We start from the raw sequence: 67,940 nt of genomic DNA, 5'->3' as shown, positions 1-67,940 counted from the left end.
ACTGGCAAGGCAGGGTTCTTGCTGCAATTGCTGGGACAGAAAAGCCAGCAGCACATGTCCTTGTGATTCCTGGGTGGGGGGTCAGCACCCAGAGATCCTATAAGTGCAAAGCTCCAGGAGCTATGGCACTTGCTCCAGTGGTGCAAAAGTCCAATGCACAGTACTTATAAGGCAGCACTTGTGGGAGACATGTTGAGGCTGTGAGTTCAAACCTCATGTGGAGTAATGGTTTTTACACCTTGCTGCTCTGGCCCCTTCCAGTGAATGCTGGGGGAGCTGGGATTCCAGCTCATTGGAGGGTCTTTGTTGCCCATTTTCTCCCCCCACCCCCATCAGCAGCTGCTGTCCCTTTCAGCCATTGGAGAAGCTCATGAACAGAGACAAGCTACTTTGTTCCATTTCCCACTTCTTTTCCTGGGCTGACCCAGTGGCTGAAAGGGGCTGCAGCTGCTGCCGGGGGTGGGGAAGATGTGCAACAAGACCCTAGCCACCCAGCATTCACTCTGATGAGGCCATAATATGTGAAGTGGGAATTTTCACTGATCCCTTCCTTTGGGGTGGAATCCCAGCTCTCCCAGAGTTCGCTGCAAGGCATGGGTTCCCAAACTGGGAGGGGGGATGCCCCTGGAGGGCACATGAGGTGACCCAGCCCTCCTCCCATCAAGTTGTTTATTTATTTTTTTTTTTTTTGCTCAACAAGTTTTGCTGCTATTTTGGATAATTGCTCAGAGTCCTTGAGGCAGTTGCCAAAGTAGCTCAGTTGGGAGATCATTAGACTAAAGGTCTGTGGTTCAATTCCTGGCTTTGGCAGAAGTCTTTGCCAATATGGCATAGTCTGTTTTGGCATCTCTCCATCTCTGGTAAGCAAACATCTGCAGTCAGAGTTCAAAGGCTGAACCAAAAGGCCCGGAATTACATCATAAAGACGATGATATTTCAGGATTAGAAACTGGAGAGGGGATTTCATGCCACTTCCGAGGTTGTTGACACAGTAGAACAGGGCTCTTGGCTTCAACTGCTCCCAGCCTTGCGTCTCTGTTTTTAATTCCATGCCCCCAGAAAGGAACAGTAACAGAGCCTGCCTCGGACTAATTCTGAGGCTTCCCCATACTGAGGACATGCTATTTCTGTTTTCTTAGACTGTAAGTTATTAAGTCGATTTAAGCAATTTCAAAATAGTTTCCAAGTATAGACATGCCCTTATAGTCCTGGTCTTCACAACATCCTCTGGCAAGGAGTTCCACAGGTTGACTGTGTGAAGAAATATTTCCTTTTGTTTGTTTTCAACCTGCTAATATCATGGCGCACCCTTAGTTCTTCTATTATGAGAAGAAGAAAAATCTCTTTCCTTATTTACAGTCTCAACAACAGCCATGATGTATAGACCTCTATTTTATCTCCATTTTGTCTCCATTTTTCTAAGGTGAAAAGTCCCAATCTCTTCTCATATGGCAGTTGATCCAAACTTTCATAATTTTTGTTGTGCTTTTCTGGACTGTTTCCAGTGCCAATGGGAGCTGCCTGCCTGAAGCCCTCCCCCCTCCACTCAGGCTCTTATTCCCCCAGGCACTTGACACCTGCAGCCTGTGTAAGAAAGGAGCTGCCTGGAAAATGTGCTGGGGTGTTGGCCAGGACTCAGCCAGGTGAGTCTCCCAGACAGAGCCTGCCTCTGGCACCCCAACCCCTCCCTTCCCTCAATCCGTTGCCCCTTCCCATGATGAAAGAGCAAAGACTTAGCAGAATTCATGAATACAGAGGAGGCTATTTTCCCTGACTGGGAGCCCAACCCCGGCCGCAGCAGTGGAAGTGCTCAATCCTAGCCACTTGACAGACACAAACCTGCAGTGTTTGCTCAGCTACACTAGTCATTCCCAGGCCACTTTCTCTCCCTTTCAGGATGTGGGTCCATTCTCGGAGAAGGCGCATGATGCCGGCATAGTTTGTAGCTCCAGGCTCTACCAGAAGATGCTCCCCAGCACTTCTCCCCTGGCTGCACCCTCAGGGCCGGAGATGTGGACCTGCCCCTCTGCATCATGGGGGATGCTGCCTGCCCTTTGCTCCCGGGCTGATGAAGCACTAGACAGGACATGCTGCCTAAAGCCAGGAACGTTTCCCAGGAAGGCTCAGCTGGGCCCGCATTGGTGTGGAGGCACCTTCAGGCCCCTCAAAGGGAGGTTCCGCTGTCTGCTCCCCTGGCTGGACCTTGGCGAGTCGAATGTCTCCCAAGTGGTGGTGGCCTGGGGTGGCCTCCAGAATAGTTGTGAGCACAAGGGGGAGATGTTTCTGCCAGGGTGGGGGCCAGAGGCTGAGCAGCTCGCAAGGGCCCTTCAGCAGCAGTACACAGCTGCCATCCAGCAGCCCGTCAGGGGGCTTGTGCATCTGAGAGGCCCTGAGGGAGAATTCCAGACAAGGACACCTGTGAGACTCTCCCCTGGGTGCCCCCACAAGGGGTTTCTGTATTGCCCCTCTGTGCCTCCCACCCTCCGCTCCACACCCCCCCTTCCCCTGCCCACCCGTCCCACTTTCTGTTCCCGCCTCCTCTGCTGGTAAAACGAACAGGACTTTACCCTGCTGAAAGAACAAACTCTCTGGATTTTATGTGGGGAATGTAAAACTGGGGAGGAGCTGGAGAAAGAACCTGGAAAACGGGAGGCGGCTGGTGGAAAGGGGAGGAAGTCTCAGTGATGGGGCTGGGACTAGCCACTGACTCGGGTGGTCCCACTGCCTCATACGCAGGGAGCTCGGCAGCCATGGGGAGAAGCTGGAGGAGGAGGGACAGGTGTGGGTTCAGGAGGGGATTTGAACAGGAGAGAGTTTGGGTTGGGGGGAGCTGCCGGGCTATTGAAGCAGGCGACCAGGTGGTTGGCACCAGCACTGTGGGTTGGGTACATGCTCTAAGCCTCCTGGACATATTGAGCCTCCCTCTGTGCCTTGTGCTGGGGAGCCTGCCCCCCACAGGGAGCCTTGGGGCAGCCACTGCTGTAGCAGGAATTCAGGCATCAGGTCACCCCACTGGGGACAATGGAGGGAAGAGAAGAGTTTCCCTGCTATTGGGGGAAGCTGGCCAGGCCAAGGCCCTTTTAGCCTCTGGGTCCGTGCAGGCTGGAGCCTCCTCCTACCAGTTCTCTGGCCTGAGTCCTGCAAAGCTCTCAGCCTTTTGCTTGTTTCTGCTTCCCTGGCCATAGCAGGTGGCAAAATTAGGGCAAGTCAAGAAATCAAACAACCCCGTGGCCAGCATGGGACTTGAACCCATGGCCTTGGTGTTATTAGCCAGCCCTGTTAAATGAGAAGGTCACAAGTGGCCCTTTCAAGAAAGGTGCCTCAGACAGTTGCAGTGACATCTCTGCAGCTGCCAAGGGCTCTTCTCTGATAGGGCTACTAGAAACTCACTGTCATGGGCTGGCTAGTCCAGCTGGTTTGAGGTTTGGTCAAGATGGCTGGCGGTCGACATGGTGCACTGAGACTCAGGGCAAAGAGGCAGCCAGAATCTCTTGCTGCCAGTATCTTGCCACCCAGCTTCTGCCCAGTCAGCAGCAGCCGCAGCCCCTTTCGGCCACTGGGTCAGCACGGGAAGGGAGGCAGGAATGGGGTCATGCCATTCCGCTCACAGCACACTACATCATATCCTGCATGTGCAGGCTGCCTGCACACAGCATCCCAGCCTGCACATGCTAGCAGCTGGCTGCTGAGCACAGGGACTGGCTCCAGCAGCGATGAGGGCTTCATGTGCGGTGGCAGCTCACATTTTCCTAGGTCCTCCTGGGACACAGGAGAGGCCTCCCCTGGTCACTTATGGAACTGCTGGTTCAGGAAAAGGCTGATTGGGGAGGAGTGTCGCAAAGAAGGAAACCACAAGCCTGGAGCGGGTGCAGAGGCTGCTGTGTCTGGCACTGGCAAGGCAGGGCTCTGACTGCAATTGCTGGGACAGGAGAGCCAGCGCCAAGTGCCCTTGTAATTCCCTGGGGGTTCCTGTGCTCAGAGAGCCTGAGGGTGCAACCTCTGCAGCCATGGAGAGTTAGGGTACTTGGGCATCAGGTGCTTTTCACTTGTGGTTTCCTTCTTTCCAACACTCCTCTCTGATCAGCCTTTTTTTGAACCAACAGTTCTATAAGTGGCCAGGGGAGGCCTCTTCTGTATCCCAGAAACACATAGGAAAATGTGATCAAAGGCCACAGCAAGGCACCACTGGGAATTGAACCCAGGATCTCCTGTTTACAAGACAGGTGCTGTAGCCAACTGAGCCATGGTGCCCTCCCCAGGAAGCTTGGTGAAACTGTTCTATTGTATGGTCCCAGACAACATCTTTGACGCCCAAAGTGCAGCCAATCCCCATTTCCCTCCAGCCCTTGCAGTGTCTGGTTCGCTGAGCACAGACGGCTACAGCTCAGTGGGCAGCGGCTCTGACATGCTCATCTCCCCCAGCTGCTGGGGCTGTAGAGTGGCCTTTGAGGTTTGGCCTAGATGTGGGGAGGGAGAAGTGCAACAAACATTAATCAGCTGGCTTGTAAATCCCTTGGCCCTAGGGTTTGGGTTAGAGCCTCCAGAAGGGGACGTGGCCTTCTTCAATTTGCTCCCTTCCTGAGGACACAGAATTAAGGAAAGAGAATTTCTTAACCCCACAGCAATTGGAGTTGGCCAAGGAGTTAGTAACAAAACTTTTGTCAACATTTAAGTAGAGGCAAGGAAACTCTCAGGGGTGTTTCTGTGAGTTTCTAGACCAAGGTTCATTCAAGTGGTTTGTTTTTTTGTGGACCTGCCCTGACCGCACCCCTAGAGACTCTGGAACAAAGAAGACACGTGAGAAGAACCCAACTTTCTTCCTTTTGCTGTGACATGGATGGATCTAGCTCAGGTTTCACTCAAGGGGTCCGTCTGCATGTGAAGTACCTGTGTAGGGATAACATATAAAGGTATTAAAAATGATTCCTCCAAGTGGAAGTGACTCCCCATAATTTGTTCTCCACAACTTAAAGTGTTTAGATTTATTATTATTATTATTTCTTAAGATTGTTAAATGTTTAAAGATTGTTAAATGTAATATTAGGTCATGTAACTTAAAACTGTTAAAAATATAATACTATGTAGCCAGAAACAGCTCCCCTTCTCTGTGTCCCAGGGCACGCTCAAACTTATTGTTACACAATTGACGCCCATTCTCTTCAAAGCATTGTGAAGCAATTAACCCTAATCACAAAGTGAAACATTGTAACTATAACAGTAACTCAGCACTCAGAGAGAGAATGTTTTAAGAAATGCCACCCAGAAACTTGTGACTTTTTGTAACTACAACTCTTGTATATGTAAAGTAGTTATTATACAAAATACTGTATGGGAAACATGAATTAGGGAATGCATGTAAGAAAGAGAGTGCTTGGACGATGAATGAATGGTTTTGAGAGGTGCCAGCCTGAGAATTCAGCATCAAAGGGCTGAAGAAGGCATCAGGTGCCAGTGCAACAAAAAGGTGTCAAGTGGAGAAAACCAAGTACTGGAGGCCCACCCTATGAGATCACTGACGAGCACCTGACAGCCACCCTGGACATCAGCATGATGCAGCAATTCCCATAGACTGGCATAGGAAGAAATTCCTATAAGAACTGGACTAAAAGACTATGGAGTCAGAGTCCAAGGTTCTGCTGCCAGCCCACCAGGAGCTTCAGATGCGCATCTGATCAGGACTTTGCTCCCCACTACCCTCACTTGTGTACAGAATACCCAGCCAGTATTCTGTCATAAGCAACTTCCAGGCTGGTAACTATAACAACTACATAGAACCTGAATGAATGGATGAATGATTGAATGAATGAATGTGTTTATATATATATATATATATATATATATATATATAAAAGTGTATAAGGGTTAAGTAGTGATAGGAATAAGTAGCTAAACCACATTGTTTGCTTCTCTCTTTTCTTTATTCTTTATTATTATCTTTACAATAAATGTGGCTTTTTGCCTTATCCCCCTCATAAGATCCTGCTTGCTTTTATTGGTACAACACCTGTGACAGCACCTGGCTCCTCTGCCCCTCATCAGCAATGCCATATACTTGGGGGAGCATGTGCCCCGAGACTTGTAGAAGGGACAACCTGGACCAGCTACTTTTAGTCAGGCTCCCTTCAATAGCTCAGCTGGCAGAGCAGTGGACTGTAGTAAGTGCTTAGCAAGTGATCCTTAGGTTGCTGGTTCAACTCCACCTCAAAGGAGTGATTGTTGTTCCTCCAGCCTGGCCTCAGCAGAAGGCAATCAAGGTGGTTGCCTTGGGTCTATGTCTTCAGAGCTCTCTACTGCAATTGACAGAAAGATTGTGGGTACAAGCTGCCAATCACATTTCTTGGGCTGCACAGGTTCTCTCCACACAGAAAAGTTCTTTTGGAACAATGGCCGTTATTCCACAATAATAATGCAAGAGTCTACACAGCAATTCCGTTATTTTGAAATAATTCTGAAGTAACAGATGGCTTGTTTCGACTTCTGCAAACCTCATTCTACAAAGAATAACGCCTATTCCAAATTAGCTATTTTAAAAAAAGGCCTGTGTAGCTGCGCCACTGCTGCTAGTTTGAACTAGCCCCTCCCCGGGGCCATTCTAAGTTATTCTTCCAGGGGCTCTAAATCGAGGTAGCTCATCTATACTGGGGAGCCTGCCTCGGACTATGCTGAGGTTTCCCTGCAGTGTAGACGTGCTAGTTCGAAATAAGATATTTTGTAATAACTATTCAAGACCAGCTTTTTCCAAAATAAATGTGCCATGTAGTCGTAGCCAGAAGGATGAAGCAGAAGGAGGGAAGCCAGAAGTGCAGAGGCCAGCCTGAAAACTCAGTATTCCATATGGCTACACACATAGATTTGTAGCTCAAAGCTGGAGCTGCTGTGGAAGGAGGTGAAGCTACAGAAGCTGACAGAGGACAATCAGCGGGTGGAGGGTTGTTTTTTCTCCTCCCTGGGCTCATGTGGCTAGAACTGAGGAGAAGAAAATCCTCTTCTCTTCTCCTCAGAAGATGGAAAATGCAGTTTGTTCTCTCTCCGGTTCTACTAAAGCTGGACCCCAGGACTAGACTTTTTCTTTCTAGAACCCTGGTGAAAGCTGAAAGTGAATTGCTTGTAGACTGTGAGTTAAAGAAGGTCACCACCTAGCATGGGGTTTGAACTTATGACCCTGAGTTATGCTTTACCAACTGAGCTAGCCAAGCTTTATGCTGCAGTAGTCCCCCATCCCAGGACCATCTCTCTAGTGACGGGTAAAGAGGCCCGTTTCTGGATTTCTTTTAGTGTAGCAAGGGGAGATGGAGGAAAATCAACCCCCTTTCCAAGCTTTGTTCTCACGGCACCAAGTGCACTGCAGAGAAAGCCCTTGAGTGTTAAAGGGCGTCGGGGAGCCCAGAGCAGAGGGATCCCCTCGACACACAAACACAGTCCCAGCCCCAAGACTCCCCCCATCCCAAATCCTGTGCCCTGACTGCTCTACCTTCCACATCCTCACCCGTCTTGCACAAAAGAGCGTCCACACTGCCATGAGAGCTCTTGCGCAAAAGCACAGCGTGCACGTGGAAGTGTGGACGTTTTCTTGCGCACGACTTGTTGCACAAGAATCCTTGCACAAGATGTTCTTGCGCAAGAAGCCGCGAGTGTAGACATAGCCTTAGAGATATATCTAAAAGGAGAAGATGTTAATACAAAGTTATATGAGAGTGATAATATTACAGGGAATTATACACAGTTGTCTGTATATGCAAATATAGATGCAAATATCTTCTTTCACATTGATGGGCATGAATACAAAGATTAAGGCAAGACTACACAACACACAGGTCCTAAGTAAATCAGTTCTGCTGATGTTAATAAAATGCAATATTTTCCCCATTTCCAACCATATGACAGCAGTTTTAATGAGCAAGGGCAATCCAGGAATTTAACTACTAAAACACATCTCAGCAGAAATTGCAGAAGAGGCTCTTGCTCAAGAAGGAGCTGTCTACGCTGCCCCTTCTTGCACAAGAAAAACGCTTTTGTGCAATGCCGTTACATCTATTACCTTTCAGGAAGAACAGCATTGCACAGGAGGGTTTTTCTTGTGCCAGAAGGGGCAGTGTAGATGCTCCTTCTGGCACAACAGCCTCTTCTGAAACAAATGGTGGCCCATTAGGTATGCAAATGATGCTCAGCGATATTCCATGCTTAGCCTCATTTGCATATTACTCACACAAAAAGCCGCGAGTGTAGACATAGCCCTAGGCAGGTTAGGCTGAGGTGGGAGGAGGCAGCGCTGGGGTTGAGGCTCCTCAGTGGTGCCTTGGTAGGGACCAGTGCAGTGCAGCCACATAGGCCAAGGCCAATGGCAGCACCTCCAGCCCCTGGGACATCTGTGGCCTTTGCTGCAAGGGGACACAAAACCAGGTAAGACCCCCCCCCCCGATGCTCAAATCCCCCAAGACCCAGCAGCCCCAGCTTGCTCCAACACCTTCCGTTCTCCCCACCCTCTCTCCTGGCCACACACGGCACTTCTTGGCGCTTCTCAAGCCAGGCCCTGCAAGGAGCCACCAGGGCAGGAACCAGCCCTTGGAGCTCGGCTTGCACCGGAACCGGAACTTTCCCACCACATCACACTTGACAAGAGGCGACTTGTTCCCCTTCTTCTACCTCACGTCTCCCTTGTCTCTGTTCCCTTCAAAGGTTTCCTCTGCCTCAGGACCCACCTCCTCAGGGCGCTGTCCCTCTGCCACTGGGCTGGGAGTGGGAGACTCCACTGTCTCTGCACTTGGGCTGAGAAGTCTCACTGGGACTCGTCTGTTGATGGCGTTAGTCAGCCCGATGGCCAGCCGGATCCATTCCGTAGAGCTGCCTGAGAGGGAGCTTTCCCAGGTATTTCCTGGGGCTTTGTGTAGGGGGATTGGGCTTGGCCATCTTCTCTGCTGGAAATGCCTCTTCTTTGGTAAGCAGCTCCCAGGAGTTCATGGAACTTCTTCTTCTCAGCTTGGGAAAGGGACAAGCAAGGGGCGATGGGACAGGGGTTTATGTGATAATGACAGGGGTGCAGAAAGCAAATAAGAAATTATTTTTTCACCTACTTAAGAACCAGGGTGACAGAATAAAACTGGTTAGTAACCAAGTTAAAAAGGAAGCATTTTTGCTCCCAGTGGAACTCCTTCCCAGAGGATGTTGTGAAGATGAAATCTATAAGAAAGTCCAAAAAAGAACTGGATGATTTAATGTAAATGTCAATCAATGGCATTTAACCAGGATGGACAGGGCTGGTGTCCCTAGCTGGTGTATTCCAGAAGCTGGGAATGGAGGGATCACTTAATAACTGTCTGTCCTGAGGATTCCCTCGGGACAATGAAATTGGCTGCTGTCATGAGACAGGATCCTGGGCTAGCTGGACAACTGGCAAGGCCCAGTCTGGTTGCTTTGATGTCCTGTGGAAGGCTAGTGTAGGTGAGCAAAGATGCTTGTGCCTTGTGTCCCTGATGCTCTAGTGGTTAGGTTCCAGTTCTCCCACTGCTGTGGCTTTGGTTCAATTCCCACTCAGGGAAACTGTCCTCAACTTTCACATAACAGTTCCCTTGCCATTTTTCTCTCCACATGTTACAGCAGCTGTGACCCAAAAGGTTAACTCAAGTCCTCTTTCCCACCTCGCCCACACTGCTAAGACAACACTTGCCATTTTCAGAAGGGGCAGAGCTGGGTGACTCTAACCGCCCCTCCCCTCTCCTGCATAGGCGCACACAGCACTAGCCCAGTGCAGTGTTCAGTTTTGCTGTTGAAGGAGACAACCCAGAATTGGCTCCAGCCCCCACTCAGTAACCTGGGGAAATGTCCCACCAGGCCTGGGCCCCTTGGAGAGGCAACGATTCCCCACTGGCCAGGGCAGAGCCTCCCTCTGACACAGTCATGGAGCCTTCTCCCCCTGGTCCTGCCTCCCCCTTCACTCAGCTCTCACTGCTCGGTGCTACCAGGGAGGGGCCTCACTGCGAGAGCCGCCTGGGCAGGTTCCTGCCACAGAGACACGTCCCAGAACAGGACGGATGCTCAGACCGACACTGAGTGTAGCTCAGAGCTGGGGTGAGACAGGGAAGGACAAAAGGGTCTAACGGCACCTGCAGCCTTTCAGAACAGCCACCAGCTGCACCCAAAACAGCCACCAGCCCTTCCCTCCACCCTCGCTGGGCACTGTCTGGACTCAGGCCTCCCCTGTGCCAGCCTAAGGGCTCTGGAGAGGACAGGGCAGCTCCAGGAGCAGAGTCCTTTTTTCTGCAGTAGTTCAAACCCAGCCCCTTGGTTCGAACTAACATTACTCCTCATTTTTTGCCCTCTGTGCCTCCCCCGCTCCAAACACACCCCAACACCCCCTTCCCACTTTCCTCTCCCCCTCCCGGTAACACAAACAGGACTTTGCCCTGTTGAAAGAACAAACTCTCTGTTTTTTATGTGGGAAATGGGAAATGTAGAACTGGGGAGGGGCTGGGGAAAGAACCTGGGAGGGGGAGGAGGAGGAGGCTGGGAGGAAGGGCTAAGGCTGGCACCTTCCTCTGATGGTCCCACTGCCTCATGTCAGGGGCCTCAGCAGTGCTGGGTGGCTCCAGGGGGAGAAGCTGGTTCAGGGGAACTTGAGCTGCTGGGCCACTGAATCAGGCCACCAGCAGCAGCCTCTGTGCAGGACACACAGGCTCCAGGCCTCCCAGTCATATTGAGTCTCCCCGTGTGGCTTGGGCTCCAGAGCCTGCCCCCCAGCTGGTGCCTTGATGCCTTGAGGTAGCCACTGCAGCATCAGTTTAAAGGAGCAAAGGAGCAAACAACAGCAGTGATGTTGTGGTTGGGCATCAGTTCCCCTGCTTTTGGGGACAGGAAGCCAGGCCCAGGCCCTTTTAGCCACTGGGGCTGTGCAGACTGGAGCCTCCCCCTACCAGATCTCTGCCCTGCTTCCTGCAAAGCTCACATTTTGCTTATTTCTGCTTTCCTTTCCTTTCAATAGCAGGCAGCTAACAGAAGGGAAGTCACCAAACCAAACACGCCTATGGCCAGCATGGGGTTTGAACCTATGACCTTGGCATTATTAGCACCATGCTCTAACCAACTGAGCTAGCCATCCTACCAAAATGCACTTCACCAGTGGCCCTTTCAAGAAAGGTGCCTCAGACACCTGCAGGGACATAACTGTGATGTGCTTGGCTAGTCCAGCTGGTTTGAGGGTTGGTCAAGGTGGCTGGCAGCTGGCATGGCACATGGAGACCCAGGGCAAAGAGGCAGCCGGAATCTCTTTGTGCCAGCACCTTGCCTCCCAGCTTCTTCCCTGTCAGCAGCAGCCGCAGCCCCTTTCGGCCACTGGGTCAGCCCAGGAAGGGAGGCAGGAATGGGGCCTCAGATTCCAGGGTTCCGAGTTGTGAGCGCTGCCCTCGACACCATGGGATCTGAACCAACCACCCCTCACTCAACTGAGCCAAACTGGTGCCCCAGCTCATGCCCCCTGGGACCAGCTTTACCTGGTTTCCTTCCACCCAGAGCCCCCTTCTTCTCCTGGGCTGCGAGGAGCATCACTAGAATCCTTTCTCATATCCCAGCACAGGGCCATCTGTCCAGTGACAGGAGACGGGGCTGGTTTCAGGATTTCTTTTAGCCCAGCAACAAGCAAGGGGAGATGGAAGAAAATCAACGCCGTTTGAAAGCTTTGTGTGACAGAAGGGGTGTGAGCTGAGGAGCCTGCCTCTTCTAAAGAGTCACGTTACCGAATTTGTGGGAAGCAGCCAGATCACTGCTGCACTCATAGGTGGGGATGTTGGCCCCAAAAATGGTATAAAAGGGGGCCATCTGGGGTGTTGAATAGAAGCTCACTGTCTGCTAATCATATGTACGCTAGTCATGTGATTGTATAATGTCTGTGTGTGTAGTTAGGAATCTGTAATCTGTGTGGATACTGAATATTTCTCTGCATGTGGTTGAGCAGTGGGCAGAGCCCGGCCTATGGACATGCTAATTAGAGAGGCCCTTTTGGACAATGGCACTCAATGGGCCAAGGACACACCTAAAGAATGAGGGCTGAGCCTAAGGGCTGCCAGCAAGGAACAAGGGGATAGGCTGCTGGCCAGGTGTCCTGCTGCAGCCAAGAAGAGACCAGGAAGGATGTATAAAGCGGCCATGTGGCTGACTCCATCATGGTACTCAGCTCAGCACTTCATCCCAGAGGCAGCAATGCAGGGATCGAAGAGCTGGAAAGAACTGCGGACCCATCCTGATCCTAGGATGCGCAACAAGGACTTAAGCCAGCAGCTGTAACATCTCTGCTAGAGCCTGCATTGAGAACTGGGAGATTCTATCCTTTAACAACCTTACTCTGATGCTTTTCTTTATTGTAGTAATAAACCTATAGATGTTAGATGCTAAAGGATTGTCTCAGTGTGATTTGTGGGTAAGGTCCAAAGGGTAAATTGACCAGGGATCTGTGGCTGGTTTCTTGGAACCAGAAAGAACTTGTTCGGGGTAGGTGGGATTGGGTTCTAAGACCCCCCCCCCACCTGTGTATGAGGCCAGGGGCCATCTGGGGCATGGATATTGCTGGGGTGTCAGAGGGGTTTTGCTCGTGAGGCTTCAGGCAGGCAGCTGAAGCACTCTGTGGGACTGGTTTGTGGCCTGTTTGGAGAGGTCACCAGTCTGGGGGCAGTAAGGAGCCCCGAAGTTGAGCAATTCACCCTGAGCGGACGCCCTCAGCTGTGCCCAGATACGGCCCGGTTGGTCACAGAAGGGGCATTTGGGTACACCCAGGGGCAGCAAGAATTCAGGCCCTCAGGCCAGTGCATTGAGGACAGTGTGTGATCCCTTCCAGAAGCATTTTCTGCTCCCACTGGGGAAGGCAGCTGGGCAGGACCAGCCTGCAGCTCACGTCCCTTTCAGCCCCAGGTGCAGGAGGTAACAGAGAGGGGAGGAAAGTCCATGGCCAGAGCCTCCTCCCAGCAGTCTGGCCTGGCACAAAATCTATACATGATGGAGCATCTCCAAGCAGAGCTATGGCCTGTTCTCTGAAAAGTGCTCAGCTGTTTCATGTTTCATTTTTTTGCAGGCCCATTGCATGTGTCCCTGGTGGCTTCATTTACAGTTTTCAATCTTTACATTTGCATCCCTTCTTGGAAAGAGGGTACAAGTGTAAACATACCCTACGTAGCGAGAGTTGGCTTCCTTCAGTTGAGCCTGGCTGTGTCCCTACTGCAGGAACCCAAAGGAAGCAAAGAGTAGAACTACTGGAAGCTGGTGGGGTACCCTCTGAATTTGATTTGATTTAGTGAGTCTTAGTTGGACTTGCTAAATCAAACTCCAAAGGATTGATTGCAGCCATTCCTCTTCTACTGGGTGTGATTTGTGTTCTTCTGCACAGGACAGCCCATGCAGACCAAGGACCTGCCAACAGGAATTCAGATCTCAGCTTTGTTGAATTGATGGGAATAGAAATCAGACACACAGCAGGTTTGAACTTGTTTCAGTTGAGAGATGGGTTTGCCTGGTTTACAGGCATTAACACATTAGGCGTTTATAGTAATCGCTGCACAAGAGAAACCCAGAATGTGACACACCTGAAGATACAAAGGTTTCATTGAAGTTGATCAACCTTTTGGGAGCACTTGGAGTTGAACCAGGGACCACTTTGCCTGTAGTCAAACACTCTCCCACTGAGCTACACCCCCATTACATTTGCTTGTTTGCATCCAGTGTTAGGAAATTAGCCACTGGGAGCACATTCTGCAGGAGCAGGTGGTGCCTTGCACACATGGTGTGGGGGGACGGCCCTTTATGAGGTCAGACATGTGTGGTGTCCCCCCACCTACGATCAGCATGATGTGTCACGATAGCGCATCATCCCCTGTGCTTCCGCCTGCCCTTTGTGTGTTGCAACCTCACAGCACTCACCTGATGTTCCCTCCCCAGTGCCCGAAGACATTTGGGAGGCCTCTTGTATCTGGGGGACATGTTCCAGGGTGAGGGTCACAACGTTCCTGGAATCCTCCTTCTCCTCATCCTGGAGCTCCTGGTCATCAGGGTTGTCATCCTGAAGCTACGGCCATTGCTGCCCAGGCGTCTCCATCCCAGACTCTACAACTGACCCTGGAGACAGGGGTTCCCCAGGACTTGGTCCAGTTCCTCGCAGTATGCACAGTGCTATGGTGCTTCCCCAGTGTGGGAGCTATGCTCACAGGTCCTCACATACCCCTGCAGCAATTCCTTGACCTTGGCTCTGACTTGGTCTGGGGTGGGGGGAGGTGGCCTTTCTTTGCAAGGCCGTTAGCCATACGGCCATAAATATCTGCATTCCTCTGCCTGGACTGCCAGGCCTGCAGAGATTCCTCCTCGGACCACAGCTTTATCTCTGGCCTGGACCATGAGAGTGCCCAGCACTTGCTGCCACTTGCTTGGTCCTGCGATGTGTCCCTGGAAGGGCCAGAGGGGGTGTCTGGGGGCTTGTGCCTGTGACATGGATCTCTGAGTAGCTGGAAGCACTCGATCTTAGCTGAACGGCCGAGAAACACTTCATGACAAAAAACATGAGGGCAGCTCTTGGTCTGTATCCCTGTGCCGCACAGAGGCTATGTCTACTCTCGTGGCTTCTTGCGCGAGTAATATGCAAATGAGGCTAAGCGTGGAATATCGCTGAGCCTCATTTGCATACCTAATGAGCCACCATTTTTTTCAGAAGAGGCTCTTGCGTAAGAAGGAGCATCTACACTGCCCCTTCTTGCGCAAGAAAAAGGGGCAGTTACACCTATTACTTGACAGGAAGAACGGCATTGTGCAAGAGGGTTTTTCTTTCATATTACTCGCGCAAGAAGCCACGAGTGTAGATATAGCCACAGTGTCTGACAGCCACTTTCCTGCCTCCCCCTTGGCTGCTCTTGAACTTAGCCCAGGAGACAAGGAGCTGTACTCGCCCACTCAGAAACCTCTGCTATTCCTATGCCACCCAATCCCTCACACCACAGAGAGCGACAGGGCTGTTTCTGCCCCAGCATCACCCCCCCCTCGTCCTCCCCATGATTTTAGCCAATCGGGCAAGAAGTTATGCTTTACCCCAGACCACATGGGCACCCTTTCGCCTCAAGTGTGCTTCATGGCAGATATGGACTTTCCTCACTAATTTTCACAGGCATGCTCAGCATGGGCATTGGTGGTATAGTGGTGAGCATAGCTGTCTTCCAAGCAGTTGACCTGGGTTCAATTGCCAGTCAATGCAATGTGGAGAGGTTAGATTATGATTCTCTGCAGAGTTTTTACTTTAACCCTGGGGGAAAAAAAGGCACAAGTGGGTCCTGCTGCCTCTCACCTTGGTCCCTACAGCTGACACCTAATGGGGGCCCCTTGGGCTCTCAGGTTGGCCTCTTCTCTCCTGGCTTCCCTCCAGCCCCTTCATTGCTCAAGACTCTCTGTTGTGCCCCAGCTCTGCTGCTTTCAGGGCAAATCCCTTGTTAGGACCAGTCACAATCTGGGGTCAGTGAGGGTCCCTCCCACCTGAGACGTGTGTTACACAAAAGCCTTGTTTCCTGCTCAGTTCCTAACACTGGATGTAGAAGCCAAATTCCATGGGGGTATAGCTCAGTGGTAGAGTGTTTGACAGCAGATCAAGTGGTCTTTGGTTCAACTCCAAGTTCCCCCTTGGAAAAAATTCCTTCTCATGAAAATATTTTCCTTTCCAGTCCTATCGCACTCTGGCTTTACATTGCTTGAGGTTCTTGACATTAATAAGAACCTTTAATTCAGAACTACTCAACTTTGGAAGTCTCGGGGGCCACAATGAATGGCATTTAGCCAGGATGGACAGGGAAGGTGACCCTAGCTGGTGTATTCCAGGAGCTGGGAATGGAGGGATCACTTAATAACTGTCTGTCCTGAGGATTCCCTCGGCACAATGAAATTGGCTGCTGTTGTGAGACAGGATCCTGGGCTAGTTGGACAACTGGCATGGCCCAGTCTGGCTGTTCTGATGTTCTGTTTGGCTGTTCTTGTCCCCTCTGGGCAACGGAGAATGGACCCTCCCCCCATCCTGAAGTGGACAGAAAATAGCCTGTGAAAGGCTAATGTGGGTAAGCAAAAAGGTATACTTCTTGTGTCTCTGGTGATCTAGTGGTTAGGATCCAGCACTCTCCCTGCTGTGGCCTGGATTTGATTCCCACTCAGGGAAACCAGCCTGATGTTTCACATAGACACTGCCTAGTCATTTTTCTCACCTCACTGCCACATGTTACAGCAGCTGTGATCCAAGAGATTACTTCAGGCTCCTTCCCACCTCTCCCTCACTGCTAAGACAACACTTGCCATTTTCAGAAGGGGCAGAGCTGGGTGACTCTAACTGCCCTCCCCTCTCCTGCATGGGCAGCGCTGCAGGAAGCTCTGTGGCACACACAGCACTAGCCCAGCGCAGTGTCAGGTGGGCACAAGATCCATTGGTTCAGTTTGGTTGTTGAAGGAGACAACACAGAACTGGCTCCAGCCCCGACTCAGTAACCTAGGGAAATGACCCACCAGGCCTGGGCCCCTCGGAGAGGCAACGATTCCCCACTGGCCAGGGCAGAGCCTCCCTCTTACATGTCCATGGAGTCTTCCCTTCCTGTCACCCCCCTTCCCGCACCCAGGTACTGCCTCTTCCCTTCACTCAGCTCTCACTGCTCGGTGCTGCCAGGGAGGGGCCTCACTGCGAGAGCCGCCTGGGCGGGTTCCTGCCACAGAGACACGTCCCAGAGCAGGACGGATGCTCAGACCGACACTGAGTGTTGCTCAGCGCTGGGGTGAAACAGGGAAGGACAAAAGGGTCTAATTGCACCTGCAGCCTTTCAGAACAGTCCCCGGCCCCACCCGCAAATTCCAGCCATTCCCTCCACCCTTGCTGGGCTCCCCTGGGCACTGCCTGGACTCAGGCCTTCCCGGTGCCAGCCTAAGGGCTCTGGGGAGACATGGCAGCACACTTCAGGGCAGGGGTGGGCAATGAGTTTTCATGGGGAACCACTCCCAGGGCTGCACTTTTCCATGGTATTAACGGAGGAGGTGGGGGTCTGGGATGCAGGTTGGTGCAGACAGGAGCTTGGGGCAGAGGACTGGGGTGCAGGAACGGTTGCAGCGTGTTGGGTTGTGATCTGGGGCAGAGAATTGGGGTGCAGGATCTGGGAGGGTTGGGCGTTCAGGGAGGCAGAGAGTTTGGTTTAAGTGGGGTACCAGTGGGTTGAGGGAAGGGAGGGGCTGGGGTGCCAGAGGCAGGCTCTGACTGGGAGACACTCCCAGCAGCCAAGCACATTTCTCAGGCAGCTCCTTCTTTGGCACAGATCATACCCCTGGGTGAATAAGAGCTTGTGGGGACTGGCCAGGGCTTCAAGCAGGCAGCTCCCATTGGCCACAAACAAGCTTGGAGCAGGGACCAGGCATGAAGCCTTTTCCTCTACAGCTGAGACACAAAGGGCCCAGCAGCTCCTTCTCTCAGCTGTGCATGGGGGCAGGGCGAGCAGGGAATCTGCCTGAGGCTTCTTGCTGCCATATTGGGTGGCTTCATGGGCTGGATCCAGCCCACTGGCCTGTATTGCCCAGGCCTGGCTTAGAGGGAACCTTGGCTCTGGGCTGTGAGGGTGGCCCAGCTGCCAAACATCCCGGACAGAGAATTACAGGCCAGACAAGCTTTTGCAGCAGCCAAAGTAGTTCAGTGGGGAGAGTGTTAGACTGAAGATGTAAAGGTCCCTGGTTCAATCCCAGGCTTTGGCAGGTGCTAATAACTTCAAGTTGGTGTGTTTGCTTAGAGCTGTGGTCACAAGTTGCCCTGCAGGGGTGAAAGGGGAGCTGTGCTGCAGCTGCAGCCTGGGCTCTTCCTGCTTTCCCTTGGCCCTGGTCTCAAGCAGGGCGGCTACAGGGGTGGGGTGGGAAGTCAGATCACACCACAAGAAACACTCCCTGTTGGCCTGGCTGGAACATGGCAGGTCATCAGCCTTGTTCTGCTGCTGCCCAGGTGTCTCCATCCCAGACTCCACAACTATCTCTGGGGCTCCCCACACCCTGGGATTGGGTCCAGGTCCTCACAGTATGCTCAGTGCTTCCCCAGAGGGGCGCTGGCCCTCACATACCTTTCCTGGAATTCATTTACCTTGGGTCTAACTTGTTCTAGGTGGGGGGAGGTGGCCTTTCTCTGCAGGGCCATATGTTAGATAATTTAATTTCATGGAGGTTAGGTCCATAAAAGGCTATTAGCCAGGGGATAAAATGGTGTCCTTGGCCTCTGTTTGTCAGAGGCTGGAGAACAATGGCAGGAGACAAATCGCTTGATCATTGTCCTTGGTCCACCCTCTCCAGGGTACCTGGTGGTGGCCAGGCTTGGCCTGCCTCAGGCTGCGCACTGGTAGCCGGGCTGGGTCAGGCACATGCATCCTGCTGCCACCAGCTCCGCGCATGCGCCCTCCCTCAACCCCAGGGCACAATTGAACTGTCAGCCCGGGGCACCGGAATGGCACGGTCCGGCCCTGCCTGTGATGTGTCCCTGAAGGGGTCTCTGGGGCTTGTGCCTGTGACATGGCTTTCCGGAAGGCAGAAGTGCTTGATCTTAGCCAAACGACCCAGAAACAACACTTTATGGCAAAAAACATGAGGACGGCTCTTGGTCCTCATCCCCCGGCCACACAAAGTATCCAGAAGTCACTTCCACACCTCTCCCTTGGCTGCTCTAGAGCTTAGCCCAAAGTCTGATAAAAGCTACTCTCCCACCCAACAACCTCTGGGACTCCTCTCCCGCCCGGCTCCTCACACCACGGAGAGTACAGGGCAGCTACTACCCCAGCATCACCACTCCTGATCTTTGCCAAATGGCCAAGAAGTTATGCTTTACCCAAACCACACAGGCACCCTCTCGCCTCTGGCCAGCCTCATGGCAGTCGTGGGTTTCCCTCACTAATTTTCCCAGCAGCTTTGCAGGCAGGCATTGGTGGTATAGTGGTGAGCATAGCTTCCTTCCAAGCAGTTGACCTGGGTTTGATTCCCAGCCAATGCAGTGTAAAGAGGGAGCATCAAAGCTCCATGCTGAGCTTTTACTTGAACCCTGAAAAACAGGCACAAATGGGTCCTGCAGCTGTGGGCTTCCTCTCACGGCTCTTCATCGGCTCCTAGATCATGCACAGTCATGCGGTGCCTCCCTCACATACCTCTGCTGTGATTCCTTGATCTTGGCTCTGACTTGGTCTAGGATGCAGGGGTAGGAGGAGGTGGCCATAAATGTCGGCATTCCTCCGCATGGATTGCAGGGCCTACAGAGACTCCTCATTTGACCACAGCTCCAAGAGGGTCTTTATCTGTGGCCCAGACAATGACAGTGCCTGGCGTTTGCTGCACCTTGCTTGATTTGATTCCCAGCCAATGCAAGGTGGGAAGGGAACAGGTGACCTCCTGGGGGAGATCTTATTTAACCCTGAACAACAGGCACAAGTGGGTCCCACAGCCAACGGTTCCCTCTCACCGCTTTTCATGGGGAGCAGCTCAAACAAAACTAATTTGGCTGTTGTGGGGTCTGAATGGGGCTTGTACCCGTGACCTGGGCATTATTAGCATCAAGCTCTAAACAGCTGAGCCAGCAGGCCCATTAGTAGCCCCATAATAGAGGGAAAAGAAGAGTTTTCCCTGCTATTGAGGAAAGCCGGCCAGGCCAAGGGCCTTTTAGCCACTGGGTCTGTGCAAGCCGGAGCCTCCTCCTACCAGTTTTCTGTCCTGTTGCCTGAAAAGCTCACAGTTTTTTTTGCCTATTTCTGCTTCCCTGTGTATAGCAGGCAGCTAAAGGGTGGTGGTGCACACACTCACAGGGATAGAACAGTAGCCACAGCAAACTTACCTGTGGCCAGCACAGAACTTGAATCTATGACCTTGGCATTACTAGCTCCATGCACTAACCAACCGAGCTAGCCAGCTGACCAAAACACAGCTCACAAATAGCCCTTTCAGAAAAGTGAAACTGCTCTATGGTCCCAGACAACATCTTTGACTCCCAAAGTGCAGCAATTTCCTTCCAGCTCTGGCAGCGTCTGTGGCTGAGATGCACAAAGGAAGATACAAGATCCCTGGGGGGGTCTTTGCCGGATGAACGTGCCTGAGGAAAGAAGCTGGAAGCGCAACAGACACATAAAAGGGGCACGAGGGACAGTTTGAGTCACACACATGGCAGGGGGCACAGCTCAGCCAGGGACCTTATCCACTCACAGAGCTTCCCAGCTTCTCCATGCCCCAAACCGCACCAGGCAAACTGCCCCATGGGCCTCGCCTGCACCATGCTCAGGGCCTGGGGATTTTCTGTCACTTTGCCAGACCAAATAACTAGCCCCCCACTGCTCTGGAGTCTCTACCTCTCATGGGTCTACTCATCCTCCGGCTCCGCTTTGTCTCCAGACAGACCCTGCTCTGCTACAGCCACCTCCCTCTGCCTGTCACTTTTAGAGCAAAATGTGCTCCTTCATTCTGACTTTGAATACCTGGGTTTTTAGCACTCAGATCTGCATCTAACATCAGCATTTGTTAGGGAGGGGTCTGAACACCTTCTGCAGAGAGGGAGACAGCCTGCTGTAGAGCATCCTTGCCAACTGTTTCAGGGAGCAGAGGAAGGTAAACTCTTTGTCACTGAGAAAAAAACTGTTACCCTAGGTGGGACTTGAACCCACAACTCCTGGCTTCAAAAGTCAGTTCTTTGTCCATTAGGCCACTGTGGAGAACAGGAAAAAAAAACTGCTGGATACAGAAATTCACCCTTCTAAATGTCCCTTCTTCAACTTTTAGCTCCTGCTGAAGCCCCTTTAAAGAAGCCAGATACACAGGAAGGGCTGATCACACCCCTCTGAAAATCAGCTTTCCATGGGTATCTGTAGCTGGCTACAAGTCATGGGCCCTGACATCTTGTCTCCCTCCCGAAACCAGGGAAGTGTCTCCCACCGCTTCAGCCTCCTGAGGCTCTATGGCCGGGTCTGTAGAGCAGGGACAGCAACACTCACAGCCCCACAGGAGGGCCCCTGGCCTAGCAATGTGGTCCCCTGAGCAGCCTCTGATGTTCCCTGCTTCAGCCCCAGAACCAGCCCTGAGTGAGGGGGGGCAGGGAGAGCAGCTCACACATGCCAAGGGGCTGGCCAGGGGGCAGGACATGAGCCTGCAAGGCAGCAGTGACATCACAAGAAACTTTTGCAGCACCTCAGCTCATTGGTTGGGAGGCAGTGACCTCACAGAGCATCCTTGGCAACAGCCAGGAGGGAAAGGGGCAATCTCAGAGACCCCCAAGGCCTGGCTTCCTGGAATCTCCTTTGTGAGGTTTCCCCTTGAACTCACCTCTAAGGCAGCCTCAGACCAGAGCACCCAGGACTCCTCTGCATGACGGGTGAAATGGTTTGCCGTGTGAATTCTGTGTCAGGTGACATCAAGCCTGGGCACTGAGATTATTTACCAGTTTCCCTGACCCACTGTTATTTAGAACTGTGATGGCCGAGTGGTTAAGGTGTTGGACTAGAATTCCCATAGGGTTTACCTGTGCAGGTTCAAATCCTGCTCACAGCTAGGCTTGCGTTTTGGCCACATGCCTTCGTAGGGCAACATGGAACCCAAACCCTGAGAAGAACATGCCTGTCCCATTAGAAGGGACAACTGCAGAAGGCAACAGAGGCTACAAAAGCAGGAGAAAACATGGATTGCAGGTTCCTGCCTAACAATAGGAAAACCAGGAAAACCAGTCTGGTTTTCAGCAGAGCCACCTCCCCATGGATACAGCCAGGGGACCAAGCAGCTCCAGTGGCCACTTGCTCTCCCCAAAAGCCAGCCCTGGTTGGGTAGAAAGATGCTGGGCCCAGCAGCCTCCCTTCACCTGGCAGAGGCAGAAGTGATGGAGACAGGCCCACGGGTGTGTGGGCTACAAGAGCCTCTTGTTCCCTTCTCAACAGTGCAAACATCAGGGAGAGTAGCTCAGTGATAGACTACAAATTATATGAGCGTTACTTCAAATCCAACTGACCATTCAATGGAAACATTTATTTCTCCAATTCCATTACATTCTAGGTTTCTATTCTTTGGATTCTTTAAATGAAATGAATCCTTATTGCTGTCCTCTGCCAACGCACATAAAGCAGGCAAACCCGTCCCTCAGCTGGAGCCAGCTCAAACCCGCTGTGTGTCGGGTTTCTGTTTCCATCCATTCAACAAGGGTGTGATTTGGAAGCCCAATGGCAGGTCCTTGGTCTCCATGGGCTGTGCTGTGCAGAAGAACAAGAACCACACCCAGCTGGTAAGGAATGGCCTAGTGTGTATTGCAATTGGTGGAGGAGTTGCCCAAATCTACCGGAGATGGGCAGGAGCCTGTTACACACACACACTAAACACCATGGCTACGTCTACACTGGCACCCTTTTCCAGAAATGCTTAAAACAGAACAGTGGCCAATGTAGACGAGCTTTTCCAGAAAAAAGCCCTGAGCTTTTCCGGAAAAAGGACTTTTGCCCAAGCAGGAGCAGCATAGTTTTTCTGGAAAAAATGACAATTTTACAAGTAGATCATCAGTGCTTTTCCGGAAATTCAAGGGGCCAGTGTAGACAGCTCGCAGCTTATTCCGGAAAAGCGGCTGCTTTTCCAGAATAAGTGGCCCTGTGTAGACACAGCCCATTATCAGACTGCCCTGTGCATATTCCTATCTTCCTTTGTGCACACAACATACCTGGGGCTCTCATTACTGGCCATCTGCCTTTCACACAGATCATTGATCCTTGTGACTTTCAGGTACATTCATATGGCAGCTGTTTAAACATAATGTGCTTCTATTGCATGCTCAGCACCAGAATCTCCGGCTATGTCTACACTACGAATTTTCTCAGCAAAAAAGGTGCTAACGAGGGTCTCATTTGCATGAGTCATGATCTTATTTGCATATTTTCTGGCAAACTGATTTCGCGCTGGGGTTGTTGTGCAAAAACAAGCAGTATGGAAGTTTTCTTTTTGTGCAAAACCCCCTTTTTCTGCAAGATCAGGATACCTCTTGGGGGGGGCATAAGAATCTTGTGCAAAAAAAATGTTCACACTACTTGTTTTTGCACAACAATCCCATTGGCAGAAAATATGCAAATGAGATCGTGACTCATGCAATTGAATCCCTCATTAACATATTTTTTTAAGGAGAAAACTTCTAGTGTAGATGTAGCCTCTGTGAGTTACCAGCAGTGGGGCTGTTAGTGTCGGCATCTAACTAATTGCACCATTAGGCCATGTCTTCACTCAGGTGGGGATCGCTGCTGCAATCCATCTTCCAGAGCTTGATTTAGCAAGTCTAGCTAAGCCTCACTAAATCAAACCCCGGTACCTCTTGCTCTTTGCTACTATCCTACTCCCACTGTTAGGGCACCATCAAGCTCAGCTGAAGGTAAAACCAATTCCAGATACATGTTGAAGAATGGTGGGAAGAAAAGACACACTGACCTGGCAGCAAGGCACTACTGGGAGTTGAACCCAGGATCTCCTATTTACAAGGCAGGCACTTTAGCCAACTAAGCCATGGTGCCCTCCTTAAAATCAGCCTTATAACTGTTCTACTTTATGGTCCCAGACACCCCCTTCCCATTCCAAAGTGCAGCCGTTCCCCATTCCCCTCCAGCTCTTGCCATGACTCAAGGCCTGAGCAGCCCAAGACATTAGATTGGCAGCTGGTACCCAAAACCTTTTTGTCAATTGTAGCACCAGGCCCCAAAGGGACAGACCCAAGGCAGCCGCCTGGTCCTAAGGCCGGGCCTGCAGCCAGGGGGAGGGAGAAGAATCTCTCCTTTCAGCTGGAGTTGAATCAGCAACCTAAGGACACTTGCCGAGCACCCGCTACAGGCCTCTGCTCTGCCAGCTGAGCTATGGAAGGTGCCTGGGGCAGGCTGCTTTGCCCAGGTGGGCTTTTGACGAGTGCCAGGGCAAGAGCCCCCAAAGGGGACGGCCTCCCAGGGGAGTCACAGGCGCTTCACCCGCAGAAGGACCCTTGAGTGAATCCAGGCAGAAACGCCGCGTCTCACTCCCTGCAGCTTCCCTTGCTGCCCTGGCAGGCGCTGCCCCTTCTCCCACCGACCTGGGCCTGGCCTCCCTCCCCCGGCCGGCACCACAGAAAGCCCCTTGGCATGAGCCTGGGCAAGCCAGAGGCCTCAGGCCTGTCCCCTCTGAGGGGCTTGTGCCTCGGCCTCCTCTGCCCTTGGTGCCGGCTCTCCCGGCTGCCCCTGAGCGCTGATGGCCAAAGGAGGCAGCAAGGCAGGAGAGGGGGGAGGAGCAAGTCCCGCTGAGGCCGGCAGCTTGGGCTCAAGCCTCCAGCCCCAGCACAAAACCTTCAGCCGGGCCCGTGTGGCTCCCTCCTGCCCCCGCACACGCTCACAGGGGGAAACGTGCCCCATGTTCCATCCCCGCGCCAGGCCTGGGCGACGGGCTCAGCCCTCGAGCAGCCCACAGGGCCTGTGAGGGATGGACTGAGAGCAGGGCCCCACTGACACCCCCCGTCCTGCCCCACTGGCCTGCGTGCGGCGCTGGCATGGGACAGGCAGGAACGGCAGCCGGGGAGAAAGTAGCTTGGACTGACGGGCGAGTCTTACTTGCTGACCAGACTCCCAGGCCCTGGGCTCTGGGGCCAGCCCCCCTGTGGGTCAGAGCCCCCTGGCCACAATGCTACTCCAGGGGGCCTGGTTCCAGGGCCACCTAACCCCAGGGCTGCAGGGCCAGAGGCCTTTGCCCTGGAGTCTCAGAGCTCCCTCAGTGTTGGCTGCAAGGAGGGGGAAACCTTCTCCCCAGGAACCTCTCCCAGGGCAGTGCCCCCATCCCAGTCCCTGCCCCTTGCAGAGGCAGGTAAGAGAGACCCTCCCTTCCCCAGAGAGCAGCCCCCTGGGGCTGTGGGAGGAGGATCTGGCCCTGGGCTGAGGGGGTTTGATCCCAGCCTGGGTCCAGGGAAACTGCTCCCAGCACGTGCAAGGTTGGGGGAGCGAGCAGATCAGTGTTTGCAGATATCTACACTTATTTGCACAATGTGTATGCAGATATGCAGGGCTTGGCAATTAGGGCAATCTGCCCGTGGTGAGTAGATTTTAGCCCGGTGTGTTGCTCAGTGCAGTCTGTGCATGCGCAGTGTGCGATTCTGCGTGGCTGGTGAGTGGGGTTCGCAGCCCCTTGGCAAGCCCTGCAGACATGGAAATGTAATGCTACTGGTCTGGTGAAAGTTTGTGAATGGGTTTGGCTGTCCATGCTGTAAAAACAAAGGCTGGAAATATTGGCTTGATCCATGGGGGGGCTGGCCTAATGCAAGGTGGGGATAATACTGGGTGAAGGTCTGTGGGAGTGGGGGGTTTCCCACCAGGACTTTGTCCCTCAGAATCCCCAGGGATGTTGGGTTTTGTCTTGTTTGGTTTCCCTTTTCCCTGCTTTCCTCCTCACTGGCAAGGAGGGGGCGGCTCTCTCAGCCTCGCGGTGGGAAGCCCTGGCACAGAGATGGGATGGGCAGATGCTCTGAGAGGGAGTCCCTGGGCTGTTTGGAGAGAGAACTTTCATTCTTCTGCATTGCTTCATGCCACCAGGATGGTTGCGTGGTTAAGCCGTGGGTTCAAACCCCACTCCTGGTAGCTCTCTGATTTGGAGAAACATTAATGTGCGTGGTGTTTTGTCCTGCTGTGAGGAAGGGGACTGGACTTCAGCTCCAAAGGTCTTTTTGTCTATGTCTGCAGTGGCAGTTTCTTGTGCAAGAAACACCCACACTGCCATGTGCGAGATGTGCTTTTGAGCAAGAGCATCCATGGCAGTGTGGATACTCTCTTGTGCAAGAAAGCTCTGATGGCCATTTTAGCCTGAGGGCTTTCTTATACAAGAAACCCCTGTCCAGTGTCCACACTGCCCTCTTACTCAAGCACTCTTCTGCAAGAGGATTTACACCTGGTAGAAAAGAGCAGAGCTGTTGTGCAAGAAGCCCTCTCTTACCTCGCTTTACAGTAAACCTTCTTGCGCAATAACCCACCACTGCAGACACAGCCCACCAGTGCAGACACAGCCTTCCAGTTCTAGTCCCAGTTCTGATTGGCTGAGCAGGGGCCAGTCACAGGGAGGAGACTCAGGACTTTGTTGTTCTCCTTAAGTCCCAGCAAATGAGCCAGAACCACTCATCTGCTCGGGGAATTGTTCTGCTTCTCGCCAGTGGCTGTCTCTGAGCAGCTCCTGAGTCTCTCTGTGTCCCGGTGCTTCTAACCCACTGGCTGAGCCATCCCTAGGCTGGGCTGTGGGGCTGTAGCTCCTTTGAGATACTTTATTCTGATCTGTCAGGGTGTGAAACTCCAGACTGAGGGGGAGTTTCAGCATCAGGCTTCTGGGTCCTTTTCTTCAGTCCCCCCCCCAGTCACCCACCCCCAGCCTCTTCCAGCACAGCCTGCCCCACCTCTTCCCCACAGGGCTTCCACAGGGGCCTCTGTCCAGGGAGAATGGGGAGCCCCTGCCCCCGGCACCCACCCACCCTGCTGCTGCTCCCACCAGAGCAGAGGATTCACCTGACACAAGTAAGTGCCTCTGTCCCCCCTGATCCCGGCTGCTGGGTCCCCTCCTGTTTAGCTGCCTGGCCCCAGGTAAGGTCACATGAGACTGCTCATATCACCCCCGCAGCACGGAGCCCTGGGCAGCCGCCCTGCTCGCTCAGGTCTCAGGCTGGCAGGGCCTGCAGGGATACTGGGTTTGAATGACAAGGTGTTGGAGCAGCTATTAAAAGGCTTCTTCCTTGGCAGGGGCAATGTGCTTGTGGGTTGGCTGTTTTTGGATGACTGGTGCTTGCACATGCAGCTGGGCGTTAGCAAATCAGAACGATGCAAGTCGTGAGTGACCCAGCACCTCTGGAAATGGGAGTGGAGTAAAAAGTACAATATTGTCTAAAAAAATAAAATAACTTGAATAAAAATCAAAGTGTGACAAAAATAAATTACTTGAGTAAAGTACAAATACCCAAAAAAGGTCTTGAGTAGTGTAATCAAGTAGTTCTACTTAGTTATTTTTCACCTCTGCTCAGCAGACAGGGGTTATTGGCCCCTTGCTGGTCTGCGGACTGGCAGTTTGTTACCACTGACTTAGAGGAGCCCCAGGAACTGCAGTTTTAGGAAGAAACAGCAGGAGATTTTGATTGACTGCCAGGTGCTCCACATGCTAATCAGGAGGCGTGTTTCTGTAAACAGGGACACGGCGCATATTCTAATATACAGATTTCTAAACCTGGTGGAGTGTGTTTGAATGGGACAAGCACTTTGCTGAGATTATTTCTGTTCTTTAGTTTTCTAAGTGTTGTGTGAAAACATTCCTCATGAGGAGAAAGTGAATGCACGTGAGTGTGGGTGTGTAGGAGCAGGCTGCTGTTAAGACTGTACTTTCAGGGATCATTTCTATAGTTTGAACTAGAGAAATGCAGCTGAAAGTGGTTGGTCTTGCTAAGCATGAGGATGAGTGACAATGTTCTCTTCTGAGCATGAAGCAAGCTGATAGTGTTGCTTTAATGTAATTGCTGTCTGCTGTTGATGATTGTTTCTTTTTTCTTGTTGGGAAGCTGGAGGTAGAGAGCACAGGCTGCGTGGCTGGCTACTGTCAAAAAGTTCAAAATGGCTATGTCTACACTGGCATCCTTTTCCGGAAATGCTTAAAATGGAACAGTTTTCTGTTATAAGTATTTCCGGAAAAAGCACGTCTACATTGGCAGGATGCTTTTCCGGAAAAGTGTCTGTGGCCAATGTAGATGCGCTTTTCCGGAAAAAAGCCCCGATCGTCATTTTAACGATCGGGGCTTTTTTGCGGAAAAGACTACTGTGCTGTCTACACTGGCCCTTTTCCGGAATAATTTTTCTGGAAAAGGACTTTTGCTCGAACGGGAGCAGCATAGTTTTTCCGGAAAAACACTGACAATTTTACAGTCGATCGTCATTGCTTTTCCGGAAAAGCAAGCAGCCAGTGTAGACAGCTGGCAAGTTATTCCGGAAAAGCGGCTGCTTTTCCGGAATAAGTGGCCCAGTGTAGTCACAGCCAATTAGTTTTGAAGTAGAGAGGAGGAGGAGGAATTTCAATTTCTGGGGCCAACACCCCCACCTAGGGGTGCAGCAGCGATCTGGCTGCTTCCCTCCAATTAGGTAATGTGACACTGGGTTCTTCTGCGCCTCATCTATGATGCCACCAACTTGGGGTAGCACGTGCCCTGACAGTAGTAGAAGTACCAGTCCCAACAAACCAACGTTTCTCAGACACCTTTTGCTAGCTCAGCTGGTCGTGTGGAAGGCTGTAGTGTGTGCTTGGTAAGTTATCCTTAGGTTGCTGATTTGACTCTGGCTTGAAGAAGAGAGCCTAGAGCCCTAGAGCCCACCCTTTGCACAAGCTGGTTCCCTTGAGTCCATGTTTTCAGAGCGCTGCACTCAATTGACAATAAGATTGTGGATACCAGCTGCCAATCATGTTTCTTTGGCTGCACAGGCCTTGAGACCCTGGAAGGCTGGAGGGAAATAGGGAATGGCTGCACTTTGTAATTTAAAGATGTTATCTGCAACCATGCATTAGAACAGTTTTAGAGACACTGCTTTTTTTCAGAAGAGGCTTTTCTGACATTTGGCCCATCTACATGGACCCAAATATGGGGATAACCTCCTCTTTCGGAAGAGCCCTTATTCCTAATAAAATGAAGAATACAGGCCTTCTGAAAAAACATCCCACCTTTTTGGAAAATGATCTCCCTTCTTGCACAAGAAAAACCCTCTTGCGCAATGCCGTTCTTCCTGAAAAGTAATGTGTGTAACGGCATTGGGCAAGAGGGTTTTTCTTGTGCAAGAAGGGGCAGTTTAGACGCTCCTTCTTGCGCAACAGCCTCTTCTGAAAAAAATGGTGGCTCATTAGGTATGCAAATGAGACTTGGCAATATTCCATGCTTAGCCTCATTTGCATATTACTCGTGCAAGAAGCCGCAAATGTAGACATAGCCACAGTGTCCTCCCTTATTGTAGCTCCCCTTGGTGCCCGGGTAAGTGCCGCTCCTGCTACCTGGCCTGTGCCTGGGATAAGACCAACTCCCACATGAAAGAGGTGAGATCAGCTGATAATGCCCCTTGGTGCCAACCTGGGGAAGGGAGATGGGTCAGGCCAGGCACCTGTTGGGGGCTTGTGGCTTGGCCTCCCCTGCCCTGGGAGGTTGGTGTATGGGGCTGGCTCCTCCTGCTGCCTCCCTTGTGTGACTGGCCTAAGGAAGACGTAAGGCAGGAATGGGGCGGAGGAGGGAAGCCAAGTTGAGGGAGGCAGAACAAAAGCTCAATATCTCAGTAAAACTGAGTAGGGTGAGCAAAGGCCCCCCCAACCCCTTTCTTCTGCCAAAGTTAGTGGGGTGGGGCTGGCTGAGTGGAGGCAGAGTCCTTTGCCTGTCTCAGGGCATCTCAGGGAGGCTCCTTGCATCCCAGGAGAAGAAGGGGGCTCTGGGTGGAAGAAAACCAAGCAAAGCTGGTCCCAGTGGGCCTGGGCCAGGGCTCCAGTTGGCCCAGATGAGTCACAGGTGTCTTGTGTAGGTCCTGTGGTGTAAGGGGCAGCATTCAGGACTCTGAATCCTGTAATCTGAGTTCATATCTCAGTGGGACCTGCTGTGGCTGGGCTGGCTGCTACAAACCTCTCAAAATCCATCTTCTTTGGCTTCCTTTCCTGCAGGTTCCCTAGAGGGGAATGTGTGCCTCCTGCTGTGAGTCTGAAAACACCCCCCCTGTTAGCCTTGTTTGGCAGCCTGTGAGGGGCTGGGGCTCTGGAGATACAGGGTCAGGCCTATGCGTGGCTGTAGACAGCAACAGAGAGTCCCAAAAGCAAAAGGCTGAAAATTCAGCCTCAAACCTGCCCCCTGCTGTGGCCCTGTAAGGCAACAACACAGTGCTATTTTGGGGTACTAAGGCATCTGTAATAGCTATCTTTTGGGGCATGAAGGCATCTTTAACGTCCATCCTGCATGTTAACAGTGTCCCATTATTTTGAAATACAATGGGCTCGCTATTCCAACATCCCTGTAAACCTCATTCCATGAGGCGTAAGGGACATTTCAGAATAGCAGGTTATTTCAAAATTTGGTGCTGTGTAAACACCAAAGCATTTTTCAAAATAAGATCAAAATGACAACTTCTGTAGCTCAACTTGTTTACCATATGTCAACCCTCTGTCTACACTGAACCCTAAACTTGAAATAAGATACTACATCAGGGCTCTGTCTACACTACAGAGACAACGCTTTAGTGTAAAGAACACATCTGCTCTTCCACAAAATTTTTCGGAAGAGCAGACATGCTTTTTTGGCATCTCTGTGAACTTCATTTTATGAAGAAGAAGGGATGTTCCAAAAAAGGGTTTTTTTTCCCGAAATTTGGCCCAGTGTAGACAGGCCAAATGTCAGAAAAGCCTCTTCCAAAAAAAGAAGCAGAAAAAGCTATGCAAATTGGGGTTCACAATTTGCATAGCTTTTTCCAGAAGAACAGTGTAGTGTAGACACAGCCTGCAAGTTGCACAGCACTGGTAGGGGATATGGAGGGACAAAAGCATCTATCGACACCTGCAGCCTCTCAGAACAACCCCTGTCCCAACCCCCACGTACCAGGTCTTCCCTCCTCTCTTACTGGGGTCTGCTGGGAATTGCCTGGATGCCAGCCCACCCCAGTGTCAGCCTAAGGATTGACAGGTCAGTAGAAGCTGCATCCTGGAAATGAGGAAGCAGCTAAAATGACTCCAGTGGGACTTGAACCCACAACCTTTGAATGTCTAGCTGGGCTCACATTAACCATTACAGCTTAGAAGTCCAACCTGCTTTCCATTGCACCATAGAGCCTGATAGGTTTGATATCTCCACTCTCTGCTTTGCAGCATGGCAATTTCTGGGGGAAAAGAAAGGGAAGCCAGGTGTGTCTCTTTTGGGCGAGCAGGTAGGAAGAGAGGGGGGGGGTCACTGAGCCCCCAACAGTGAAAATTAGGACAAAGCTGCAGTTGGAGAACATGGGCATTGATCCCACTTCCTTTTCCACACAAAGCAAGGGGCCTCTCACTTGAGCTAGCTCCCCTGTGTGTGAACACCTCCTCTGCCACATCCACCTCGTTCCAGACCCCACAGCATCTCTGTGGCAGCCTGAGGCTCCTTTCTGAAAGAGCCACTTGTGGGACTGACACCCGTGGGCCGGTTAGGACGTGGTACTCAAATCACACAGACGTGTCTTAAGAGCAAGCCCCTTGTTTCAAGCCATAACGGGCTCACTATTCTGACGTCCCTGCAAACATCATGGCACGAGGAGTGAGGGGCATTTCGGAATAGCGATTTATTTTGAAATAAGTGCTGTGCAGTAGCACCAAATTAGAAAATAAGCTATTTCAAAATTGACTGGAAATAAGCTACACAATTTCATTGCTTATTTTGAGCTATGGGACACAACCCTAGTGAGTTAGAGCGCAGCTCTGTCCCCAGCTCCACTCACCCAGCCACCCAGCAACGTACTGACTCCCTCGCTGCCACGGGGCTGTTTGCATTGGCCTCTTCTCTCTGTAGCCAGGCTTCAGCCAGGACTGAGACTCAGGCAGGAGAATGTGACCCGGCTCCCTGCACCTGGGCCCTGCATTTCTCTCCCTTCAGAGACACTTGCTAGTGGAGGAATAAATCACATTCACATGAGTGTAGATTATGAAATGTTGTTGTTGCCGTGGAAACTCCCCACAGACCTTCCCCTGGGGGCCCTGTGAAGCCTGCTCACACTGCACAGGTTACTTGGAGGTAAGAGTGCTGTGTAGATGTGCCCATACTGTTGAGGACCAGCCTGCCGGGGGGAGGTTCTGGCCACTTCCTTTCCTTGTCTCTCTCAGACTATGTCTATATTCCAGGGCTACGTCTACACTGCAAGCTTTTTGTGCAAGAGCAGATATTCTTGAACATGTAAATTTATAGTACAGCATCAGATAACAGGGCTTCTTGCACAAGAGTTATTCCTCTCCCCACGAGGAATAAGCCCTCTTGCGCAATCACTCATCCACAAGGAGGCAGTGTGGAGAGCCAACAGGGGTTTCTTGCTCAAGAAAGCCCTATAGCTAAAATGGCCATCAGAGCTGTCCTGCGCAGGAGAGCGTCCACCCTGCCATGGGCGCTCTTACAGAAAAGCACTTCTCTGGTGAAAAAGCACATGGGAGTGTGGACACACTGTTGTGCAAGACCTTTTGCACAAAACAGTTCTTGAGCAAGAAGTCTGCAGGGTAGGTGTAGCCAGGGGCTGTTTGGGTTTTTTACTAGCACTGAGCTTTAGGGACTGGTCCTAGCCAGGAATGTGTCCAGGGCTGGTTTGTGACACTCTTAGGCCGTGTCTACACTGGGCGTAAGAGCGACGCTGTTGCAGTCGATGTTCCGGGCTCTAGGGAAGACCGGCTGATTAGAACTGAGCTGTGCAGTGTCTTATAAAGGGAACCGCAACTTCTCTGGAGATTTGCTGAGTTTTATATGAGGTTTTATCAGAAGGGACGTTGTGGGCTCTGGAACAAGGTGGATGGGGCAGAAAAACTCTTCACAGGTAGGAGAATAAGCTTGAGTGGTAGAGCGCTTGCTTTGCACGTGAGAGGCAGTGGGATTGATACCCACATTCTCCAGTTGTAAATGTTTGCTGTTTCCTCTTTTCCACAGACAGAGCCAGCCACGGGCTAAGTGCTTCCAGGGCCTTCTTCCCTCTTCCATAAGGCAATGGGCTGGTTTCAGCAGTGCAGGGGGCATCACGTTTGCCTCACAGGGAGCAGTTCCCTGGCTAAGAGTCAGGCAGACAAAGTCCAGCCTGTAACACCCAGAGGAGGGGATTTGCTTGCCAGGGGAGGGCAGACACAGACCAGCACTTGGGAGCTTGGCTGCCAGCTGCTTAGCACATCTGGACACAGAAGAATCCCAAGACTTGGTTCTGCCAGGCTCCAGTTTCCCCTCTTCTGTTTCTTTTCAGCTCCATGCAAACTGCCTCCCAGCTGTGGGTGAGGCTGAGTGTGTGTGAAACCAATTGCACTTTGGATGATTTTGTTAATTGTTTAAAAAGCCTCAGGCACCTCTTCTGCCTGGGGAGGTGGCTGTAACCATCCTTCCTGTGTGTCTATACTAGAATCTAAGACACAGATTAGAGTTTACTTCTCAGTGGTCCCGCGTCCCTCCTTTATCTCTGTGGTTACAGCCCCTGCTCTCTCCCATTTCTGACCCATCTCCCAGGTGTCCATGTTGTTCACTTGCCTGTGGGCTTTGGGCATCTGCCCCAATCAAACCTAGTTTAAAGCCTCCTCACTAGGTTAGCCAGTCTGCACCCAAATACTCTTCCCTTCCTCCACAGGTGAACCCCATCCCTGCTGAGCAGCCCTTCCTGCCACAGCATCCCATGGGCAAGGAAGCCAAAGCCCACTGCAGACGGAGCTGTAGCTTTCTGTGCCCAGGGGGCCAGACCCCACCAGGGCTGGAAGGCAGGAGGGAAGAGGACACCCTCACTGGGGTCTGCTGGGAACTGTCTGGACTCAATCCCACCCCAGTGTCATCTTAAGGATTGCCTGTTCTGTAAAAGGTGCCCTGGAAATGAGAAAGTAGCTAAAGTGACACTTGAACCCACAACCTTTGAATGTCTAGCTGGGCTCACATTAACCAGTGGAGCTTAAAAGTCTAACATAATTTCCATTGCACCACAGAAGCCAATGGACTGCTGAACTTGATATCTCCACTCTCTGCTTTGCAGCATGGCAATTGCTGGGAGAAAAGAAAGGGGAGCCAGGTCTGTCTCTTTTGGGAAAGCAGGTAGGAAGAGGGAGGGGCCACTGAGATGAGTCAAAATAGGGGATGAAAACTGAGCTGTAGTTGGAAAATGTGGGCATCAATCCTCCCACTGCCTCTCACATGATAAGTGAGCGCTCTACAACTTCAGCTAATTCCCCTGCCTGCGAAAGTCTCTACTGCCCCACCCACCTTGTTCCAGAGCCCACAACATCCCTGCGACTGCCCGAGGCTCCTTTCTGAAAGGGCCACTTGCTCAAGAAATCCCTATGGCTAAAATGGTCATAAGAGCTTACTTGGCAGGAGAGTGTCCACACTGCCATGGGCACTCTTGCAGAAAAGCACTTCTCTTGTGCAACAGCACATGGCAGTGCGGAGACTCTGTTGTGCAAGACCTTTTGCACAAGAATTCTTGCACAAAACAGTTCTTGAGCAAGAAGTCTGCAGGGTAGATGTAGCCAGGGTTGTTTGGGGTTGTTAGCAGCACTGAGCTTTGTACAACAGCCCAGGGAACATTGTGAAAAGGCAAAACCTTCCTGCCCTGGGTGTCCCTGGCCAGCCAGTGAGTGGCACAAAGGTTCCCTGAAGTGCTGACTTCAGGTGGATTGAAATAAATTTTTACCACTCAGTTGAGGTGGCCAAGTGGTTAAGGGGCTGAACTGCTAATGTGTTGTGCTCTGCATGCATGGGTTCGAATCCCATTGTTGTTAGGTGTTAATGACCCTCTCTGTTGCTTCTCCCAGAGGTTCAGTGCCAGCCCCTCCTGTTACCCTGCCTGCCCCAGCCCCTCCCACTGAAGTCTGGGGAAAGGGGAAATCTCCACAGAGACACTCCCAGATGGGACCCTCAATCCCTTCTGCCCTCAAGGGGAAACCTCACAAAGGAATTCCAGGCAGCCAGGCCAGGGGGGTCTCTGAGATTGTTGCATTCCCACCTGGCTGTTGCCAAGGATGCTCTGTGAGATCACTGCCTCCCAGCCAATGAGCTGAGGTGCTGTAAAAGTTCCTTGTGATGTCACTGCTGCCTTGCAGGCTCATGTCCTGCTCCTGGCCAGCCCCTTGGCATGTGTGAGCTTCTGCCCCCCTCACTCAGGGCTGGTTCTGGGGCTCAAGAAGGGAACATCAGAGGCTGCTCAGGGGGCCACATTGCTAGGCCAGGGGCCCTCCTGTCTGTGAGTGTTGCTGTCCCTACTGTACAGACAGGGCCATAGAGCCTCAGGAGGCTGCAGCGGTGGGAGACACTTCCCTGATTTCAGGAGGGAGGTGAGATGTCATGGCCCATGACTCAGAGCCAGCTACAGATACCCATGGAAAGCTGATTTTCAGAGGGGTGTGATCAGCCCTTTCTGTGCATCTGGCTTCTTCAAAGGGGCTTAATCAGGAGCTAAAAGTTGAAGAAGGGACATTTAGAAGGGTGAATTTCTGTCTCTGGGAGTGTTTTCTGTGTTCTCCTTTGCCCTAATGGACAAGGCAGAGGCATCCTCAGTCAGGGGTAATGTGTTTAAGTCCCACCTGGGGTGATAGTTTCCTCTTACTGACAAAAAACTTATCTTTCTTTGCTCTCTGAAACAGTTGGCAAGGATGCTCCTTACTGGCTCTGTCTCTCTACAGAAGTTGTTCAGACCCTTCAATAGCAAATGCTGGTGTTAGGTGCACGTCTGAGTTCTAAAAGCCCAGGGCTGCATCTAGACTGGCACCATTTTCCGCAAATGCTTTTACGGAAAAATGTCCGTGCCAATCTAGAAGCAGTTTTGTGCAAGAAAGCCCCGATCGCCATTTTCACCATCGCGACTTTTTTGTGCAAAACAGTTTTTAGCTGTCTACACTGGCCCTCTTGTGGAAAAACATTTCCGGAAAAGTGCTTTTGCCCTAACGGGAATGTCAAAGCCACTTGTCCTGTGGGCTCTGGAACAAGGTGAGTGGGGCAGGAAACCTACTCCCACAGAGGGGAATTAGCTCAAGTGGTAGAGCGCTTGCTTTGCATGTGAGAGGCAGTGGGATCGATACCCACATTCTCCAGTGATAGATATTTGCTTTTTCCTTTGCTTTACAGGCAGAGACAATAAGGGGAGCTAAGTGCTTCTAGGGGCCTCTTTGCAATAGGCAGTGGACTGGTTTCTGCAGTGCAGGGGGTGTCACGTTTGCCGGGCATAGAAAAGTTCCCTGGCTAAAATCCAGACAGGCAAAGTCCAGCCTGCAACACCCAGCGGGGGGATTTGCCTGCCTGGGGAGGGCAGGAACAGACCAGCACTTGGCTGCCAGCTGTTTGCACATCAGGACACAGAAGCATCCTCAGCCTTGGTTTTACCAGCCAGTTTCTTTTCAGCTCCCTGCAAATTGCCTCCCAGCTGTGGGTAAGGCTGAGTGTGAGTGAAACCAGCTGCACATTGTATGATTTTGTTAATTGTTTAAAAAGCCTCATGCACCTCTTCTGCCTGGGGAGATGTCTGTAATAGACGCCTAGTGTGACATCACCATGGGGTTTTACCCCTTTAACCTCACCCAGAGATTCCCGACAAGTCCACTCCTGTGTCCATCTCCACCTCAGGCCAAGTGTTTGCATGTTTCATATCTAAGGAAACTCCTTCTCCCTTTTTCCTGCAAATCCAGAGCAAGCTGTATCCTTCTGTGCCAATATTCCAATAAAGTGTATTATCCCACCAAGTCCCTGTGATACCAACTTCTGCCTGCTTATTACCCATCATCCTGTGTGTCTGTACCAGCATCTAAGACACAGATTAGATTTTGCTTCCCAGTGGTCCCACGTCCCTCCTTTATCTCTGCAGTTACAGCCCCTGCTCTCTCCCATTTCTGGCCCATCTCCCAGGTGCCCATGTTGTTCACTCACCTGTGGGCTTTGGGCACCTGCCCCCATCAAACCTAGTTTAAAGCCTCCTCACTAGGTTAGCCAGTCTGCACCCAAATACGCTTCCCTTCCTCCACAGGTGAACCCCGTCCCTGCTGAGCAGCCCTTCCTGCAACAGCATCCCATGGGCAAGGAAGCCAAAACCCCCTGCCCACGGAGCAGTAGCTTTCTGTGCCCAGGGAGCCAGACACTGCCTGGGCTCAATGGCTGGAGGGAAATGGGGAATGGCTGCACTTTGGGAGGCAAAAGTGTTGTCTGGAAACATAAAGAGCCATTTCAGCAGAGGGCACCATGGCTTAGCTGGCTAAAGCACCTGCCTCATTAACAGGAGATCCTGGGTTCAACTCCTAGTGGTGCCTTGTTGCAGCCTTTGCTCACATTTTCCTATGTCCTTCTTCCCCACACACCTCTCCACTCAGCCTTTTCCTGAACCAGCAGTTCCATGGGTGGCCAGGGGAGGCCTCTTCTGTGTCCCAGTATAAGTAAATGTGAGCAAAGGCTGCAGCAGTAACTGAATCCAGGTGCTGCTTTTTATTTGGCATGTGCTTTAGCCAGCTAAGCCGCTGTGCCCTACTCCGACCCACCTATAAACTGTTCTACTGTATGGTCCCAGACAACACCATTGTCTCGCAGAGTTCGGCCATTCCCCATTTCCCTCCTGCCTTCCCACCCTGGCGGTGTCTGGCTCCCTGGGCACAAAAAGCTACAGCTCAGTGGGCAGAGGTTCTAACATGCACATCTCCCCCAGATGCTGGCACTGTGGAGTTGCCTTTGAGGTTCTGCAGGGTTGGGGGAGGGCAAAATGGAGCAAACTTTGATTATCTGGCTTGTAAACCCCTTGGTCTCAGGGTTTAGGTTGGAGTCCCCAGGTGGGGGCCCGGCCTCCTTCAGTTTGGTCTCTTCCTGTGGGCACAAAATTGACATGAGAGAATTCCTTTGGCCCGCAGCAATCTCTGTTGGCCAAAGGGTTAGCAACCAAATATTTGCCCAAGCTTAAGTGCAGCAGCAGAAAATACTTTCAAGTGTGTTTCTGTGGTGTAGTGGTTATCACATTTTCCTAACAGGCAAAAGGTCCTTGGTTCAAAACCAAGCAGAAACACAGGGTCTTCCCTTATTGCGATTCCCCTGGGTGCCCACAAGGCAGTTCCAGGGCCTGCCCCCCGGTGCGGGGATGGGCGGCCTGTGTGCTGGCGTTCAGGAGCATGTGGGAGACAACTCAGCAGGTTAGGCAGATAGCTGCAGCGGCACAGGAGCCAAGCAAACAGAGCTGTAAACAGGGGAGTTTGAATGGGAGTTTGTAAGGGGAGTTTGGATATTGGAACTTGTTTGGAGTTTGTTTTTGCTGTGGAGGGGGTGTTTTGGTTTGTTTTTGTGTTCACCGGACTAATAGGATTTTGGTGAGAAAGTAGATAAAACATAGAGGCATTAGTGGCCATGGCCCAAGTAGTAGAGAACACAAGGAGGATGATTGGATGTGGTAGCTGCGGTATGTACATGATTCTGGAGGGGGTACCTGAAAGGAGTTTTGTTTGCATGAAGTGCCGCCTGATAGAACTGATGGAAGAAAAGATCCGAGGACTGGAGATGCAGGTGGAAACTCTGGTCGAGCTTAGAAGGGGGTTTGAGCAGATGATGGGGCAAAGGCATGACGTGGCTAAAGGGGAAAGCTTAGATATGGAGATGGAAGCAGGATCAAGGGCCTCAGAGGGGGGACTGCTGGGCAAAGAAAATGGACAGTGGAAGCATGTGACTCAGAGGACCAGGCAGAGGACCAGGTCAGTGAAGGAAAAATAGAGCTCAAGAACAGGTATGTGGTGTTGGAAAATGAAGAAGAGGTACAGCAGGTAGATAATGAAGATGGAAGGATAAGGAAGAAGAGAAGAGTGGCTAGTCCCATAGATAAAGGGGAAGACTTAATGGAGACAACACCAATAATGAGCATTAGGTTTACAAGGGAAAATAGGAATGGTAAGGACTTGCAGCCAGAGGAAGCTAGAGATAGACCAGAGAATTTCACTGTCACTAAGAAAAGGCAGGTCTATGTGATTGGGGACTCCTTATTGAGAAGACTAGATAGGCCTGTAACCAGAGCTGATCCAGAGAATAGAAGGGTGTGCTGTCTGCCAGGTGCTAAGATACGAGATGTGGAACTGAGGTTGAAGAGAATTATTAAGGGAGCAGGAAGGAATCCATTGATCATCCTTCATGTAGGAACAAATGATACGGCTAGATTCTCGCTGGAATGAATTAAGGGAGACTATGCTAGGCTGGGGAGGATGCTCAAGGAAATTGAGGCTCAGGTGATCTTTAGTGGAATTCTGCCTGTTCCTAGAGAAGGGCAACAAAGATGTGACAGGATTATGATGATCAATAGATGGCTTAGGCAGTGGTGTTATAAGGAGGGCTTTGGGATGTATGGTCACTGGGAGGCATTTATGGACAGAGGACTGTTCTCTAGGGATGGACTTCACCTAAGTAGGGAGGGAAATAGACTTCTAGGATGGAGGCTGGCTCAACTTATTAAGACAGCTTTAAACTAGGAATTTGGGGGAGATGGTTGGGAGATGCCAAGGTAATCTCTACGCCAGATTTTAACACTGAGAGGGAGGAAAACAAAGTAAGAAAGGATATAGCTGGGGGTAGGAGAATGAACATGAGGAAGGGAGGGGTGGATACTAGTCTAATAGGTCATATTGGAGGTATAACGTCCGTGCCAAATTGGGTAAAGAATGTGAATGAGGCCAAACAGCAAAAATTAAGATGTTTGTACACCAATGCGAGGAGCCTAGGTAACAAAAAGGAGGAACTAGAGCTATTGGTCCAGGAAGTGAAACCAGATATTATAGGAATAACAGAAACATGGAATACTAGGCATGACTGGAGTGCAGGTATTGAAGGGTATGTGTTGTTTAGGAAAGACAGAAATAAGGGTAAAGGTGGTGGAGTCGCATTGTATATCAAAGATGAGGTAGATTGTAAAGAAATAAAAAGTGATGGAATGGAGAAGACAGAGTCCGTTTGGGCAAAAATCACATTGGGGAAGAAAACTGTCAGATCCTCCCCTGGGATAGTGCTTGGGGTATGTTATAGACCACCAGGATCCAATTTGGATATGGATAGAGACCTCTTTAATGTTTTTAATGAAGTAAATACTCATGGAAACTGTGTAATCATGGGAGATTTCAACTTTCCAGATATAGACTGGAGAACAAGTGCTAGTAATAGTAAAAGGGCTCAGATTTTCCTAGATGTGATAGCTGATGAATTCCTTCATCAAGTAGTTGCTGAATCAACAAGGGGGGATGCTATTTTAGATTTGGTTTTGGTGAATAGCGAGGACCTCATAGATGAAATGGTTGTAGGAGACAACCTTGGCTCGAGTGATCATGAGCTAATTCAGTTTAAATTAACGGGAAGGATAAACAAAAATAAATCTGAGACTAGGGTTTTTTATTTTAAAAGAGCTAACTTTAGTAAATTAAGGAAATTCGTTAGGGAAGTTGATTGGACTAAAGAAATTATGGATCTTAAAGTGGAGGAGGCCTGGAATTATTTTAAGTTAAAGTTGCAGAAGCTGTCAGAAGCCTGTATCCCTAGAAAAGGGAAAAAATGTATAGGCAGGTGTGTTAGACCAAGCTGGATGAGCAAGCATCTCAGAGAGGTGATTAAGAAAAAGCAGAAAGCATATAAGGAGTGGAAAATGGGAGGGATCAGTAAAGAAAGCTACCTTATTGAGGTTAGAGCATGTAGGGATAAAGTGAGAAAGGCTAAAAGTCAGGTAGAGTTGGACCTTGCAAAGGGAATTAAAACCAATAGTAAAAGGTTTTATAGCCATATAAATAGGAAAAAAACGAAAAAAGAAGAAGTAGGACCACTAATTACTAAGGATGGAGTGGAGGTTAAGGATAATCTAGGAATGGCCCAATATTTGAACAAATACTTTGCTTCAGTCTTTAATGAGGCTAATGAAGAGCTTAGGGATAATGGTAAGTTAACAAATGGGACCGAGGATAAGGAGGTAGATATTACCATATCCGAGGTGAAAGCCAAACTTGAACAGCTTAATGGGAGTAAATCGGGGGGCCCAGATGGTATTCATCCAAGAATATTAAAGGAACTGGCACATGAACTTGCAAGTCCATTAGCAAACATTTTTAATAAATCTCTAAACTCAGGGGTTGTACCATTTGACTGGAGAATTGCTAATATAATTCCGATTTTTAAGAAAGGGAAAAAAAGCAACCCGGGTAACTATAGGCCTGTTAGTTTGACATCTGTAGTATGTAAGATCCTGGAAAAAATTTTGAAGGAGAAAGTAGTTAGAGACATTGAGGCTAATGGCAATTGGGACAAATTACAACATGGTTTTACAAAAGGTAGATCGTGCCAAACCAACCTGATCTCCTTTTTTGAGAAAGTAACAGATTTTTTAGATAAAGGAAATGCAATGGATCTAATCTACCTCGACTTTAGTAAGGCATTTGATACAGTACCACATGGGGAATTATTGGTTAAATTGGAAAAGATAGGGATTAATATGAAAGTTGAGAGGTGGATAAGCAACTGGTTAAAGGGGAGACTACAGTGGGTCATACTGAAAGGTGAACTGTCAGGTTGGAGGAAGGTTACTAGCGGAGGTCCTCAGGGATCAGTTTTGGGGCCAATTTTATTTAATCTTTTTATTGCTGATCTTGGCACCAAAAGTGGAAGTGTCCTAATAAAATTTGCAGATGACACAAAGTTGGGAGCTATTGCCAATTCAGAAAAGGATCGGGATATCATACAGGAAGATCTGGATGATCTTGTAAATTGGAGTGATAGCAATAGGATGAAATTTAATAGTGAGAAGTGTAAGGTTATGCATTTAGGGATTAATAACAAGCATTTTAGTTATAAGCTGGGGACACATCAGTTGGAAGTAACGGAGGAGGAGAAGGACCTCGAAGTCCTGGTTGATTATAGAATGACTATGAGCCGCCATTGTGACATGGCCGTGAAAAAGGCTAATACGATCTTGGGATGTATTAGGCGAGGTATTTCCAGTAGGGATAAGGAGGTGTTAGTGCCATTATACAAGGCATTGGTGAGACCCCATTTGGAATACTGTGTGCAGTTCTGGTCTCCCATGTTTAAGAAGGATGAATTCAAACAAAGAAGGGCCACTAGGATGATCCGAGGAATGGAAAACCTGTCTTATGAAAGGAGACTCAAGGAGCTTGGCTTGTTTACTTTAACCAAAAGAAGGCTGAGGGGGGACATGATTGCACTTTTTAAATATATTAGAGGGATAAATACCAGGGAGGGAGAGGAATTATTTAAGTTTAATACCAATGTGGACACAAGAACAAATGGATATAAGCTGGCTAGTAGGAAGTTTAGACTTGAGATTAGACAAAGGTTTCTAACCATTAGAGGAGTGAAGTTCTGGAACGGCCTTCCAAGGGAAGTAGTGGGGGCAAAAGATCTATCTGGTTTCAAGATTAAACTAGATGGGTTTATGAAGGGGATGGTTTGATGGGATAACAGGATCTTGGTATCTAATTGACCATTCATTATCAGTGGGAAATAGGTCAATGGAGGGATGATAGGAGTTATTGTAGAGAACTTTCTGGGTGTCTGGCTGATGAGTCTTGCCCACATGCTCAGGGTTTAGCTGATCGCCATATTTGGGGTCGGGAAGGAATTTTCCTCCAGGGTAGATTGGCAGAGGCCCTGGAGGTTTTTCGCCTTCCTCTGTAGCATGGGGTACAGATCACAGCTAGAGGATCTCTGCATCTTGGGGTCTTCAAAGTATTTGAAGGCTTCAATATCTGAGATATAGGTGAGAGGATTGTTCTAGGAGGGGTGGGTGAGATTTTGTGGCCTGCACTGTGCAGGGGGTCAGACTAGATGATCATAATGGTCCCTTCTGACCCTGGAGTCTATGAGTCTATGAGTCTATAGGAGGAGGCAGGGCTGGGGCTGAGACTTCTTAGCAGTGCCTGGATTGGGAGCAGGTCATTGTGGCCACACAGTCCAGGGCCTACCCCAGAAGTGCCACTACTGTGGCTGTCGCCTTTGGTGCAAGCGGACACAAAGCCACATAAAATCCTGCCTCATGCCCAGAGCCCAGCCACCCCATTTCCTTTGCTTTCTTCCCACCCAGCACCCGCAGCTTCCTTTGACACCCTCCCTTGTCCCTGCTCCCCCACCCTGCTCCTTCATCCACGTACCTTCTGCACCCATTCTCCTGGCCACACACAGCTCCTTGGCACTTCTGAAGCCAGGCCCTGCAAGGAGCCACCAGGCAGGAAGCAGCCCTTGGAGCTCAGCTTGCACCGGATCTGATAGTTTCCCACCACATCTAACCTGGGAAGAGGTGACTTGTTCTCCTTCCTTCTGACCTTACGTCTCCGTTCCCTTCAAAGGTCTCCGCTGCCTCGGGACCCGCCTCCTCAGGGCGCTGCCCCTCTGCCACTGGGCTGGGAGTGGGAGACTCCACAGTCTCTGCACTTGGGCTGAGAAGTCTCACGGGGACTCATCTGTTGATGGCGTTAGTCAGCCCGATGGCCAGCCGGATCCATTCCATAGTGCTGCCCGAGAGGAGCTTTACAAGTGCCCAGTGTCCATTGGTATTTTCTGGTGCTCTGTGTAGGGGATTGGGCTTGGCCAACTTTTCCACGGGAAATGCCTCTTCTTTGGAACAGCAGCTCCCAGAAGTTCATGGAACTTCTTCTTCTCAGCTTGGGAAAGGGACGACTAAGGGGTGATGGGACAGAGTTTTGTGTAATGATGACAGGGGTGCAGAAAGCAAATAAGATTTTTTTCTCCTACTCAAGATCCCAGGTGACAGAATGAAACTGGTAAGTAACCAAATTAAAAGTAAATGAAAAGGAAGTATTTTTGCGCCCAGTGGAACTCCTTGCCAGAGGATGTTGGGAAGGTGAAATCTACATGAAGGTCCAAAACGGAACTGGATAATTTAATGCAATCAATGGCATTTAACCAGGATGGACAGGGTAGGTGTCCGTAGCTGGTGTATTATAGAAGCTGAGAATGGGCAACAGGAGGGATCACTTAACAATTGTCTGTCCTGAGGATTCCCACTGGCCAATGGAATTTGCTGCTGTCGTGAGACAGGATCCTGGGCTAGTTGGGCAGCTGGCATGGCCCAGTCTGGCTGTTCTGATGTTCTGTTTGGTTTCTGTTCTTGTCCCCTCTGGACAATGGAAAACGGACCTCCGTCCTGAAGGGGACAGAAAGTGGCCTGTGAAAGGCTAGTATAGGTAAGGAAAGATGTTTATTCATGTGTCCCTGATGGTCTAGTGGTTAGGATTTAGCACTTTAACTGTGGTGGTCTGGGTTCAATTCCCAGTCAGGGAAACCAGCCTCAGTTTTCACATGACAACTGCCAAGTCATTCATCTTACCTCATTGTTACAGCAGCTGTGACCCAAGAGGTTCACTCAGGGCCCCTTTCCCACCTCTCCCTCACTGCAAGACAGCACCTGCCATTTTCAGAAGCCCTTCAGAAGAGGCAGAACTGGGTGACTCAAACTGCTTCTCCCATGTGGGCAGCCCTGCAGGAAGCTCTGTGGCACACACAGCACTAGCCCAGCACAGTGTCAGGTCGGCACAAGATCAATTGGTTCCCTTTGGTTGTTGAAGGAGACAACCCAGAACTGGCTCCAGCCCCCACTCAGTAACCTGGGGAAATGACCCACCAGGCCTGGGCCCCTTGGAGAGGCAACAATTCCCCACTGGCCAGGGCAGAGCCTCCCTCTGACACAGTCATGGAACCTTCTCCCCCTGGGCCTGCCTCCCCCTTCACTCAGCTCTCACTGCTCGGTGCTGCCAGGGAGGGGCCTCACTGCGAGAGCCACCTGGGCAGGTTCCTGCCACAGAGACACGTCCCAGAGCAGGACGGATGCTCAGACCGACACTGAGTGTTGCTCAGCGCTGGGGTGAGACAGGGAAGGACAAAAGGGTCTTACGGCACCTGCAGCCTTTCAGAACAGCCTCCGGCCCCACCCCAAGTACCAGCCCTTCCCTCCACCTTTGCTGGGTTCTGCTGGGAACTGTCTTGACTCAGGCCTCCCCAGTTACAGCCTAAGGCTGGCCAGGGCTCATTAAGGATTCCCCATTGGCCAGGGCAGAGCCTCCCTCTGACACAGTCATAGAGGGATAAGGGATCTTTCGGAAAAGGCTTTATTTTCCACAAGATCAGCGTCTAGACTGGTGCTTTTTTCCGACAAAGCTCCGTGAGGAAAAAAAGCGGCAGCCATTTTTATGCTAATGAAGCGGGGGAGATTTAAATTCCCGCTTCATTAGCAATTGCGATACGTCTAATTTACATCCCTTTTACGGAAAAAGAATGTAGTCTAGACATAGCCCTTGAGTCTGGGAACAGGGAAAGACACACAGGGCTGGTCACCAGGGCCCACAAGTCGCTGTGTGAGGGGACTGTGTGCTCACAGACAAGCCAGTGAAAATGGGGCTGGAGCAAAATATGACCTCTGGAAGAGATCTTCTGGAAATGCTTATTTCGAAAAAGAACGTCTACACGGAAAAAGTGATCTCCAAAAAGTGATTTCCAAAAGCTTCTTGGAAAGATAATGTCCACATTGATGGACGCTGTCTTGAATTTCACTTGGGATTACTGTGGCTGGAGTGACCACCTGTGTTATTTCCTGAAGGCCTCTTCTTTCCAAAGAACTCCCTCTTCCGCGTCCACACTCGCCTTTCCCCAAAAACGCTTCTTTAGAGAAAAGGCTTCTTCCTCGTAGAAAGAGGTTTGCCGCCATCAGAAAACCCCTCGGTTCTCTTGACTGTCAGTGGCCCCTCTACCAGCAATCTAATGGGGACGTGCTCTATGTCGATTTGGAGCCCCAAGAAGTGCTGGGGAGTAATGATTTTCAGTGGCTCTGGGGAGGAGTGTGTTTGAAATAGCAGCAGTGGAGCGTCCATACTACGGCTATTTCGTGTCACTGGCTCAGGGGTTCCTCGCCTCAGCGCGCTGCAGAGAAAGCCCTTCTGTGTTAAAGGGCCTCAGGGAGCTCGGAGCAGAGGGAGCTGGGAATCTAGTCCCATTGATCCCCTCAACACAAACACACAGTCCCAGCCCCAAGACCCCCAATCCTGTGCCCTGACTTCTGTACCCTCCCACATCCTCATCCCTGCCATGAGCCCTCCACCCCACTCGAGCTCCCCAGATCCCTGCCTTGAGCCTCTCACACACTACACTTTAATTTCTTACAGGTACTATCCTATCACACCCCCTCCCCCAACTTCCTGCCTTTAACCACACATAGGAGTGCCAGTGGGTGGAGGAAGGGAAGGGCTGGGGTGCCAGAGGAGACTTAGGTGCAGGTACAGCACAAGGAGCCCTCCCCTACCACTGTGAAAGAGCAGTACCCCCTTTTCTCAGGAGAGTGCGGGGGCAGGGGAAGCAGGGAATCTGACCGAGGCTTCTCGTTGAGTTTGCAGGCCAGATCCGGTGGCTTGATGGGCTGGTGTATTGCCCAGGCCTGGCTTAGAGGGAACCTTGGCTCTGGGCTGTGGAGGAGGGGTGCTGTGGAAAGGCAGTCTCTCCTTCCTGGGCAGGGCATGATGACGTCCATTTTGTGCAGACAGGCTTCTTTACAGCAGTCAGTGTAGCTTAGTTAGAAGAGCATTAGACTGAACATCTGAAGGTTCCTGGTTCAATCCCAAGATTACTCTTGTGTTTAATCGTCATGTTTGTAGGTTCAGTTACTGTTTGGAGCTGACAAATTGGCTGTGTCTACTCTTGCCTGAAAAGAGCAGCTCTTGCACAAAAACATGCTGCTTGTTCTTGTGCAAGTAAACTGACATTGTACTGTAGAAAATCAGGGCTTCTTGCGTGAGAACTCTGATGCTCCTTCTCAGGAAGAAGCCCTCTGGTGCAAGAGCTCTTCCAGAAGAGGCCCATGTAGACAGGCAACATGAATTTCTTGCACAAGAAGCCCCTAATGGCCATCAGAGCTTTCTTGAGCAAGAGAGCGTCTACACTGCCATGGATGCTCTTGCACAAAACCACATGGCAGTGTAGATGCTCTCTGGTGGAAGACTTTTTGCACAAGAACTCTTCCACAAAAGAGTTTTTGCACAAGAAGCTGACAGTGTAGATGTAGCCATCGCATTCATGGGATTCACCCCCTCCCTGCACCTCTTCCACAGAAGCCTGCTTCCTTGGCTTAATGCCCACCCAGTGCTGGCTGTAGAGCTTGGCACAAGGGCTGTGGCTCAGGGTCCAAGGCCTTTTCAGCCTCTAGAAGAAAGGATGTTGCCAGAGTCCCCTGGCACCAGGCTGGGGCTGCACAGGATCTGTGTCTGCTGGTCCCACCTCCAAACTAGGGCTCCTGCCTGTTCCTTGCAACCTGCCCTCCCAGAGCAGGCAGCTGAAGAAGAACAGGCCACCCTGCCAACACTGCCCAGCAAGGGCTTGAACTCAGCACCCTGACATTATTAGCACCAAACATTAATTAGCTGAGCCTGCCAGTCCATAGCAAAGTGACTGACTAAGGGCCCTTCCACAGAAGAGCTGGAGGTAGCTGCAGGAAGGTTGTGGAATGAGCTGGCTCTGAAGCAACCCAGGGCCACGGGGGAATTAGCTCAAGTGGCAGAGCGCTTGCTTAGCATGCAGGGGGCTTGATGCTACGTTCTCTATTTAACGGGCAGAGCCAGCCTAGGGGGGTCTAAGTTTGTCCAATAGCCCCTCCCTACCGCTCCCTCTTCCTGCTGGGCCTCCCAAAAAAGAAATCCAAGTGCTGTGAAGCAGAGAGGGGACGTCCGGTTGGGCAACCTGTGGCACAATGGAATGCGAAAGCGTGTTGGACATCGAAGCTGTGGTGCTTAGTGTGAGTCAGGCCAGTCATATGGGTTCAAATCCCCCCCTGTCACTTTACCGACCTGCTCCCCAGAAGCAACCCCTTGGCTATGTCTACACTGGTGGGTTCTTGCACAAGACTGGCTGTTCTTGTGCAAGACTTCAGAGCATCCACACTGCCTGCCTGCTCTTGCACAAGATTTACAATACGGCGTGGTAAGAGAGGGCTTCTTGCGCAAGAGCTATGCTTTTTTCTTACACGTGTAAGCTCCCTTGCACAACAGCTCTTGCGCAAGAGCGCTTACACTTGTAAGAAAAGAAGCACAAGTGTGCATGCTCTCTTGCGCAAGAAAGCCCTATGGCTATTTTACACTGCCATGGGCACGCTTGTGCAAAAGCACATCTCGCACACGGCAGTGCGGACGTGTTCTTTTGCAAGGCTTCTTGCACAAGAAACCTTGTGCAAGATGTCGCCCATGTAGACATAGCCCTTGTGTGTGGCCAATGGGGCACAGGACAATGGCAGAAGCACAGGGCAGGCCACCAGCAGCTGAGTCCGGGCACCCCAGGGAGACGTGCTTGCACCCTCTGCCTCACACACGCAAGTGAAAAGTGGGGAGGAGCAAAAGAAAGTCCAGCTGCCCCTTTCCAGAAGTGTCACTGGGGGAAATGCTGCTGCCATTTTGACTTCTCTGCCCCTCTCTGATTTTCGTGGATGATCTTTTCTGCTCCCCTGTCTCTGTTCTCCGCCTTACCCCTTTCCCCTCCCCTGGTTCTGCCCGGCTCTGGCTCCCTCCCAGCTGTCTGGCTGCCTCCAGGCACTTCCCCCAGTGAACAGCTCAGCTGTCTCCATGGCTTCTGCCTCAGCCAGGCAAAGGAAGGCCACTGGGACCCAGCCTCTTTCTGCCCAACCAGGGCTGGCTTCTGGGGAGAGCAAATAGGAGAGGGAGGGGCCCACTCGAGGCCCTTAGCTCCCTGGCTGTGTCCATGAGGAGATGGCTCTGCTGAAAGCCAGACTGCTCCGCCTATCAGTTAGGCAGGGCCCTATTATCTATGTTTCCAGCTGCTTTGTGTAGCCCCCCTTTGCCAGGAGTCCCTTCTCATGGGACAGGCGTGTTTTACTCTGGGCCAGGGGTCTCAGGTACCATGTTGCTCTACCAAGGGGTCTGGCCAAAACACAGGCCTCGCTGTGAGCAGGATTTGAACCAGCACAGGGCAACCCTATTGGATTTCAAGTCTAATGCCTTAAGCACTTGGCCATCACAGTTGTGAGCTCAACAAGGCCCCAGGGCCAGGGAAACAGGTAAACAATCCCAGTGGTTATTTTTGATTAGCCTGCTGTTACTCAATGGTATGCTTCTGTTTTGCACACCAGTTTTAGAGGATTTGAGTGGATTACTTTATTGTTCAATTATTAACTTAAAGGTGGCATGTTTTAGTTTCTCTCTTGTACTGCTGATTAGGGTTTTTAATGTGTGAAGCTTCAAATTATTGTGATGAGAGAATTTACTGCTAGAAACTCTTTTTTAAAACAAGGCATTTGCTAGTTACTATTCCAGCAATCAAAAAGATTTTTTTTCTGGAAAAGAATCATATACAGTGTTACAAGCTTACAATCATATACAGTGGGCCCCACATTTTTCTGAACTAAACAGGCAGTTTGTTATTCATACAACCTTGGATCTGAAAGCAAGCCAAAAGTATATGATTTGTTTTCTTAAGAGAGCAAATTTAACCTTTAAGGGTGCAGCTTTTACAATAAATTTACAATGTATACATTCCATTCTTTTATGCAGTTAACCAGTTAAGTGTTAATAGAATTTATCTTTTTTTTTAGTAGATTTAACAAAGTGTCTGTAGCCAAATGTTTAAATTTGATTTTTAAAAGATTTCAATTGACTTTTTAATTTTTGGGGGGAGTCCTTTAGACTCCTTACCCAGGATGTATTTAAGCGCTTGGACGTTTTCTTATAACACTGCAGATCAGATTTCAAGGAATAGCCAATTTTTCTTGATTTGTTTTAAATGTAATTTAAGATTTTATTTTTGTTTTTTGCGAGTCTTTTGGACTCCTAATTTGAGATTCTGTTTTCCTTTTGGACACCTCCTCATACAAATTGAAAAAGGTATCCCATTGAACCTGGGGTATATTAGATCCTCTGGATTCCAAGGCACCCTTCAAGTGCACTATTTTACCTATGTTAAAAGTACCTTTCACCAGAAACTGTCTAGATGAATCATTTTATGTGTACGCATCCCACTGATCCAGAAACTTGCAAGTTTTAGGAGAGCAATGCATATACATATAGTATGCTGGAGTCCCCTTAAGGGGGAACGGGAATTTCCTTTGACTGTCCAGTACCTATTACCTCATCTACACAGGGAAACATGGGTACACTAGTGGGGAAGTCTGCACTGTCCAGGCATCATCCCACGATTTCTGTCTCTGAGGTGATCCTGACCCCCCGGTAACAGGATGTAGCTGGAGACAGGGAGGGGTAAATGGGGTTAGTCACCACTGAGACCTCATACCATCCGAGACTTTAACTGCTAGAGCTGGTTACTCCTTGGCAGCGGGCAGCCAGGGTGACTGACGGATGCCCCAGGAGTCTATCCTAGGGAGGTAACAAGACTCAATGCTCATTTCTCAGGAATCATGCATTCAGTCACATACATTCACACACTCAATAAACGCATGATTTAACAACCGGACTTATATACCAGACTCTCCCTCCAGAATGTTCTTATTTCCAAACTCCTGACAGAACTGTGGTTTTAAGCAGGCACACTGGTTTTGAACTGACCTGAGTTTAAAGGTTCGGATCCAGCAATTCCACCAAGCACCTGAAGCCAACTGCAAGCCCTCTACTGATTCTCAAAGTAGGGATTTAAAAGGCTCCTCACCTTGCTTGTGGTGCCTGCAGTTAGGTAGGGAGTGGCCCATGGTTTTTCCCGAGCGAAAAGCAGGATGTGTGGATCTGAGTCACGGCATCAGAACTGCCGTGGAATAAACACACCCTAGGTTTAGGGTTCAAGTAAGACAAAACCATTTTAATATCCCAGCTGGGGGTGGTGGTGTTGCAGATGGCAGGGAGTTACCCCTTACCAATACAAGCCTCTCCTCACACTCAAACGTCTGAGATAATTATACCTTCTTACAAAGTCACAGTGGAAATTTACAGAGAAAAGAGGAAGTAAGGCACTTTACTCTTAGATGGTAACATCTGCTTGACCCGATAAACAGCAAGCAGTGCGAGTTTTTGTTTGTTTGTTTAACAGCATTATGGTTTCTTACTCAACTTGCTTAGGAAGCTCCCTTCTGACGCAGGATACACTGCGTACAGTTCAGTCTTTGGCCAGGCTAGTGAGGCCTACCTCCACAGTATGTATTGGACATAAATATTTTACTTAATTTAAAATAAAGTTTGATCAACTAACATGAGAAATTTAAAAGGTTTAATCTCTTTAATAATTCAAATGCAACTGTCCAGATGCATCCCTAGCAAAATGGCTTGACTAATTATGTAATTAACAGTGCGTTTCCATTAGTAACAGTAATCTACAGACGGTTTGGAGAGGGCAGGGCTGTGATTGGCTGGGCCGGGCCTGAACACTGCTGAGGGAATCTACTCAAGGCAAATTGCTCAAAACCAGGACTGCTGACAGCCCTTCACTGGAGACCTTTCCAAAATAGGCCACAAACCAGTCACACTGAGCACTTCAGCTGCCAATCCAGCCTGCAGGAAGCCTCATGAGCAAAACCCCTCAGATACTCCAGCTCTTCCTATGCCACAATCACCCCTGGGATTACAAACAGGTGAGGGCCCAATCTCTCCAACCCAGAACAGATCCACCCGGTTCCAAAGAACCACCCATGAATTCCTGGTCAATTTATACTTTAGATCTTACCCACCAGATCACAGTGGACCAATCCTTTAGAATCTAAAAGTTTATTAATATAAGACAGAAAAGGTTGAGAGTAGGGCTGTTAAGGAGAATACATTATATACATCAATCAGCAAATTCTTGATGCAGTATCTTAGTGGAGATGTTACAAACTACTAGCATAAGTCTTTGGGGTATATCGTATGTCAGGAGGGGTCAGCAATCCTTCCCGTGTCTCTGTCCTTAGCAAGGCTGCATCTGGGATAAGTAGCAAAACTGAAGACAAGATGGAGCCCCCCTCATGGCATTTGATATTCATTTCTGGTGTCTCCCAAGCTAGAGCTAGTTACATGGTCAAGTGACCTATTTCATATGCCAGCAGCCATTGTGCTCTGGCTGCTTTGCAGCTTTCCTCTTCAGGTGTGTATTGGCCACCTTGTGAACTATTGTCCTTGGAGCTATACTGACTAGCATAGTCACTCATAGGACATTTCGTCCTCATGACAGGCAGTCCATACACAGCATCAGCCGAGACCATAGTCATAACTCCCCATGCAAACTCCAAACAAGTACACAAATACCATACACAGAATCAGCACAATATCAGCTTTTGTTTGACACCTCACACGGCCCACTTTGTACCAAATTTGGGGCAAACAGTTCCCCGTGATCACAGCAGTTATCTGTATGATCACCTTAAAATCCAATAACGTGACAGGGGCCTCAAGAAAGGGTTGGGGTCTTGAGGAAGTATCCGGGATGCAGAAGCAGGCAGGTGTCTGGCCAGGGGGAAGATGCAATGTGTGGCCAGGAGAGAGGGTGCAAGAAAAAAGGAGGGTGTCAGTGAAAGCTGGGAATGCTGGCTGCTGGAGGAAAGGGAATTGAGGTGATTGGGAGGGAGTGTCTGGGAAGGACAGAAAATATTACCTGGCTTTGGGCCCTCTTGCAGCAACATCTCCAGTCACACTGTCTTGGTCACCACAGAGGGAGGCTCTACTTCTGCAGCAGCAGCCACACAGACTAGGACCAGCCCCGGACACCAGACACCCCACTACTGCACCCATTCAGTCCAGGGCTGGAGGTGTCGCTACTGCAGCCATGCAGATCAGGAACAGCCCCAGAGGCACCCCTGACATGGCCATATGGCCCTGGAGGCCAGCAGTGTAGTGGCAGCAGTGCCTTTAGTGCCGGGGTCGGGTTGTGTGGCAAAGACTCAGCCTAGCACTGCCTCCTCTCTAGTGGCTACAAAGCATGAAGAGGGGATGGGGTTAAGCTGCATCCCCCTCAGCACATGCTCATTTTGAGGTGGGGCCTGGCACTGCCTTGTGGACAGGATCAAAGTCTTAGGAAGGCTGGATTCTACTAACAGAAAATTTTGCTCACCCCCACTATAGGGTTTCTCACCTGTGTGGGATCAACTATATGCAACAAGCCTTGAACTCTCGCTATAGCATATCCCAAAGTCAAAGCAGTTAAAGGATTTCTGTCCTGTGAGAGTTCTCATGGATAACAAGGTGTGACCTCTGACTGAAACATTTCCTACAGTGAAAGCAGGTGAATAGCTTCTTCCTTATGGGTTTTCCTATGTCTTACAAGGGCTGAGGACTGACTGAAGCTTTTCCCACAATCAGAGCAGCTGAAGGGTTTCTCTCCTGTGTGGGCTCTCCTATGTCTAACAAGGCATGACCCGTGACTGAAGCTTTTCCCACAGTTAGAGCAGCTGAAGGGTTTCTCTCCCGTGTGGGCTCTCCTATGGGTATCAAGGTTTGACCTCTGACTGAAGCTTTTCCCACAGTAAGAGCAGCTGAAAGGTTTCTCCCCTGTGTGGGCTCTCCTATGGATAACAAGGTGTGACCTCTGACTGAAACTTTTCCCACAGTCAGAGCAGCTGAAGGGTTTCTCTCCTGTGTGGGCTCTCCTATGTCTAACAAGGCATGACCTCCGACTGAAGCTTTTCCCACAGTCAGAGCAGCTGAAAGGTTTCTCTCCTGTGTGGGCTCTCCTATGGATAACAAGCTGTGACCTCTGACTGAAGTTTTTCCCACAGTCAGAGCAGCTGAAGGGTTTCTCCCCTGTGTGGGCTCTCCTATGGATAACAAGCTTTGACCGGTCATTGAATCTTTTCCCACAGTCAGAGCACCTGAAGGGTTTCTCTCCCGTGTGAACTCTCCTATGGATAACAAGCTGTGACCGGTCATTGAATCTTTTCCCACAGTCAGAGCAGCTGAAGGGTTTCTCTCCCGTGTGAACTCTCCTATGGATAACAAGGCATGACCTCCGACTGAAGCTTTTCCCACAGTCAGAGCAGCTGAAAGGTTTCTCCCCTGTGTGGGCTCTCCTATGGATAACAAGGTGTGACCTCCGACTGAAGCTTTTCCCACAGTCAGAGCAGCTGAAAGGTTTCTCTCCTGTGTGTGCTCTCCTATGGATAACAAGCTGTGACCTCCGACAGAAGCTTTTCCCACAGTCAGAGCAGCTGAAGGGTTTCTCTCCCGTGTGAACTCTCCTATGGATAACAAGCTGTGACCGGTCATTGAATCTTTTCCCACAGTCAGAGCAGCTGAAGGGTTTCTCTCCCGTGTGAACTCTCTTGTGGATAACAAGCTGTGACCTGTCACTGAAGCTTTTCCCACAGTCAGAGCAGCTGAAAGGTTTCTCTCCTGTGTGTGCTCTCCTATGGATAACAAGGTGTGACCTCTGACTGAAGCTTTTCCCACAGTCAGAGCAGCTAAAGGGTTTCTCTCCTGTTTGGGCTCTTTCATGTTTAATAGGAGTTACACAGTCACTCCAAGCACAAGTTGAATGTTGATGGGGGATTTTCTTTTGGACAGTTTGTTTGTTTGTTTTCAACCTTCTGCTCCTCTGACTGAATTTATCCTGTCCTGCTTCTGGATGGCTTCCCTGCTGCCTTTGTAGACTATGCAGACTCTCACGAGTCTCTCCTTGCTCAGGACTCTGAGAAACATGCCCTTCAGATATTTCCACTAACACCCCACATGGAGCAATTCGCTCAGGTCCTTCCTCCTGAAGACTCCTCTCACTGTTCTCATTCAGCATCCCATCATCTGCTGGGATAGAGAGAGAAAGCACATAGTCATTCCCTGTGCTGAAATGAAAGAAAAATTCTGAATGGTGAACAGAAAATGCGGGACAAACCCAAAGAATGGCTGGAAAGATACAATAATCATGAGCTGAGTTCACCCTGCACCACCATAACTCTTTCCCCACCCAGCACTCTCAGCGTGGAGTTGAAGACTGGTTGAAGGGCCAGTCAGACTTGATGAAAACACACAACCAACATCTGCTATGAGAACACAGACATTGGTTTAAGTCAGTTTAGCTGATTTCTCACCTGTGTGGGTGTCACTGATGATCTCCCCTTCCTCACAGCCTTGGAGATCCGGGATCTGCAGCTCTTCCCCTCGCTCCACCCAGGAGAGCACATGAGCTTTGGAAATAGGAAATCCTATTTGGGGAGCAATTAACCAAGTGCTGATCTTGTTCATTAAGGTCTGTGCCATTCCTGCTTCCAAAGCCAGGATCTGAGTCTCCTACCCAGACAGGCTCCTTCCCCACCTTCCAGAGACTGGTCTCTGGTTGGTACAAGATCCCAGGATACACTAATTCCATAATACCCCTGTACAACTACCATGTTGGGAATAGCCCAGCTGACTCCCATGGGGAACTGAGTGCTCTGCTGCACTCTTACAGGATACAACTCAGTCTCCTTTAGGGCCTGTTCCATACTTGGGCAGGACAGGAACACACTGTTCATAACGGGAAAGCTCTAAGACTTTCAGGACTGACAGACGCCCCTAGCCAGGACTCATATTTGAGCTGACACATGTCGGCTACGTCTACACTGGCCCCTTTTCCGGAAGGGGCATGTAAATTTCACGGGAGTAATTTCTTTGAAGTAAGAATAAGAGCCTCCGGAAAAGGGCACTTTTTCCGGAGGATCGGGGCCAGTCTAGACGCTCTTTTCCGGCTTTTTTAAAAGCCGGAAAAAAGCGGCGGACATTTTTATTTAAATGCCGCGGGGGATATTTAAATCCCCCGCGCATTTCCCTACGACGACTCGTGAAATTTACATGCCCCTTCCGGAAAAGGGGCCAGTGTAGACGTAGCCGTCAGGTCTCTAGGGCTGGGAGGGAAAGGATCCAGCAGAGCTCTAGATCCCTATGGGCTCTGCCCACAAAGCTCTTGGCTGGGGGATGGAATTGCCCTGCTCTTGGGCTCAGATGCCCTTCTTGAGCCAGAAGGAGGCAGGGGAATTGTCTGATCAGGAAAATGAATCCTTGGCTCGCCACTTCAAGCCCTGCCTATGGTCCATACTCCTGATCCTGACTGACTGTGCCAGCCAACGTGGAGACAGGTTGGGCTGCTTCTCTGCTGCTCGTAGATGCTCCTGCAGCTCAGCTCCCCTTCTGCAGCCTTGGTTCGGCTCTGCCAGCAGCAGCAGCCCTCATTTTGTGGCCAGTTGAGCCTGCCATTTGGTGCCCCTCTGGGTTGCACAGAATCTACCAGAGGAAGGGAAGGACTCTGAGTTGGCGCCTTCCTTCCAGGGGCTCAGCACAATAGCACAAGGGGACCCTGCGGACGCTAAGAGCAGCTGCACCCAGCCCGACAACTCTGGTACCTGCCTGGGCCCTTCCACTGACACCTACGGTCAAGGCACAACATGGGCAAGATGGTTGGAACCACAATGAGACCTTGGCTGTGGGAAGAGCAGCACCACTATTATGTCAACGAGTCATCTCTCACGCAAGAGCCAGGGTTACTGAGGCACATACTGCTGATATTGGGGGTTTGGGCAATAAAGGACCCTGAACCAAACCCAACCCAGCTGCTCCAGAGCCCACTCAGCTTCTGTTACACAAAGGGACAGGAATCCTCACCCAGCCAGCTCACAGCTTCGTAATTCTCCTGCATCACATCCCTGTAGAGGGCTCTCTGGCCCGGGTCCAGCAGAGCACATTCCTCCTCAGAGAAATACACAGCCACCTCCTCAAAGCTCACCGGCTCCGCCACGGCCATTTCCTGTCTCTGGATCTGCAGGCCAGGGGCTGAGCTGGAGTCAGACATGGGTGTTCTGCAGCCTGGCAGAGGAAGAAGGGGAATTGGAGACATTTCAAAAAGGGCTTTTAATCCTTTCCACACCCAATTCTGCCCAGACTCTGTCCCTGGTGAAAAACATGCTGGACTCTGCAGTTTTGGGCAAACGTTGAGTCTAGATATTCCATAAAAACCACACACAAGTTAGATCTGAAAGTTGTATTTATTTCTCTCAATACCTGTCTTGAGTTATATTACTTTGCCTGTAACAATGGGATTCAGTTCTCAGCACCCAGGATTTCTGCTAAACAAGCCACATATTCATCTGCCTGAACATGGACATAGGTTTAATTTAATTTGGGCTGCTGTATTTATAATCCTTAGTCTTCATGCAGTGATTTGCAACCCAAACTTTGGTTCTCTCATCTGACACAGACTTTATAAACTCTCTCCACAACAGAGAACACTTTATAAACTCTCTCCACAACAATAATATGAGTATTCATATACATATTATTAAACACGTGTGCTGAATGTTTACAGGATAAGACCTTAAAATTCATGGATTCATGGCATCAGAAGATATCCTTAGCCATGCAGTCTGTCCCCTCTGTGGCACAAGCCATTACACCTAGCCCAGCTACCCATGCACAAAGCTCTGTTTCCCCACAGCATATTTTGTAGAAAGTCGCCCAGTGTTGATATGAAGACATCAAGAGATGGAGAACCCATCAGTTCTTTGCTCATTTATTTCAACAGCTAATCCTCTTACCCATCAAATACTTTGTGCCTCTTCTCTAGCCTGAAATTCTGACTGCAGCTTTCAGTTATTGACTCTCATTGAACTGTATCCACTAGACCAGGGGTGAGCAATTCATTTTGTTTGGGGAGCGGGGGGAAAGACTCCAAGATTTTGGAAAGTGGTTGAGAGCTGCACTCTTCCAAGACATTAAGCAGGAAATAGAGCGTATGGGATGGACATTGCGAGAAGAAGGGAGCTTTCGGTAAGGGGTTGAGATGCAGGAGGGAAAGAGGGATCTGGGAAGGAGTTCGGGTGAAGGAGGCAGTGTGATTTGGGGCACTGGATTAGCAACGACTCACGAGATATTTAAAGTAAAGTTAATTTAGGGGAAAGGCTAAGTGGACAAATAAAGAGACGAGGGTTACTTGGATGCAGGAAAAGAACAAAGAGTTTGGGTATGTGGAGTGGGAGCCAGGAGTTGGGGGCAGAGAATTAGATGGGGAAAATAGAGGTTGGGGTGCCAGAGGCAGGCTTTGGCCAGGAGACTTATCTGAGTGACTCCCGAAAAGAAGCCAAGCACCTCTCTGAGGCAGGCAGGAAGCCTGCTCAACCCTCATACAGGCTGCGGGGCCATGTGGGTGAGTGAATAACTGAGCCAGAGGGGAGGGGGCACAGTGCTTCCTTTCTGGCCAGAAACCAGCCAATGAGACTGTCCTGGGGGTGGAAGCAGTGCCTGTAGCCTTTCCGCTTCACCTCCGGTGAAGTGGCTTGCAGGTGGAAAGTGGCAAGCATGGAACTAGCCCATGGCTCGCAAAGCATCAGTGGGCTGCATCCAATGGCCTGGTGAGCTAGATAGGCTGTATTTTGCCCAGGTCTGCACTAGACTGAAGAGCCCTTGTGTATCCAGAAGTTTCTCACCATAAGCAAACTGATACCGTGGAAGCCAGTCAGCTCTCAGCCTATTTATTGTTTGAAACTAATCCCATATTGAAACTGTCCGAGCAGTGAAATATGAGCCTGAAGGTGCCGTCCATTGTGTGCTTTAACTTCACCCCTTTAGCATCACACCTTGTAGATCAGTGTTTCTCAAAGTGTCTGCAGGTCCCCAAGCAGCGCCCCTGGGGCTCCTTACTGATCAGTGTATGAGATTTAGGGCTGTGTGCACCATGGTCACTGGGTTTGATAGGTAACTTCAATGACAATCCCATTAAGATGTTTTCAGAGGAATTTTCTCATCATTTAAAGAATCTCTCCCTGCAAGCTCACCTTGTCTGAAAGCTCCCAGAGATTTTAATCTTCCTCTCTCCAGTGCAGAGGGCAGAGTATCTGGTGGGGGAAGGAATAAGAGGTGAGATTCCAGGTTCTCCTATTTATAACAATGTTCACACTTTGAACTCTGTGTTTCAATTGTATCAGAGATCAGATACATACACACTCAGGTATTTAGTATGAAAGAGTCTGAAACTTTCATTTCCTCTCTCACTCGGGCACCTCTCAGCAATGGAGCCAATATCTCTGCAGCCTCACACCCATCCCAGGAGAGACAAGCTGTAAATGAGCTTTACTCTTCCCTCCTCACCCCCTCCCACTTGGTTTCTCATTCACTCACTGCCTCTTATCATAACCTGGAGCTGTGGTGGCAGAACACGTGGCCATCACAGTAACTTTGGCCATTTTGATCTCTAAATGGGAGGTTCAGAGTTTGCGAACCCCTGGTTCTATCTGCAAGCAGTTGGGTCTGTTCGCTTAGTGTCTCTAAGGAGAGCAGAGTGATGTGGCCATCATTCTTCACGTGGGAATTGAGGCAGGGGAAGATTGACTTCAGAGGCCAGATTCAGTAGTCTCAAATACTTGAACCACTTTCCCCTCATCCATCCCTTCCAGGTACCTTTGAACTCCCTCAGAGTCTCCGACAGCGCAATCGTTTTCTGGGAGAAGGTGCTGACTTGTTCTTCCAGTTCAGGGGAAATCTCTGGCAGCTGGAACTGCCCCGTCTCACACCTGGACAGAAACAATTCCATGTGATTGTATTTAGTTTACTGCTGATAAGTTCTGGCTAGTAAGTCTCAGCTCTAATAGGCCTGGAGTTAGAATCCTCCAATTCTCCCAGCCTGAGAGCAAGGACGATACATTCCATGACCGTGCAACCTTCCCCTGAAAGGTCCCATTGCTGTTCTTCACTTCTGGTCTGGGGAGACTGGCTGGGGGACTAAAGGGGAATTGAGTCTCCATGGCCAACTTACTCCTTGGCCCAGGCGCCGAGGGACAGAAGGTTCCCATGTGAAGGGCTGAAAGAATCTGTCCACTAGGGACTACAGTGAGACACCAGCTCCCCCCTCCCCAGCTCCTTCCACACAGGTCTCCAAACAGCCCTCAGGTGGGACAGACTCTTGGTCCCTGCTGCTCTGGGCTGAATGCGCCCAGCAGTGACAGGCCCATGTTCCACCCCATAGTCCTGAAGCAGCCAGGCCCCAGGGAGGTGAGAGCTCTAGCAAACACCTGAGGTTAGACTGTGCCCTGAATGGGGAATTCCAGAGTCTAAAGTGCGACGATGAGACCCTCAGAATTAGAGGAGTCAGAGATATTTGTATCGAACGTCTGGCTGTAGAGCCCTGTGGAGATGTGGTGCTAACATCAGTTCCAAGCCCTTTTCCCGCGCTCTGCAGTGTGAGGGAAGTGAGAGCCACGTACCTACTCAGGGCGCTTCTGACGTCCTAGAAAAAAGACACAGAAAAGAATCTCAGCCTCATTGGACACCCACAGGGGACCTCACAGAAGGGATTTTGCAAACATGGGAAGAGGCCCTGCCCTAGCCCCAGGAACATGGATCCCCTGAGCACATGGGGCTTTGCCATCTCTAATAGCTCTGTGCCTGTAACTCTACAAAGCACAAAAGTCACTCGCATGGCAGCAATGCAGAAGGTGTTACACTGAGATCTGAATGCTGGACCCCAGCACTTCTGATTCAGGAGCCTCCCTTCCCTGTGTGAGGAGCTGGGACGTTTCTCCCTCAGTCTCACCTGCAGGAATTCACTTGCTGGCTTCTGACACGTCCCCTCCAGCTCACCGATCTGCTCGCTGAGGCGGGAAATCTGCATGGAGAGTTTCCTGACAGTGTCAGTCTGGAACCTCCCAATCTCCTCATCTAACTTCTCCAGCTGGGCCAGCAGGAGTTGCTCTTGTTCCTCCAGGAACTGCTGCAGCTGCTGAAACTCGGCCACAATCATCTGCCTCTTGGCTTGGGTGCATTTCTGTGTGAAAACAGGGAAAGGGCTGGTGAGGGGCATGGACAGAGCCCAGGGCTCTTTCATGGAGAACAGTGCGCAGCAGCAAGAATTTCTTGGAAAAACCTAAAATGTGTGACATTTGACTCTACTCTGTGGTTACTCGGCAGAGGCATCTCTACCAGCATCTCCTTTGACCCATGTCCCTCAGTGATGGGCAACATCTTCTGTCATTCATGGGCTCTGGGAATTCAGACCCAGAGCAGCAGGAGGCAGGACTCAGCTCCAGCCTGACAGAGATACCCAGGGAGGAAAAAGAAGCAAACATGTTAATGCACCAAGTGAGCAGACAGCCCTTCAGGGGACATTCAGCTCCCTTGGAAAGCCACAAAGGCTGGATATGAACTCATGCTGACATGGATGCTCAGGGCCTGTCTACAGATGGATCTCAGCCAGCAATCCATGATCCAGGAGAAACACAAATAAGCCCAACCTCACCAAGGCCACACAGGAGTCTGCCTCCTAACACAGCTCTCCCACTGCCAGTCCCTGTTGGTCCATAGCCACAAGCACTTACCAGATACTCCTGGCTTTTCCCTTCTGCTGTTGTTTTCCTTCTCAGCAGCTTCTCTCTCTCCTCCCTCAGAATCTTCAAATGAGTCTCCAATTTTTCCTGAAGAAACAGAAATAAGCACAAGTGCAAACCCCATTAGATGTTGGGCGCCCATTTATTTGCCTTTAAGAGAGTCCCAGTTTTGTGGAACTCTGCCCTTGTCCAGCAGGGACTCAGCCCAGGACGTGGGTTTGTCCATAGAAAAAGAGACAGGAGAAGATTGAGGGTATGTCTACACAGCAAAGTTAATTTGGAATCACAGCCTGGCACGAGCCTGGCACCCAGAGCCATCCCAGCAAGCTTGTAGCCAGTGTTGTCCGAGGCCAGGGAGGCCTCAACATGTGAGTGCCATCACTGTCCCCTAATGTGGGGGGGGGGGAGGAGAGAAGGGTGTGGGGGGGAGCCTAGGGACTGCGCGTGTGGTCCTTGCTGACCACAGATCACGCAGCAACCTGTGCATGTGCCACACAGGGGCCCTGGCCTGTTACCCACACACATGTATGTATGAAGGTACATGACATGCTCCTGACCCCGGGGAGAGACACTGCACAATGCCCTCTCTCCAGAAGCTCCCTCTATGCAGAGGCAGGGCACATACCCCCCCCCCAACAACCCCCACACAATATACAGCACAGGAGCATCGATGCAGTCCTGGGCCAGCTCACACTCCCAGGGATAGCAGGACATGATGGTGCGGAGACCTGCCGTCCTCACCTTGCAGAGCGGGGCAGGGTTTCACCCACTGTGTCCCCAGGGATAACTGAGCAGGTCTCTTGTTTCTCCACAGCTGCACCAGCTGCGAGAGCAGGGCGCTCCGCCCCACTCAGGACAGCCTCCTGCACCCGGGCCAGCAGGATGACCCAGCACCTAGAGTACCACCACCGGCAGCACCTGGCACCATATGCCAGGCAGGTCTGCTGCCAGGAGCGCTGGGTGGAGGAAGACCTGCAGCAGGAGGGCTTGCAGGAGCTGCTGGAGCAGGGCCGTGCCATCCACGACAACCTGTAGACCCTGGTGCAGAGACTGGTGCTGGCTGCCACTCCAGCCCCTGTGGCTGCCCCAGCTATCGCTCCTCCTCCCACTCCTGCTCCCCCTCCCTGCTTCTTCTTCCTCCCCCACCACCTGTTCCCCCTTCCTTGCCTCGGGGATGCCAAGGGCCCCGCACACGCAGCGCTGGGAGACAGGAGGGCTGGCAAGACCCCCAACCCTGAGGTTCTTGTCCCCCTTCTTTCACTTGCCTTCCCCTTCCAGATCCTTCCTCCCAGGTGTCCCTCTCCTTCCTCCCTTCTCCAGCCTCCTTTCCCAACTCTCACCAGGGTTTCCTCCCCCCCAGTTTTGTTAAATAAAGAGTTTTTGTTCATGAAAATACAGGTATTTTATTGGACATCAGGAAGGGGGGTTAGGGAGTGGTAGAGCGGAAGGACGTGAGAGAGGAATGAGGCACAAGCCCCCAGTGGGGCAGACCAGGGAGGCTCTGAGTGCTCCTCAGGGTAGACGCTCTCCCACAGGGCCTCCTGGATACTGACAGCCCCCCTGTGGATATCCCGGATGGCAGCCTGCAGCAGGTGCAGCCAGGCTGGTAGCAACGCATCCACGAGATGCACCCAGGTGCCCAGGGGCTGCTCTGGCTCCATGTTGCAGAGTGCCATGGTGTCTTGAGTGAGAGCAACCAGAGCACTCTGAGACACAAATGCTTTTGCTGTCCCACAGCAAGGCAGGAAAGCCAGCAGGGACACTGTAGCATTGGCTGCCCAGGGGGAATGGGGAGTGGGGAGGGGTGGGTCATGTGTGTGTCCCCTTAAGCACAAGCCTCAGCCTCAGGCAACAGCCACACAAAGATACCCCTGACCTGGTTCCAACCAGCCTTAAATCTGATTCTGTGTCTACTCAGCGTGGATGCCGTAGTTCAAATTAGCAAAACGCTAATTCCAACTGCATTGTGTGTGTACACGCATTAATTCAAGTTAGTTAATTCGAATTAAGCTATTTCGAATTAAGATAACTCAAATAAACTCTGTGGTGTAGACATACCCTGAGGATACTGGAGGACACCTGCAAAGGCTGAGAACGGATCGGTGAGGAAAACGAGGTGGGGATTAGGGAGGAAAAAATGCTTAACAATACTAATCATGTAATCTATTACAATTTTATCAATGACAGTATTTTTTAAAAGCGACGAGGAGTCCTGTGGCACCTTATAGACTTTTAGATCTAAAAGTAGCCATCCTGCAGCAAAAAAACTTCAGGACCAGACTTCAAAGAGAAACTGCTGAGCTACAGTTCATCTTTAAGTTTGACACAATCAATTCTGGATTAAACAAAGACTGTGAATGGCTTGCTAACTACAAAAGCAGCTTCTGCTCTCTTGGAATTCACACCTCCAGATCAGCTGCTAGAAGTGGGCCTCATCCTCCTTGATTGGATCCACCTCGCCATCTCCAGCCTGATCCTGGCCTGCATATTTATTCCTGCCTCTGGAAATTTCCACTACATGCATCTGACGAAGTGGGTCTTTGCCCACGAAAGCTTATGCTCCTACACTTCAGTTAGTCTATAAGGTGCCACAGGACTCCTCGTCGCTTTTGCAGATTCAGACTAACATGGCTACCCCTCTAGTATTTTTTTAACCTGCAGACAGGTAGGGCTGGTAGTGGAAATAGGCTCTCCTGAGATCGGGGATCTCTCACAAGGTCTGCTGGGGGCAGCCACAATAACTGCTGGCCAATAGGAACTCCCAGCAGCTGCAGACTGACATTAGCTGCCAGAGGCAAGCGGGCACTGCAGGTGCAGTGAGGAGTTTAACAGGTAACTGGCACCGATAAACATTAGCTCATCAGTTAACCAGTTAGAACTCTTGCTACAATCTAGTTGAATCCCAGTTCTGCCTGGCATGGACCTGCACTTCCTGAAGCCCTGCTATGGGTGGAGTGAAGGTGCTTGGGGTTCCACAAAGCAACCTCATCTAGTGCCAGCTGCTGAATCAGAGTTTAACTCCTCATGGAGGAGCCCAGGAGTTCAGCATCTTAGTGGGAAACCTCCTCTCCCTGCTGGGCCTGGGGCTTTATCAAGGCATCTTTCCCTCATAAGGGCCACACTTCATCATTGTTCAGTGATGCTGAGGGGCAAGGAGCTGGGTCCCTACCAGTTAGGGCAGGGACTTTCCCTTGCTGGGTGTTGTGCAGGGCCCTGATGCCACTGCGGGTCTATAAGGCAAATGTCAGATTATTAGTCCCATTCCTCCAATCAGTAACAGCTTGCAACCTCCTCTTCTCCAGTCCCAAGGCAGCTCACTGACAGAGTGGCCTGTTGATCCTGTGATCTAAACCTCTCTGATTGTTAACACCTTCCCATGTGCAAACACCCCTCCTGTCACCAGTGAAGGTGGGTTTCAGGATTCAGAGCCTCAGAGAAACATTTCCCACATCAGGTATCTGTAAAGACTTGATGTAAGTTGCCACAAAGCCAGAGCATTTACTTTTTACAGCATCACTTGTACCATGAAGGCTTCACAGAGCTGTGCCACACCTGTGCCCGATAACAGTCAGTGAAATTAGCCTGTAATTAAAACCCAACATTATTTCCCATCACACTGGACAGCAACTCTGTACCTTGTACTCCTGGGCAGCTTCCTGTATAGGCGCCATTGTTAGATCCCAGGATCTGTCACACACCACACAGATAGGAGTTTGATTCTCTTCACAGAACAGCTTCAGAGCCTCCTGGTGCTCCCCACACACCCCGTCCCATCTTGCTCTCTGTGCTGCCTGGAAACTCAGCGGCTTGGCTAGTTCCACCACGTTTGCCAGCTGCCGGTTGGGCTGGAGGGGTCCCTGCTGCTCAGTGTTACTGCACCGATCACTGAGGGGGGCCTGGCAGGAATTGTGCCCACACTCCAGAGTGACAGGGGCTGTGAAATCCTCCAGACAGACGGGACGCGGCGCTTCCTCCCGGACACTTTCCAGGGAGCGCTCTGCTGCCATGGCTGCCTCTGGGCTGGGCAGCCACTTCCCTGCGCTGAGCAATGGGGGGGGGGGGGGGGAGTCGTGAGGCACCAGCACTGAGGATACAAAAAAATCAAAATTAAAAATAAAAACCAAAAAAGCCCCAAAGCTTCGCTCACCCCCTGCCCTCCCAGGGCCTCCCCTGGGCTCCTCAGCCTCCTGCCCAGCCAGACCCCCCCCCCCGTCTCTGCGCCCCTCATGCCAGGGCCCCTCTCCCAGTGTGCAAATCCCCCCCCCGGCGGGAGCATCAGGAGGCGCTGAGAGCCGGGGGGGGGACACGCGCGGGGTGTTTGCGAGCGCAGAGGCGGGGGGAGAGGGGGCGAGGCCATTGCCCGGCCGGAGACGCCCCCAGAGCGCCCCGATCCCCAGCGCCGGACCCACCAGCAGCGCAGGACGGGGGGGGGGGGGTCACAGCCCCGCCCCGCTCCCTCACGCTGCGCTGAGGCCTCCCCCGCGCTGGACTAACCTTGCAGCGAGTAACGGCGCCAACGGCCCCTCCCAACGGCGCGGCGCGGGGCCTGAGCACGGCCGGGAACTCAGGGAATGGGGCGAGCGCGGTCAGACCGCGCATGCGCAGCGAGTCAATGACTCCGATGAGAATCCAGCGCCAGGGCTTAGCTCAGACCGAGGGGCTCCCCTCAGTGACGTTGCTCGCTCCGCCCCTTGCTCTGAAGCCCGAGTGACAAGGGAACCCCCAGCTGTCAGCCCCGAGTGACGTGCGATTTCCCCGCCCCCGTATGGCGTCATCAATGACGTTGATTGCCCCCCCCTTGCTCTCCCGCCTGGGTGACGGGGATTCCCCTGACCCCGCTGTGGCGCTGGGAGTGACGGGCCGCCCCAGGGACACTGAGGGCGGGGGAGGGATTCGGAAGGGGTCCGGGTCCGGGGCTCCACGAACCAATCAGAGCGCGGAGCCACAGCGACGTCACCGGGCCCCGCCTCCTGGCGCGAGACACCGACCCGCGGCACGTGCGGGGGGGCCGGGCCCTGGGCCGGGGCAGACAGCTCATGGGACCCCCCCCCCGCAACACCCTGCGACAGTGACACCCTCCTGCGAGCCCCCCCACAACCTCCCCTGCGACCGTGACACCCCCCTGCGAGCCCCCGCCAACCTCCCCTGCGATCGTGACACCCCGTCTGCGAGCCCCACCCCACAGCTCCCTTGCAAGCTCTCACAGTCCCCCCTGCAAGCCGCTTAAAATCCTCCCTATGGGGCCCCCCACAGCCCTCCCTGTGAGCCCGCCACACTCCCTCCGAACCTCGCACTTCATCCCACAGGGCTTTGACAGAAGTGTCCTGGGCTCTCACTGGGGGATCCCTGTTCTGTTCATTTCCTCTGGGGCACCTGCATTGGCCACTGGGCAGACAGGACACTGGGCTGGAGGGGCCTTTGCTCTGACCCGGCCTGGTCACTCCTGTGTGGGAGACCCGTAAAGTCATTAATATCAGCAGCGCTAGTGACACTGAGGCTCCTTTAGAAGGAGCCAGAGCAGCCTTAGCACATGTCAGGATCAGGCCCCTGAAACATGGATTCCAGCTGGAATAAGCGTTTGGCCTGTGACCTGAATGTCACTGGGCTTGGAGGGAGCAGACCTTTATCCTTAGATGCCAGGGAACCTCGATTTCACTGTCCACTTACAAACCCAGGAAAAAATCTTTCCATTCATAGGAACTGAAAGTTCCACACAGGCCCAGAAAGAACTGAGGCTGCTTGAGAACTTCTTAAGAGTTCAAGGACTTGAATTAGTCTGTCTTGGGAGTCACATCGACAATTTGTGGTTTAATAATAAAGATTTTACTGTTTGAATCTCAGTGTCTGTCACTGAATAATAACTGTCTGAGCCAAGTACTGCCTGCCCCTCCCCCTAGCATTTCCCACTGCTGTGAAAATTGAACATGGGACAACTGTGCAACTGGGAGCATGTAACTAGATCCATATAAATACTCAACTTTTACTTTATCTGTCAACATCACACATCAAACACAATGAATTCTGCACAAGCCTCACGCTCTCTCCTTACACGCACAGTTCTGGGAGCTGATCAGCCCAGCCTGGTGGATTCTGGGGAATGTGTGATGCCCCAGGGACTCTCCACACCAGCCCAGGGGTGGGTGCCAGGGCCAGAGCCCTAGTGGAACATTGCTCACCAAAGCCTCCAGGGCTGTGTTGTCCTCACTGGCTCCTTCCAATCCAGCAAACAGCCTGAGTCAGCTCCAGGGAGGGGCACTGCCAGTTGTAGTTGGAGGCAGGGCAAAGTCTGAGCTCAGGAAATTGAAACTATCTCTGTTCCCCAGCCCAGAGGAGCCATGGCTGCAGCGAGCCCTGTAAAAAGCCTGCAGGAGGAAGTGACGTGTCCCCTCTGCCTGGAGTATTTCACAGACCCGGTGGTCACAGCCTGTGGGCACAATTTCTGCCGCGCCTGCCTCAGCCAGTGCTGGGAGGGACCCAACCCAGTCCCCTCCTGCCCGCAGTGCAGGGACCCGGTGCAGGAGGGCCCCCTCCTGCCCAACAGGCTGCTGGCAAATGTGGTAGAACTAGTCAAACAGCTGAGGTTGCAGGTAGTGAAGGGAGCAGGCGGGGACGGGGTGTGTGAGGAGCATCAGGAGGTGCTGAAGCTGTTCTGCGAGGAGGATCAAGCCCCCATCTGCGTGATCTGCAGAGAGTCCCGGGCTCACCGCGCGCACACGGTGCTGCCCATAGCGGAGGCAGCCCAGGAATACAAGGTAGGGAAAATGCTGCCCTTTCTGCTGGGAATTACTCTGGGTTTTACTCACTGGCTAATTTCCACGACTGTTCCTGGGAGAGGCTGTGACAAAAGAAATGCTCTGGCCAAGGAGCAGCTGAGGCAATAGAGCAAGTCCTTAAAGACACCAGCTGAGAGAAACTTCTCTGAGATGTTCAGCGGAATCCTTCTGGACCCAGCCCTCCCCCCCCTCTGGGGAAATGAGGGGCCGTTATCCAATGGGAGGCTGGCTTATAGGAATG

At 51.1% G+C, this 67,940-nt stretch overlaps 1 protein-coding gene, 6 non-coding genes and 1 pseudogene across 8 annotated transcripts in view; 5 read left to right on the top strand and 3 right to left on the bottom strand.

The window, feature by feature from the left end:
* Positions 1–4,177: 4,177 nt before the first annotated feature.
* TRNAT-UGU (transfer RNA threonine (anticodon UGU)) lies at positions 4,178–4,251 on the bottom strand. The gene has a single exon. It is a non-coding gene; the product is annotated as a tRNA-Thr (tRNA).
* A 10,891-nt stretch (positions 4,252–15,142) lies between these two features.
* TRNAG-UCC (transfer RNA glycine (anticodon UCC)) lies at positions 15,143–15,214 on the top strand. The gene has a single exon. It is a non-coding gene; the product is annotated as a tRNA-Gly (tRNA).
* Positions 15,215–15,562: 348 nt separating this feature from the next.
* Positions 15,563–15,634, top strand: TRNAC-GCA (transfer RNA cysteine (anticodon GCA)). The gene has a single exon. It is a non-coding gene; the product is annotated as a tRNA-Cys (tRNA).
* A 3,291-nt stretch (positions 15,635–18,925) lies between these two features.
* On the top strand, positions 18,926–18,997 carry TRNAG-UCC (transfer RNA glycine (anticodon UCC)). Its single transcript has one exon. It is a non-coding gene; the product is annotated as a tRNA-Gly (tRNA).
* Positions 18,998–27,349: 8,352 nt separating this feature from the next.
* On the top strand, positions 27,350–27,564 carry LOC142821663 (small nucleolar RNA U3). Its single transcript, XR_012898351.1, has one exon. It is a non-coding gene; the product is annotated as a small nucleolar RNA U3 (small nucleolar RNA).
* Positions 27,565–30,709: 3,145 nt separating this feature from the next.
* Positions 30,710–30,814, bottom strand: TRNAR-UCU (transfer RNA arginine (anticodon UCU)). The gene is made up of 2 exons: positions 30,778–30,814; positions 30,710–30,745 (listed from the first exon to the last, which is right to left on the bottom strand). It is a non-coding gene; the product is annotated as a tRNA-Arg (tRNA).
* A 20,551-nt stretch (positions 30,815–51,365) lies between these two features.
* On the bottom strand, positions 51,366–65,699 carry LOC142821486 (uncharacterized). The gene is made up of 10 exons (XM_075912512.2): positions 65,421–65,699; positions 64,562–65,010; positions 60,918–61,013; positions 60,137–60,367; positions 59,808–59,830; positions 59,005–59,117; positions 58,383–58,442; positions 56,218–56,418; positions 54,672–54,785; positions 51,366–54,387 (listed from the first exon to the last, which is right to left on the bottom strand). The coding sequence occupies exons 2-10, from the start codon at positions 64,931–64,933 to the stop codon at positions 52,859–52,861; spliced, it is 2,739 nt and encodes a 912-aa protein (XP_075768627.2). The 5' UTR covers positions 64,934–65,010; positions 65,421–65,699; the 3' UTR covers positions 51,366–52,858.
* A 1,490-nt stretch (positions 65,700–67,189) lies between these two features.
* LOC142821626 (zinc finger protein RFP-like) overlaps positions 67,190–67,940 on the top strand; it is a 7,070-nt pseudogene continuing 6,319 nt past the window's right edge. Inside the window, exon 1 of the transcript XR_016347332.1 lies at positions 67,190–67,678. The product of XR_016347332.1 is annotated as a zinc finger protein RFP-like (transcript). The remainder of the gene's footprint in view (positions 67,679–67,940) is intronic.

The sequence above is a fragment of the Pelodiscus sinensis genome, chromosome 19 (assembly GCF_052426305.1).
Source record: "Pelodiscus sinensis isolate ZL-2025 chromosome 19, ASM5242630v1, whole genome shotgun sequence".
NCBI lineage: Eukaryota > Metazoa > Chordata > Testudines > Trionychidae > Pelodiscus > Pelodiscus sinensis.
The sequence above is the reverse complement of the archived record's forward strand: the minus strand, read 5'-3'. Positions and strand labels throughout refer to the sequence as shown.

Excerpts from the sequence above, each read along its gene's own strand:
- LOC142821486 (XM_075912512.2), bottom strand. The coding sequence starts at position 64,933 with ATGGCAGCAGAGCGCTCCCTGGAAAGTGTCCGGGAGGAAGCGCCGCGT. Across the intron at positions 54,786-56,217 it reads CGAAGCTGTGAGCTGGCTGG|GATTTCCTATTTCCAAAGCT; the intron begins GTGAGGATTCCT and ends CTCCCCAAATAG. Across the intron at positions 54,388-54,671 it reads CATCAGTGACACCCACACAG|CAGATGATGGGATGCTGAAT; the intron begins GTGAGAAATCAG and ends TCTCTATCCCAG.